The following is a 72089-nucleotide window of genomic DNA, read 5'->3' as shown; positions in this document are numbered from 1 at the left end:
GCTGAGAAAAATGTGTCATAAAGGACCGAATGTTATGAAATGAGCCCAGAACGGTAATAGACCATTGGAAATGTAAGAACATAGAGACATAGAAAATAGGTGCAGGAGTAGGCCATTCGGCCCTTCGAGCCTGCACCGCCATTCAATATGATAATTGCTGATCATCCAGCTCAGTAGCCTGTACCTGCCTTCTCTCCATACCCCCTGATCCCTTTAGCAAAAAGGGCCACATCTAACTCCCTCTTAAATATAACCAATGAACTGGCCTCAACTACCTTCTGTGGCAGAGAATTCCACAGACTCACCACTGTCTGTGCGAAGAAATGTTTTCTCATCTCGGTCCTAAAAGACTTCCCCCTTATCCTTAAGCTGTGACCCCTGGTTCTGGACTTCCCCAACATCGGGAACAATCTTCCCGCATCTAGCCTCTCCAACCCCTTAAGAATTTTATATGTTTCTATAAGATCCCCCTTCAGTCTTCTAAATTCCAGCGAGTACAAGCCCAGTCTATCCAGTCTTTATCCAATGTTCTTGCATTACACATTGACTCGTGAGCTCAGGATTTCCCAAAGGGCCTTCACCAGTGGTTGTGCCAGGATCCTGGGAAACTTCCTTCTGTCATGTAGGACAGAGGAGGGCTAGAACGTTGTGGACGCTGGACTAAGGGCCGGTGAGAAGAACCGAGAGGTCTTACTGTCAAGGCCGGCTGTGGAAGGTGCTCCCGGGGAACGAGGGCTGAAGATGACTGTGCAAGGAGAGGGACGACGGTTCACCCGGACGACTGGAATGGAGGAGGTGACGGTTGCAACAGGCCTTTGCGGTCAGCTGCAGCTGGGGGGCTGTAAAATGGCACCAAAATGGCGCCTCGTGCATCTTGATTCGGTGGGCAGTTGTGTACATTCTGTACTGCCCGGGGGATTGTGCTCATGTACGAGGATAATCTTTGTTTGCTAAAAAAGGTATTTCACTGTACCTGCTACAAGTGGCAATAAAGAAACCATTGACCATTTGTTCAAATATCTCATCTAGAAGCATCACCTGTGATAGAGGCACACTCCTGCGATGCTGGACTGAAGGAATGAGTGACATTTCGGGTCCAGAGCCTTCTTCAGTTCCTTCATAACCCATTCCTTCTCTCCAGAGATGCTGCCTGTCCTGCTGAGTTACTCCAGCATTTTGCGTCTATCTTCGGTTTAAACCAGCACCTGCAGTTCCTTCCTACACTAGTGTAACTGAGACACGTTGGCCAGTGTGGGCGTTTGTCCGAAGGGGCCTGTTTACATGCTGTAGCACTGCATGACTCTTATAATCACCATTCCCATCAACTTGTTAAAATGCTTACCAAGCAACATGAATAATGGAATAAATATTCCAAACATTTTCTTTCATTTTCAACTATTCCTTTTCTCACAATGATATTGTGCACCTCACAATGAAGTGTGCATCACCTCTGTGCCCTTTGTAGTGGATGCTTTCAGTAAAACAAGTGAGGTGTGGATGTATACCGTGTGTTCAGGATGAAAGATTGGATAGAGCTGTATCATGTGATAACCATCTTGCAGAGCATCAGAAGGTTAATTGGAACCATTCGATCTGCTGTCCTGTTGAACAGCAATTTGTACATTTGTCACTTTTTTTTCTCTCTTGGTCGTTCTTTTCCTGAGGAGCCAAGTCTAGCTTGGATACGTTACACAGGTGATGAATATCACACTGCCGTAGGGTAGCGTGGTGCATTTTACATAGGCTATTTAACCTTTGGGCAGATACACAACAATATATACTTATTTATCTTTCTCTAGTCACTATGAGGTTAGTGGCATTGAGTTACATAGAAACATAAAAAATAGATGCAGGAGTAGGCCATTCGGCCCTTCAAGCCCAGCACAGCCAATCAATATGATCATGGCTGATCATCCAAAATCAGTTCCTGCTTTTTCCCCATATCCCTTGATTCCGTTAGCCCTAAGAAATAACTCTAACTCTCTCTTGAAAACCTCCAGTGAATTGGCCTCCACTGCCTTCTGCGGCAGCGAATTCCACACATTCACAACTCTCTGGGTGAAAATGTTTTTCTTCATCTCAGTCCTAAACGGCCTATCCCTTACTCTTAAACTGTGACCCCTGGTTCTGCACTCCCCCGATATCGGGAGTTAGAAACATAGAAACATAGGAAATAGGTGCAGGAGTAGGCCATTCGGCCCTTCGAGCCTGCACCGCCATTCAATATGATCATGGCTGATCATCCAGCTGAACATCCAGCTCAGTAACCTGTACCTGCCTTCTCTCCATACCCCCTGATCCCTTTAGCCACAAGGGCCACAGCTAACTCCCTCTTAAATATAGCCAATGAACTGGCCTCAACTACCTTCTGTGGCAGAGAATTCCACAGACTCACCACTCTCTGTGTGAAGAAATGGTTCTGGACTTCCCCAACATCGGGAACAATCTTCCCGCATCTAGCCTCTCCAACCCCTTAAGAATTTTATATGTTTCAATAAGATCCCCCCTCAGTCTTCTAAATTCCAGCGAGTATAAGCCTAGTCTATCCAGTCTTTCTTCATATGAAAGTCCTGCCATCCCAGGGATCAATCTGGTGAACCTTCTCTGTACTCCCTCTAAGGCAAGATCCTGATCCTGATCAAGATTTATTTCTTACCATGGCCTGCCATAGTTAAAACACTGTGTCTCCTATAGGCACAAAATACTGGAGTAACTCAGGTGTCCCCTATAGATATGAAAATTGATATTTTGGTTTGTTTTATTTAATAGGCAGACTTTTGTTTTCCGAAGAGCCGAAGTGCCTTTTTCCACGTTGTGTCACTCAATGACTCTGTGAATGTGGAGGGAAGGAATTCTAAACATTATGGCGTCTCCAGGGTCGCACGATGGCGCAGCGGTAGAGTTGCTGCCTTACAGCGAATGCAGCGCCGGAGACTCAGGTTCGATCCTGACTACGGGCGCCGTCTGTACGGAGTTTGTACGTTCTCCCCGTGACCTGCGTGGGTTTTCTCCGAGATCTTCGGTTTCCTCCCACACTCCAAAGACGTACAGGTATGTTGTAGGTTAATTGGTTGGGCAAATGTAAAAATTGTCCCTAGTGTGTGTAGGATAGTGTTAGTGTGCGGGGATCGCTGGGTGGCACGGACCTGGACATCGAAAATAGGTGCAGGAGGAGGCCATTCGGCCCTACGAGCCAGAACCACCATTCACTGTGATCATGGCTGATCATCCACAATCAGTACCCTGTTCCTGTTTCTCCCCATATCCCTTGATTCCATTAGCTCTAAGAGCTGTATCTAACTTGAATACATCCAGTGTATTGGCCTCCACTGCCTTGTGTGGCAGAGAACTCCACAGATTCACAACTCCCTGGGTGAAATCCGGTGGGGAAACCCTTCAAACATGGGAAAGGACATCACCTCAAGGGGATACATGAGTGGCAAGGGTGTTTTGTTTAAAGATAGGTGCAAATCCTACTGAGTATGAATTACACATGAATGCACAGAATTAAGAATGTCTGAAGAGTTTTTGCACAATTTTTGTTTTGTATATATCTTTTATTCTGAATAAAGTTTATTTTTGGAAACAAAAAGCAGAGTACCATTTTTACACTAATCCAGCCATTTTACCACACGCTGCGGAAACTCCAGCAGAATGTCCACTACTATTTCTTAGGACAATAAATACAGGCTTGCTAACTTGTCACAAATAAAGACAACTCATTCATCCCTTTGATTACTTATTTAAGCAAATCGCCTCTACTCAATGTTATTCGTATTCAAAAACGAACTAATTGATAATTATTTATTTACATCGCATATTGTGAGCTGAACTAATATGTTTTTAAATAGGTCTGAAGAAGGGTCTCGACCTGAAATGCCACCCATTCCTTCTCTCCAGAGATGCTGCCTGTCCTACTGAGTTTTTTTTGTATTTTGCCTGCAACATTTTGTGCCTATTTTTAAATAGATCCATTTTCATCATTAGTGTGATTTTTACTTTTTTTTGCGGTTAATCTTGAGACATAAGATTAGAATTTCTGTAGGATCAATGATAAAGGGCTATTCATTGCCAAATGCCACTTTCATTTCACTGCACATCGTGTATGTGTATGTGACAAATAAACTTGACTTGACTTGAAACGGGTTGGTACTATTGTTGCACAGTGTTACAGTGAAGAACAATCACATTTTACCGTATGATAACATGTGCTTCAGCAGCATCAGGCTTTTATCTTACGGGAACATATAAAAGCCATTCAGAACTCAGCCATTTACCCACTAACTTGTTCCACTGTCCAGTAACACATTGACTGATCCAGTTTTGTCGTTTTCTTCCATGCCACGACTTCTATCCTGTTCAAATATCTGTCAGGTTTTGCCTTGCATGTAATCAATATCTCCACCTCGACAACTTCCTTGGGGAGAAAATTCCAAGGAATCATGATCCTCTGAGAAAATGACTCCACCTAAAATGAATGACCTCTTATTCCGAAACTTTATCTCCTGGTTCTAGATGGCCTAACTACTGATATCAGCATCTAACGTGTCACTTCCTCTCTGCATCTTATTGCAATGATTGCAATGGGAATTGCAAGAATGATCCCAGGAATGAGTGGGTTAACCTATGATGAGCGTTTGCCAGCACTGGGCCTGTACTCGCTGGAGTTTAGAAGAATGAGGGGGGACCTCATTGAAACGTACAGAATAGTGAGAGGCTTGGATAGAGTGGATGTGGAGAGGATGTTTCCACTAGTTGGAGAGTCTAGGGCTAGAGGTCATAGCCTCAGAATTAAAGGACGTTCTTTTAGGAAGTAGATGAGGAGAAATTTATTTAGTCAGAGGGTGGTGAATCTGTGGAATTCTTTGCCACAGAAGGCTGTGGAGGCCAAGTCAGTGGATATTTTTAAGGCAGAAACAGATAGATTCATGCTTAGTGTGGGTGTCCGAGGTTATGGGGAGAAGGCAGGAGAATGTGGTTAGGAGGGAGAGATAGATCAGCCATGATTGAATGGTGTAGTAGACGTGATGGGCCGAATGGCCTAATTCTGCTCCGATTCCTTACGACCTTATGATAACACCTCTCCATCCTTCCGTGACATTGTTCAATCTTCTTTCATTTGTTAACCCCTCTTCCCAGGAACCAACCTAGTGAATCTTCCGAGCACTGCCTCCAATGCAAGTCTATATTTGAAGAAGTGGATTAAAACTGGATGTGGTACTGCAGGGTTCCCCAGTGCACCGAAACGTTGCTTCAAAACCTCCGCACTTTCATATTCCCTACTCCAATCACTAAAGGCATTTAGCCATCCTAATATCCTCTATTCGTGTGCCAACTTTTAGGTTTCATATATTGAGATCCACAAACCATTTTACACCACAACATTTTGTAGTCTCGCTCTATGTAAATAATAATTTGAACATAAAACACTACAGCAAGGAATAGGCCCTTGGACCCACAATGTCTGTGTATTTAATGCCAAGTTAAAGATATCTCATCTTTCGCTTGGGCAGCTTACAGCCCAGTAGTATGACTATTGATTTTGCTAATTTCAGGTAGCATCGGCATTCCCTCTCTCTCTATCCCTCCACCACCCTAGTCGCACTAGCTGCTGCCTGTCCCGCTGAGTTACTCCAGCATTTAGTGTCTATTAAAGATATCTCCTCTGTCTGTATGTAATCCATATTCCTGCATCTATATACTAAAACTCTCGTTTGTTTGTTTGTTTGTTCCGGAACTACAGCCAAAATGGTACACGATAGCGCGACAATTTTAGGCCCACCTTACTCACCGTCGTCCCTTCGGTGCTAATCGAAGAAGTTTCATTGAAATTGGCGTTATATTCGGCCCTTCGAGCCAGCACCGCCATTCAATATGATCATGGCTGATCATTCTCAATCAGTACCCTGTTCCTGCCTTCTCCCCATACCCCCTGACTACGCTATCCTTAAGAGCTCTATCTAGCTCTCTCTTGAATACATTCAGAGAATTGGCCTCCACTGAGGCAGAGAATTCCACAGATTCACAACTCTCTGACTGAAAAAGGTTTTTCCTCATCTCAGTTCTAAGTGGCCTACCCCTTATTCTTAAACTGTGGCCCCTTGTTCTGGTCCCCCAACATTGGGAACATGTTTCCTGCCTCTAACGTGTCCAACCCTTTAATAATCTTATACGTTTCGATAAGATCTCCTCTCATCCTTCTAAATTCCAGTGTAAACAAGCCTAGTCGCTCCAGTCTTTCAACATATGATAGTCCCGCCATTCCAGGAATTAACCTAGTGAACCTACGCTGCACGCCCTCAATAGCAAGAATATCCTTCCTCAAATTTGGAGACCAAAACTGCACACAGTACTCCAGGTGCGGTCTCACTAGGGCCCTGTACAACTGCAGAAGGACCTCCTTGCTCCTATACTCAACTCCTCTTGTTATGAAGGCCAACATTCCAATGGCTTTCTTCACTGCCTGCTGTACCTGCATGCTTCCTTTCAGTGACTGATGCACTAGGACACCCAGATCTCGTTGTACGTCCCCTGTTACTACATACTTTAAAATAAATGTTGTTGTTGTTGGGTGTGTTCAGAGTTTGTACAGTAGGTAATTAAGTTTAGACGGTCAACCTATCTGTAGTGAATAGAATGAAGCATCTGGAGCTGTGTGTAATGTAGGACTGATTTAATGGCCCTGTTTTTTGGAAGCCGCATTCAAAGCTAGGTTTTTAGCCCGAAGTCATCTTGTTTCTAAGCCATGCTTTGCTGCTTTGACGCATTGAGATTAATATAATCAATGAATGAGTACGTGGCTTGAAATGGTGAGACCTACAGAGCGGAGAAGCAAGAATATAAGAAAATAACTGCAGATGCTGGTACAAATCATAAGAAAATAACTGCAGATGCTGGTACAAATCGAAGGTATTTATTCACAAAATGCTGGAGTAACTCAGCAGGTCAGGCAGCTTCTCGGGAGAGAAGGAATGGGTGACGTTTCGGGTCGTGACCCTTCACCAGACTGATGTCAGGGGGACGGGACAAAGGAAGCAGACTGATGTCAGCACAAACCATAAGAAAATCTGAAGAAGGGTCTCGACCCGAAACGTCACCCATTCCTTCTCTCCTGAGATGCTGCCTGACCTGCTGAGTTACTCCAGCATTTTGTGAATAAATACCTTCAGAGAAGCAAGAATGATCAGGCTGAGGGATCTATTGCTGGGAAGGGGGCATGCTGCAGTGGTTTGGTGACCGAGGGAGGATTTTGGACCTGCGTCGACCAGGTGCATGTACGGGGCCTAACCTGTGATTCTCTGCCAAGAACTTAATTCTATTAATAAAGAAATCAAAGTACATTTGACAGCCTAATTGCCACACTGCAAGGGATGGTGTACGGATCATCTTACACTTTCCAGAGCTCACTGAGAAATCAGCACCAGGCACAAACATGCAGCAACACTGGTATTCGGAAGAGTGCGTGCAGCATTAAAACCATTTTCAAAGGAGGTGGGTGGGTGTGGTAGCCTGCACACACACACACTTTACAATAACAGACTTGCAAACAACTCTGTGTGTTGTACACCTCCTGAGGTGAGCCTACTTGGAGGGGCAAGGGAGAGGGTGGCACAATCTCAAACAACCGGAGTTCAAATTGACTTCAGGCACAGAAGGTGAGAGAGGGAAAGGTGCTTTTTTTTAACCTGCCATTCCTCATTCAATCATTTCTTTCTGGTCTGAAGGGAAGGGTTTTATTCCACCGACATTACTGGATCGAGACCAATGGACAAAATTCTACCACAGACGGTCTCAATTGGTTATCAGCAGCACCTAACCTTGTATAAAATCAGAGATTTTGCATCAGTTAATCTGATTTTCAGCACTTTTATCCCCAACAATTTAAACTTGGAATTTGGAGAGTAATATTCTGGTGGGTTCAGTAGTGCAACAATTTTGAGGTGTCAATAGTCGCTGGTAAATTAATAAGAAAGGTCACCAGAAAGGTCAGCCAAACAACTACCCGATATTGGACCTAACCCAAACTTAGATATAGGCAGCAAGCTCCAAAAAAAGCTGCTGAAAAGCCTGAAATATTTTTGTTATAATTACATTTCCACTGAAGATTTACTCACTTTATTTCAATTCTTCACCCTGTTTTATTGTTTTCAATCGTTTTATTTTAACGTCTATTATTGTATTTGAAAAGGTTACAGTGTGGTCACGATCCATCTGACAAACTTAGTGACTTTCAACATTGTATACAATTAAATCAAGTTGATTGTGAATCTCGGAAGTAGTGGGGAAAAGATCGTAATTAATGATATACTTCAGCGGAAAATAGTTTCATTGACTGTTTTTAACCAATTCACACTGAGATGTCAGGGTCCTTTTGCAGAGTAAGCACAGGGCTAGCACATCACACGCGGAAATGAATTTAAGAAAGCTTCATTGGAGTTACCTGTAAAACACAATAGAAGACGGACACAAAATGCTGGAGTAACTAAGCGGGACAGGCAGCATCTCTGGAGAGAAGTAATGAGTAACATTTCGGATCGAGACCTTCCTAAACACAATAGTAGCATGATATATGGTATTATATGCCATTCTTTATTGCAAATGGTCCATTGTAGTTGCTTCGTGAGAATGACAAGACTATGCAAATATGTATATTTTTAAAGTAAAGATTCTTTACTATGGTTATCAAGGTTAAAGATGTTTTAGCACAATAGTATAGATCCGTGTTGAGACCACACACGGAGTATTCGATATAACTTTGGTGTCTTAAGCTACAAAAGGATATACTTGAAGCCGAACAAAGATTCACCAGACTATTTTGTATGGAACGAGCTGCCAGAGGAGTTAGGCAGGCACTATAACAACATTTAATAGACATTTGGATAGGAAAGGTTTAGAAATGGGCCAAATGCAGGCAGATTAGACTAGCATAGATGGGGCATGTTGGTCGCCATGGGACACTTGGGCCGAATGTGTTGTTTCTGTGCTATAAGACACTATGACTCTATGACTCTATCCAGAGTTTAGAGGAATGTGAGGTGACTCATTGGAACAAACAAAATTATTTGAAGGGCCTGGCAACAAAAGTCGCTGGTGGATGTTTACGTTAATGGAGGAATCTAGCACCACTTGTCAATCTCAGAATATGAGTTACGACATTAAGGAAATAAATGAGGAGGAGTTTATTCACTCAGATAGAGGTGTGAAACTTTGGAAATCCCTATGCTGGAGGCTCAATCACAATAGAGATTCATAGTAGATAGGCACAAAATGCTGGAGTAACTCAGCGGGACAGGCAGCGTCCCTGGACAGAAGGAATAGGTGATGTTTCGGGTCGAGAGCATTCTTCAGAAGGAAGGGTCTGAAGAAGGGTCTCGACTCGAAACGTCACCCATTCCTTCTCTCCAGAGGTGCTGCCTGTCCCGTTGAGTTACTCCAGCATTTGGTGTCTATCTTCAGTGAAAACCAGCACCTACAGTTCGTTCCTATACACCAGAGATTCATAGATTTTTGGATATTAGAGAATATCGTTGGGTCCAAATCTCTCCTGCAGGCCTCTTCTGGGGCAACTTTCCCCCAACTGATGATCCTGTGGGCCTGGCAACCCACTCCAACTGACGAAGCCCGTTGCCGGGCGGGGAGTATCTCCCGGGGCCGTGGGCGAGCGAGGGGGGGCAGGGAAAGGGAGAGGGTGCCACTCACCTCGGCCCCGTGCCACCAGCCCTGCAGCCAGAGTGAGCCGTGGACCCAAAGCCTCTCCTGCATTGGTCTAGCACCCTCCCCTCCCTCACTCCCCCCCACTCACCCACTCACCCACTCCACCCCCCTCCACCCCCCTCACTCACTCACCCACTCCAACCCCCCTCATCCCCCCTCCTCCCCTCCCCCCCACCCACTCACCCACTCCAGCCCACCCTCAACCCCCCTTAAAACTCCCCCAAACCTTTCCTGCATTGGTCTAGCACCCTCCCCTCCCCTACTCCCCCTCCCCTCTGCCCCCCCCACTCCCCCTCCCCCCACACCCACTCCCCCCTCCCCCCACACACTCCCCCCACCCCCTCCCTCTCCCCCTCCCCCTCACTCCCTCCCTCCCCCAACCCCATCCCCTCCCCCACACCCACTCCCCCTCCCCCACACCCTCCTCCACCCCCTCCCCCTCACTTCCTCCCCCACCCCCTCACTGCCCCCCACCCCATCCCCTCCCCCTCACCACCACTCCCCTTTTCCCCCCACACCCCCCTCCCCCTCCCACCCAACCCCTCCCACCCCCCCCTCCCCACCACACCCCCCCACTCCCGCCTCCCTCCCCCACCCCCACCTCCCTCCCCCACCAACTGCCACCCCCACTCCCCCCTTCCTCCATCCCCACTCCCCCTACCCCCTCTCCCCCCCACTCCTCCCATCCCACCCTTCCCCTCCTCCCCCCCACCCCCACTCCCCCCTCCCCCTCCCCCACAACCCCTACTCCCCCCCACCCCCACTCCCCCCCACTTCCCCCTCCCCCCTCTCCACCCCCACCCCCTCCAGCTTCACTGAAAATAATGAATATTACACAAATTATTCATAAATAACACAAACATTCTGCAAAATTGTGAAATGACAAAGGCTGCAAAAACAAAAGACAATTAGAAACGCAAGTCCATGGTAAAGCGAGAGGTGGGATATAGTGTTCCTTGTTGCGGTAGGATTAAGGTTGTACAGGTTTGTTTAAGAACCTAACGGTTGTTGGAAAGTATCTATTCCTGAACCTGGTGGTGTGAGACTTGAGGAGTCTGGACTTCCTGCCTGAGGTGTCGCAACGAGAAGGTCTGGATGGTAGGGTACCTTCATGATAGATGCTGCCCTTCTAAAGCACCACCTCATGCTGATGCCTTTTAGTTTTTGAGATACAGTGCGGAAACAGGCCCTTCGGCCCACCGAGTCCGCACCGCCCAGCGATCCCCCCGCATTAACACTATCTTACCCACACTAGGGACAATTTACATACACCAAGCCAATTAGCCTACAAACCTGCACGTCATTGGAGTGTGGGAGGAAACTGAAAACCCACGCAGGTCACAGGGAGAACGTACAAACTCCATACAGACAGCCCCCGTAGTCGGGATCGAACCAGGGTCTCCAGCGCTGCAAACGTTGTAAAGCGGCAACTCTACCGCTGCGCCACCATCTTGCTTTCATTTTTTTTTAAATCAAAAAATGTATTCAATTATTTAAAAACAATATTTACAATGCAATAAAACAAAACATAACCCACCACCAGAATACAATACAAACAAATATACCAAATGAAACTATTATACAATTATATTACAATCCCCATCCAGGATACATCCAATCCCCCGCGGTGCCCAGCGGTCCCGGAAATCCCCCAGGGTGCCCGTGGACAGCGCGTAGTCCCTCTCCAACACCACCCTGGCATGGACGTAACCCCGGAAAAGGGGCAGGCAGCTGGCTCGGGCAGAGCCCTCTTCCGCCTGGCGCGGTGAGTCGCGGATGGCCAGCTTGGCCTGGCCCAGGAGCAACCCAACCAAGACATCCTCGGCCCTACCCTCTCCCCTACGCACAGGGTGTCCAAAGATGAAGATGGTGGGTGAGAAGTGTGGCCAGAAGGCAAGGAGCAGCCCCTTTAGATATTGGAACAGGGGCTGCAACCTCACACACTCCATGTACACGTGGTACACAGACTCACACACTCCATGTACACGTGGTACGCAGACTCACACACTCCATGTACACGTGGTACACAGACTCACACACTCCATGTACACGTGGTACACAGACTCACACACTCCATGTACACGTGGTACACAGACTCACACATTCCATGTACACGTGGTACATACACTCTTCCAGCCCGCTACAGTGGCAGGCGGCTGGCGAGTCTGTGAACTGCGCGCGGAACAGGTTGCAGGGGACTCCTCGGTGCAGTCCCCTCCACCCCAGGTCCCCGATGGAGAGGGGCAGAATCCCTGCGCCCGTTTTGCTTTCATTGATGGGGAGGGCTATTCCTGTGATGGTCCGTGCTGAGTCCACAACTTTCTGCCACCTCTTACGCACCTGTGCTTTGAAATGACCACACCAGTGTGTTGCAACCAGTCTGGATGCTTCCTACAGTGTAGCTGCTGAGGTTTGTGCCACATTTCCCCATTATATTGAGGAACCTTAAATTAATTAGAATTGTATGAAATCCGATTTGTGAATCTTGAAAATTGCTTTCCTCAGGGCTGAAATTACTGAGAAAATCTGTCTGCAGCCAAAATTATGTGAATTACTGTTCTGGTGCAAGTATTCCTCTGACTTTGGTGACAATATTGAAAGGTGACGCAGTGGTAGAGTTGCTGCCTTACAGCGAATGCAGTGCCAGTGTCCCGGGTTCGTTCCCAACTCCGGGTGCCATCTGTACGGAGTTTGTACGTTCTCCCCGTGACCGTCTGGGTTTTCTCCAAGATCTTCGGTTTCCTCCCACACTCCAAATACATACAGGTTTTTGGGTTAATTGGCTTAGTATAAATATAAAATTGTCCCTAGTGTGTGTAGGATAGTGTTAGTGTGCGGGGATCGCTGGTCGGTGCGGACTCGGTGGGCCTGTTTCCACGCTGTATCTCTGAACTAAACAAACTAAACGAAGTTCAAAGCTAATTCCTGTGCTATACACTTACATTTGCATTGGTGCCTGCTAACACAGCTTCAAATCAATTAAAGTAATATTATAGATACAACAATCATATTGGTTTTCAATAAATGAAAGCAGAGTTGTCCAGTATGGCATACGGACTTATCTATTGTTAATCTATTAGAAGGATGAGAGGGGGTCTTATCGAAACGTATAAGATTATTAAGGGGTTGGACACGTTAGAGGCAGGAAACATGTTCCCAATGTTGGGGGAGTCCAGAACCAGGGGCCACAGTTTAAGAATAAGGGGTAGGCCATTTAGAACAGAGATGAGGAAAAACTTTTTTAGTCAGAGAGTTGTGAATCTGTGGAATTCTCTGCCTCAGAGGGCAGTGGAGGCCAATTCTCTGAATACATTCAAGAGAGAGAGCTAGATAGAGCTCTTAAGGATAGCGGAGTCAGGGGGTATGGGGAGAAAGCAGGAACGGGGTACTGATTGAGAATGATCAGCCATGATCACATTGAATGGCGGTGCTGGCTCGAAGGGCCGAATGGCCTCCTCCTGCACCTATTGTCTATTGTCTATTGTCTATTTTGATTAATGTTGCTAATTGGCAGGATTTTGACTGGTGACACATTTATTCGGTCAAATGTCTCAATGTGCCTTTCTGTAACAGTCCTAACAAGCTCATAATTTACCAGCAGCTTTACAAGGCCACGCCAGTTGGTGTGTTTATTTAAGGAAGGATATACTTTCATTGGAGGCAGCTCCAAGAACCTCCATGAAATTGCTTGCCAGAACAAAAGAATGGCATGATGAAGAAAGGTTATGCAGGTTATGCTGAGAATCAATGAAACGTAAAAGGATGTGAGGCCATCTTGTTGAAGCACAGGAGATATTGTAAGAAGATAACTGCAGATGCTGGTACAAATCGAAGATTTTTATTCACAAAATACTGGAGTAACTCATCATTTATTCACAAAATGCTGGAGTAACTCAGCAGGTCAGGCAGCATCTCGGGAGAGAAGGAATGGATGACGTTTCGGGTCAAGACCCTTCTTCAGACTGATGTAACTCAGCAGGTCAGGCAACAAACATCTCAGGAGAGAAGGAATGGGCGATGTTTCGGGTCGAGACCCTTCTTCAGATTGAAGAAGGGTCTCGACCCAAAACGTCGCCCATTCCTTCTCTCCTGAGATGCTGCCTGACCTGCTGAGTTACTCCAGCATCTTGTGAATAAATACAGGAGATATTGTGAGGTCCTGGCAAATGAGATAATAGGAATCTCACTCCCCTCACATTTACAGTACTTCATCTGCCAAACTGCAGTGCACACATGAAATGAAGCTATATCTCTTTGCAGACTTTGCATACTCACCTCCGACCTATTCCAGCAATGGCCCCTGTGGTGCTCCATTAATTCCAGCTCGCCAACTCATCTGTTAGTCCTGGCACTCTGCTTACTGTTAGTTAGTCAAACGACTTTGCCCACACATGTTGTTCCTTTAACAGCAGTGGGCTTTTGACTGTGCCTTCTGCCTTAATAATCTACTGACATCAAGTCTGCAGGGAAGCAGGCCAGTGTAGATTTAGCTTTTAGATTTAGAGATACAGCATGGAAACAGGCCCTTCGGCCCACCGAGTCCGCACCGCCCAGCGATCCCCGCACATTAACACTATCCTACACACACTAGGGACAATTTTTACATTTATCCAGTCAATTAACCTACATACCTGTACGTCTTTGGAGTGTGGGAGGAAACCGAAGATCTCGGAGAAAACCCACGCAGGTCACGGGGAGAACGTACAAACTCCGTACAGACGGCGCCCGTAGTCGGGATCGAATCTGAGTCTCCGGCGCTGCATTCGCTGTAAGGCAGCAACTCTACCGCTGCGCCACCGTGCCCGTTTATGTGCCTGTAGTTACATATGTCCCTTTGCAGAAACCCGATTAATGACCACGTTTGACTTTCTTCTTTAAGGAGCTATGAGCGTTTTTTGTGTATGTTCGATCGAGGTGATTATATACCTTTTTCCCCTCAGGTGATTACCGATTTATAGCAGGCACCTTCAGATTGGAAGATGGACTTGGAAGTTGCCATGGTACACAAGAGAAGAGAAGGTGCTGAAATCAGTCTAATGATGCACAGTCTTCTACCCAGAGAAGGGCAATCAACAAGCAGTGGTCACAGATTTGAGGTGAGAAGGGGAAAGATTCAGTCGGAACCTGAGGGGCAACTGTTTCAGCTGCCTTTGTGATCATGCTATGTTTGAGGTTTTCCTGTGTGCACTCTTTTCCTCCATTGCCCAAATGCTGTGCTGATGTAACGGAGATATTGGTGAACCTCATCACTGGCATCTGCCTACACCAAGAGGTGCCTCCTGAGGTATGGAATGGTGACATTGTCGGCTTTTTCACTTCTTTGGCTTCCCTTGAAAGTAGGTTTTGAAAAGTCAAGTCAAGTTTATTTGTCACATACACATACATGATGTGCAGTGAAATGAAAGTGGCAATGCCTGCGGATTGTGCAAAAAAAAAAGAATTATAGTTACAGCATATAAATTAAAGTTAATACAGAGAAGACAAAATGTAGTCCCTGGAGTTATAAAAGTTAATAGTCCTGATGGCCTGTGGGAAGAAACTCCGTCTCATCCTCTCCGTTTTCACAGCGTGACAGCGGAGGCGTTTGCCTGACCGTAGCAGCTGGAACAGTCCGTTGCTGGGGTGGCAAGGGTCCCTCATAATGTTGCTTGCTCTCGATCTGCACCTCCTGATGTATAGGTCCTGCAGGGGGACGAGTGTAGTTCCCATGGTGCGTTCTGCCGAACGCACTACTCTCTGCAGGGCCATCCTGTCCTGGGCAGAGCTGTTCCCAAACCAGACTGTAATGTTGCCGGACAGCCCCAGAGTAGAAGCAATGAAGGATCCTCAGAGACACTCTGAATTTCCTCAGCTGTCTAAGGTGGTAAAGGCGCTGCTTTGCCTTACCCACCAGTGCGCCAATGTGCGTGCCCTAGTTTTTCTAGTAAAAGATACTGAAGAATTCAACTATTCTAGTGCAGTGTGATCTGGAATCCTTGTCTGGTTTCTCAAAGGAGGAGTATTTGTTAACCAGGATTTAAGACAGTTGAAGAACTGAAAGATCGACACAAAATGCTGGAGTAACTCAGCGGGACAGGCGGCATCTCTGGAGAAAAGGAATGGGTGACGTTTCGGGTCGAGACCCTTCTTCAGACTGAGAGTCAGGGGAGAGGAAGTCTAAAGATAGAAACGTTTGTGAAAACGACCGATTAAAGCCGATGACAATAAGGAAATGTAGAACGGTTCATTGTTAGCTGAGGGGAAGATGGCAATGAGGCATACAATCAGTAATATTTAATCAGGATCGTGGAACTGGCCGGGGACCTTGGATGGGGGAGGGATGGAAAGAGAACTGAAAACACCTTTGGTGAAACCGATGGACCATTTCTGCTGCAGGTGTGAATTACAGGAAAGGACACTCGCACCTAATGAATCTATTGTTAATGAATCTATTGTTTAACAGTATGAAAATCACTGAAGGAAATCCCATCCTTTTGGCTGCTTCTTGCTCCATGCCTGTCACATAGAGACATAACAGAGCAATGATGACAGAGTTTAATCAAATTATACTTGCTATCTTCGCCAGAAATCAAAAGAATATCTGCGTAACCAGTATTTAGTTGGAAAATTAAATCCTCGCTAACTGTTTTGCGGAACATACGACGATAGTTGTTTGAAAGAATGTTGCCTTTTTCCAATAACTGATACCTAATACTGAAAATGTATCAGTAAATGCTGGATAATGTTTTCACCCAGAAATATTTACCTCTGTCAATCATTGAATTAACTCTTTTACCTTGTTTTCTTTTACTTTTCAGTACTGTTGTATGCTGATATCCTGATTGAATCAGAGACCAACATGCTGAAACTGTGAGGAAGGCCTAGTTTAAAATGAGGACTTTGAATGAAAAATTGTGACTTCAGAATTGCCACTGGCTGTGTGATGCCAATGTATCTGGGACTGCGAAGACAACCATCGAGTGAAACCTGCATGAATGCCAATGGAAACCTGTGAAACAATCATCTATATACTAAAACTCTCGTTTGTTTGTTTGTCCCAGAACTGCAGCCAAAACGGTACACGATAGCGCGACAATGTTAGGCCCACCATACTTATCGTCGTCCCTTTGGTGCTAATGGAAGAAGTTTCATTGAAATCGGTGTTATATTTTTAAAGTTATTCACATTTTAAAGTTTAAATCTATCTCCTATGGAGGGAGGGGGAGGAGGGAGGGGGGAGGAGGGAGGATAAGGGAGGTTGAGGAGGTTGGAGTGGGGGAGGGAAGGGGGAAGGGAGGGGTGGAGGGGGAGGAGGAGGGGGGTGAGAGATTTAGATTTAGATTTAGGTTTTAGATTTAGAGATACAGCGCGGAAACAGGCCCTTCGGCCCACCGGGTCCGTGCCGCCCAGCGATCCCCACACATTAACACTATCCTATACCCACTAGGGACAATTTTTACATTTGTCCATCCAATTAACCTACATACCTGTACGTCTTTGGAGTGTGGAGGGGAGGGGGAGGGGGGGGGAGAGAGGGGAGGGAGGGAGGGAGGGTGGGAGAAGAGAGTGCTTCACCAATACAGGAGAGGTTTGGGCCCAATGGGTCCACTTGGTCTAGTGCTTAATATCATTAGAATTCAAGCGCAATTTAGTTTTGTTTAGTTCAGTTTATTGTCACGTGTACCGAGGCACTGTGAAAAGCTTTTGTTGCGTGCTAACCAGTCAGTGGAAAGACAATACATTATTACAATCGGACCGTTACAGTGTACAGATACATGATAAGGAAATAACGTTTAGTGCAAGGTAAAGCCAGCAAAGTCCGATCAAGGATAGTCCGAGGGTCACCAATGGTGTAGATAGTAGTTCAGCACTGCTTTCTGGTTGTGGTAGGATGATTCAGTTGCCTGATAATAGCTGGGAAGAAACTGTTTTCCTGAATCTGAAGGTGTGCGTTTTTACACTTCTTTTCCTTTAGGATGAAGCCTCTGGGATATTTGTGCGTTATGAGCAAACATTTTTAAAACCTCGTTAGACACAAAATGCTGTAGTAACTCAGTGGGACAGGCAGTACCTCTGGAGGGAAAGAATGGTTGACGTTTCGGATCGAGACCCTTCTTCAGAATAGTCTGGGGAAAGGGAAATGAGAGATATAGACAATGATGTCGAGAGAAGTAGAACAATGAATGAAACATATGCAAGAAAGTAACGATGATAAAGGAAACAGGCCATTGTTAGTTGTATATTCAGTAACTAGCACCTTCATCATGTTGAGAACTATATTCTGCGCTCTGTATACTCCCCTTTGTTCTATCTGCTGAGATTGAGTTTGATTTGATTGTATTTATGAATATAAGAAAATAACTGCAGATGCTGGTACAAATCGAAGGTATTTATTCACAAAAAGCTGGAGTAACTCAGCAGGTCAGGCAGCATCTCAGGAGAGAAGGAATGGGTGACGTTTCGGGTTGAGACCCTTCCTCAGACTGATGTCAGGGGGGTGGGACAAAGGAAGGATATAGGTGGAGACAGAAAGATAGAGGGAGATCTCGGAAGGGGGAGGGGAAGAGAGGGACAGAGGAACTATATGTTAGCTATATGTTGGGTGAAAATGAGAAGCTGGAACCTCTTCTGTCATTGTCTTGGTATGATCTGTCTGTTTGCTTAGAGTCAAGTTAGCAATCATGGGTTTAATTTACTGTTTGAAATGATCCTCAATCACCAGCTTCGGATACCTTTAATAACATGACTGCATGTGTTGCATATCTACCTAGGTATTCCATCGGCATGCTGCAATTTTGCATTTGTTTCAACTTATTTTTGGTCCTTCTGTGTCTACCAGTGAAAGTTGCTTCAGCTCGATTGCTGTTCGCTCCCCATCAGTCTCCAATGTAAATGTCCCTTCACAATTACCTTCTGTTTCCTGTTATCCAATCTCTTTTGATTTGCTAATCCTGCATTTTCTCATCCCTCCCTAATCTGTGTTTTGTGAAGTACTTAGTTTCATGTCTTTTGAAAGTCCCTCAAATATTTGGTCGTCTTTCTTGTCGATAAACCAGATTACATCCACACCTTGCTCTTCATTAATCTCTGCTGCACGATTTAGAATCGTCCGTCTTTTAATGTTCCCCACTGCAATCTATTTGGCTAAAATGTTCCCTTTCTCTTCAAAATAATGGCTCCGTGCACTTTTCTCATCTCCAGTGACACTTCAGCACTTTGCTTTCCCTTTGGTTCATTCTGAGAGGATTAATGGTGACCATTTTGCTCCAGATTCTCTGTGTTTAGATTTTTAGATTTAGAGAGAGAGAGAGATACAGTGCGGAAACATGCCCTTCGGCCCACCGAGTCCGCGCCGCCCAGCGATCCCCGCACATTAACACTATCCTACACACACTGGGGACAATTTTTACATTTACCCAGTCAATTAGCCTACATACCTGTACGTCTTTGGAGTGTGGGAGGAAACCGAAGATCTCAGAGAAAACCCACGCAGGTCACGGGGAGAACGTACAAACTCCGTACAGATGGTGCCCGTAGTCAGAATCGATCCTGAGTCTCCGGTGCTGCATTCACTGTAAGGCAGCAACTCTACCGCTGCGCCACCGTGCCGCCCAATTACAGCCAAATGGCTGAATTCTGCCCCTTATCACTTACGAACTTATGAATTCTCCCACGCACCTATTTGATGAACTCATTCCTCCTTCCACCACTGCTGATCTCCCACCTGAACGAGGCTCTAGACTGAAATGTCCCGGGTGTAATCTGCTTTGCGATCAGTGAGTTTCTAACTAGCAACTATCATGTCAGGATTATTCACAAAATGCTGGAGTAACTCAGCAGGTCAGGCAGCATCTCAGGAGAGAAGGAATGGGTGACGTTTCGGGTCGAGACCCTTCTTCAGACTGATGTCAGGGGGGCAGGACAAAGGAAGGATATAGGTGGAGACAGGAAGATAGAGGGAGATCTGGGAAGGGGGAGGGGAAGAGAGGGACAGAGGAACTATCTAAAGTTGGAGAAGTCAATGTTCATACCGCTGGGCTGCAAGCTGCCCAAGCGAAATATGAGGTGCTGTTCCTCCAATTTGCGGTGGGACTCACTATGGCACTGGAGGAGGCCCATGACAGAAAGGTCAGACTGGGAGTGGGAGGGGGAGTTGGAGTGCTCAGCCACCGGGAGATCAGGTTGGTTAACGTGGACTGAGCGCAGGTGTTGAGCGAAGCGATCGGCGAGCCTGCGTTTGGTTTCGCCGATGTAGTCATGACAGGATTAATCGGCCATTGTATGGCCAGTAAAATGTTAATTAAGATGTGTTTGATTTTACAAATATTCCTCTTGTGTATAAATTCTTGTCCTCTTGAGGAAGATCTGCAGATGGCAGAAGTAGTGATGGTGAAGCGACTGTAAAACGGACAGGATTTTGTTTGTCAGTGATTCAGTGCCACCAAGCCGCATTGATTCCAGCTGCAATCAAGGGAATTCTTCAGAACTGATGTGAATTCCAGGCATTTACCAGCTGTTGTAAATTATCCTGAGTATTGTGCACCTACTTAGATGAGGTGTAAAGGAGTACATAGTGGCATCCTAATCTGTTGACTGCTAGCAACCTGACCTTAAAAATCTTATATGTAGGAAGGAACTGCAGGTGCTGGTTTACACCGAAGATAGACACAAAAAGCTGGAGTCACTCAGCGGGTCAGGCAGCATATGTAAATATGTAAATATTTCTAAGATATCATAACTAATACTTTTTGAAATCATGCTATTTCCTTGTCTTTACTCTGATTAATCTTTACAATTTTAATTTTTTTTTTCTAAGTTCTCAAGTTTCTCTTAAATTAAATAATGTGCTGTAGAATTATTAGGATCTCCATAATCTTCGATTCACAAAGGCTGTCACACAGTTTCAATCGCCTTTCAAAGGTGAAAGGATGTATGAAATATCTGTAAAATTCCGACAATGGAGACAATGATTAACCCTTGGAATGGGCAGTCATGATGGTGCAGCGGTAGAGTTGCTGCCTTACAGCGAATGCAGAACATGGGTTCGATCCCGACTACGGGTGCTGTCTGTACGGAGTTTGTACGTTCCTCTCCTGCGTGGGTTTTCTCAGAGATCTTCGGTTTCCTCCCACACTCCAAAGACGTACAGGTTTGTAGGTTAATGGACTTGGTAAATGTAAAAATTGTCCCTAGTGGATATAGGATAGTGTTAGTGTGCGGGGATCACTGGTCGGCGCGGACCCGGTGGGCCGAAGGGCCTGTTTCCGGGCTGTATCTGTATCTCTAAACATGACCTTCTGAATTCTATGAAGAAGGGCACGAGATTGTATGAGGCGAAGTGTGTAGTGGGCAGGAAGGGGGTTTGCCAGACAGCGATGGAAATCGTTGTGGAAGGGGTGGAGATGGGGCGGGCGGGCGGCGGGGGTTCTGAACTGATTTTTGCCCATTTGTTTAGAGATACAGCATGGAAACAGGCCCACCAAGTCCGCACCAACCAGTGATCCCCGCATATTAACACTATCCTACACACACGGGGGACAATTTACATTATATAGAAAGCCAATTAACCTACTAACCTGTACGTCTTTGGAGTTGTGCGAGGAAACCGAAGATATTGGAGAAATCCCACGCAGTCACAGGGAGATCGTACAAACTCCGTACAGACAGCACCCGTAGTTGGAGAACAAGTTGGTGAGACAAAGGTTCACCTGCACCTCCTCCAACCTCATCTATTGCATCCGCTGCTCTAGATGTCAACTTATTTACATCGGCGAAACCAAGCGCAGGCTCGGCGATCGTTTCGCTCAACACCTGCGCTCGGTCCGCATTCTCCCGGTGGCCGAGCACTTCAACTCGCCCTCCCATTCCCAGTCTGACCTTTCTGTCATGGGCCTCCTCCAGTGCCATAGTGATGCCCACCGGAAATTGGAGGAACAGCACCTCATATTTCGCCTGGGTAGCTTGCAGCCCAGTGGTATGAACATCGACTTCTCCAACTTTAGATAGTTCCTCTGTCCCGCTCTTCCCCTCCTCCTTCCCAGATCTCCCTCTATCTTCCTGTCTCCACCTATATCCTTCCTTTGTCCCGCCCCCCCGGACATCAGTCTGAAGAAGGGTCTCGACCTGAAACGTCACCCATTCCTTCTCTCCTGAGATGCTGCCTGACCCGCTGAGTTACTCCAGCATTTTGTGAATAAGCACCCGTAGTCAGGATCAAACCCGGATCTCTGGCGCTGAAAGCGCTGTAAGGCAGCAACTCTACCGCTGCGCCACCGTGCCGCCCCAGAAAACCAGAAAATGGGAGGGAAGGTATAGAGGAGAGGAAACGCAAAAGCTTCTTCTGGGCCAAAGTAAATGCACCTCCTCCCTTTATACCATTAGGAACCGTAAGGAGAAATCTAAAGAAAAGGCAATAAAGCCATAAGCCCATAAGCTCCATCCCTCCCCCACCCAAGTCATACCACCTTCAAAGTCGTCTCATTGTCTGTGCTCGTTCTCACTTAGCACACAGCTAACAATGGCCCGTTTCCTTTATCGTCGTTATTTTTTTGCATTTATTTGTTCTATATCTCTTTCTATATCACCGTCGATATCCCTCATTTCCCTTTCCCCTGACTCTCAGTCTGAAGAAGGGTCTCAACCCAAAACATCACATATTCCCTTTCTCCAGAGATGATGTCTGACCCGCTGAGTTACTCCAGCTTTTTGTGTCTATCTTCAAAGCAATTTCAAAGTTGGCTTGTAAACTTCTTTCTAAATGCTTGTTTTCAGATGTAACAGGGCACAATGACAAAGAATGTTGTATCAGCTCTGGTGCATAGGCATTAGAAAGAAACTTATGCACTGATTTTGAATTTACTTTGTTGCCGATGCATTGAGGGGCAAGCACCACTCTTATTTCCAAGGCCAGAGGCTTAAGCACGATATCTGGCTTGGTACTTCAGTGATCTATTGAGATAGAATTACATCGTTAGAAACGCAATCTTTCCAATGAGATGTTATTTCAACAGACTACTCTCTCAGGTGATCATAAAGCTACACACAATGTTTCCTGAAGAAGGAACCCGGCCAATCTTTATCCTTCAACTAGCACTCAAAATACTATTATTCAATAATTGTAAGGACAAAAGAACATTGTAGACCATTTAACTGGGTCATTCCTTCCTTCAGGCTACTTGCAGTATTCAATGTGATTCTGGTCCCAGTTACATTCCCACCGTCCAGGTAGAGCTTGTGTCGGAAGGAACTGCAGGTGCTGGTTTAAACCGAAGATAGACACAAAATGCTGGAGTAACTCAGCGGGTCAGGCAGCATCTCTGGAGGGAAGGAACAGGTGACGTTTCGGGTCGAGACCCTTCTTCTCGATCCGAAACGTCATTTATTCCTTTTCTCCAGAGATGCTGCCTGACCCACTGAGTTACTCCAACGTTTTGTGCCTAGGTAAAGCTTTCTTCTTGGTGCTATTATCAAGCATTCAGTGTAGCAGCCTGAAGTCCCACACCAATTATTTACAACTATCTGATTCTTGAACTGACCCATTCCCACCTCAGTAACGGAACATTTCAGACCACCTATTGTACGACCGTGAATTTATTTTCCTCATTGTATACTTTTGCACTAATGTCTTGATTTTTTTTTGTAATCTTTTTCTTTTCACTTCTATGCAGTATTATTGCATAATGGCATTATCGCATTTTGGCCTTTATAACGAGAGGATTTGAGTATAGGAGTCAAGAGGCCCTTCTGCAGTTGTATAGGGCCCTGGTGAGACCACATCTGGGGTGTTGTGTGCAGTTTTGGTCTCCTAATTTGAGGAAGGACATCCTTGCTATTGAGGCAGTGCAGTGTAGTTTCACGAGGTTATGGCGGGACTGTCATATGAGGAAAGATTGGAAAGACTGGTCTTGTATTCACTGGAGTTTAGAAGGATAGGAGGGGATCTTGTAGAGAAGTATAAAATTATAAAAGGACTGGACAAGATAGGTGCAGGAAAAATGTTCTCAATGTTGGGGGAGTCCAGAACCTGGGGCCACAGTCTGAGAATAAAGGGGAGGCCATTTAAAACTGAGGTGTGAAGAAACTTTTTCAGCCAGAGAGTTGTGAATTTGTGGAATTCTCTGCCACAGAAGGCAGTGGAGGTCAATTCACTGGATGAATTTAAAAGAGAGTTAGATAGAGCTCTAGGGGTTAGTGGAATCAAGTTGTATGGGGAGAAGGCAGGCACAGGTTTCTGATTGTGGATGATCAGCCTTGATTACAATAAATGGCAGTGCTGGCTCGAATGGCCTCCTCCTGCACCTATTTTCTATGTTTCTAATTTATGTACAATTTAAGTTTTTGCATGTTAGAAAAACATGAGTCCACATGGCTGTGAGGCTGCTGCTAGCAATATTTTCATTTGTCTGAAGAAGGGTTCCGACCCAAAACGGCCCACTGAGTTACTCCAGCATTTTGTGTCTATTTTCATTGCACCTCCCTGCACTTGTGCTTGTGACAATCAGCTCAGCAAGATTTGACTGAAATGTTCTTGCCTATTCTCCACAATGGAGCCTCCATATTCTGGGTAGGAGGGTTACATTTCCAGTGTCCCAATATGCTGTGACTTTTATAGAACCTAGAATGCTTTGGAAAATAACAACAAAGTCCACTAACTCTGCAGCCAATTCTTTCTAAATCACAGGATGTAGGCCATTTGGTCCAGGGGATTTATTGGCCTTTCATGCCATTAGTTTGCCTTGTAGTTTTTCTTTAGTGGTAATGATTGCTTTAAGTCACCTTTTTTTGTCCCCTGATTCTCTGCCATTATTGCTTAGATTTGAGAATATGATTTAATCTTCTATGAAGGCAGATACAAATTCTTTGTTTGTTCTTCCATTTCTCTATTTCCCAGTAACAACCCCCAAGTTTCAACCTCCAAGGTACAACTTTATAGTTAGATCAGTTTTCATACATTTGTAGAATTACTTACTGCCTGCTTGCCATTTGTTTTCATGATCAATGTTCTCCGACTTTGTTTGTTCAACCTTCTTTGGTCCCTTGTATTTTCCTCATGTTCTGACTTTGGTTCAGTTTAGTTTAGCTTAGAGATACAGCGCGGAAACAGGCCATTCGGCCCACCGAGTCCGCACCGACCAACGATCCTCACACATTAACACTATTCTACACACACGAGGGACAATTTACATTTTTTTATACCAAGCCAATTAACCTACAAACCTGTACGTCTTTGGAGTGTGGGAGGAAACTGAAGATCTCGGAGAAGGGCGCAGCGGTAGAGTTGCTGCCTTACAGCGAATGCAGCGCCAGAGACTCAGGTTCGATCCTGACTACGGGCGCCATCTGTACGGAGTTTGTACGTTCTCCCCGTGACCTGTGTGGGTTTTCTCCGAGATCTTCGGTTTCCTCCCACACTCCAAAGACGTACAGGTATGTAGGTTAATTGACTGGGTAAATGTAAAAATTGTCCCTAGTGGGTGTAGGATAGTGTTAATGTGCGGGGATCGCTGGGCGGCGCGGACTCAGTGGGCCGAAGAGCCTGTTTCCGCACTGTATCTCTAAATCTAAATCTAAATCTAAAACCCACGCAGGTCACGGGGAGAACGTACAAACTCTGTACAGACAGCACCCGTGGTCGGGATCGAACCCAGGTTGTGAAAATGATTCATGGAGAAACATTGAAAGAAAACTGTGCAGGCGACACTCATTATTTTATTTCCTTTTCCACCTCTTTTGCATCTGTTGTCCGGTTGAAATTTGGCATCCTCTTTCTTTAATAAACCGCCATTGATAGGTGCCTTAGAAATTACATAACATAAATCTGACTTATTTCTGATGCTGTACTCTTTATTTAGCTTTTTGTTTCGCAACATTAAGTGGCACTATTAGAGCTGTGATACAAAATTAATCAAAGATTTTACGTATTGATGTGTACTTCTGAAAGCCAATAAAGGACACACTGTCTCTTTTTAATATATTAATGACTACTCAGTCTGAAGAAGGGTCTCGACCCGAAACGTCGCCCATTCCTTCTCTCCTGAGATGCTGCCTGACCCGCTGAGTTACTCTAGCATTTTGTGAATAAATACCTTCGATTTGTACCAGCATCTGCAGTTATTTTCTTACACTATTTAATTCGGAATTTGCCAAGTGTTTAAAAATTTTGCGTTGAACTTAAAGCAAGGGTATAAACTCCAGTTTATTAGCAGGTCGCTGAAATGTTTTGGTATTTGATTACTTTTCCTCTTCCATATCTTCTTTCCCCTCGGGAAGCGGGGGAATGCACTTCTTCTGTCTGGTTGAGCTCCCAGGAAATGTGCTTGAGTGGGGCAGGAAGGGATCTTCATAAACATGTTTGCCTGGTCACAGTCGGGCACATCCATGGATTTAGAAGGGAACAGGTGTAAACATCAGTGAAAACTGGAGTACACATGTTTAACTTCTAATCAGGAGCCTTTGATTTTTGTCGCAAATAAGCCGACCACTTTATCTAATTTCTGTTTGCAGGTGTAATATATACGCGGCCTTTTAAATAGCTTTTAAAAGATTACAGTAGAACCTAGAGTAGCAAGAAATTCTAGCAGGTGAAATAGGGCACCGTAACAGGTTAAAAGCTGCAACAATTGGAAGTGCTATCCAAAGGGTTAAAAGGTCAGATGTCTTCTCCTTATTGTGGCGTGCCTAAACGGGTGATTAATTACCGTCAGTTATGAGGTGACAAAAGTTGACTTTACTGCAGGAGGCTGGAGCTTTTCCTGAAAACATGTGACTCTCCTTTCTGGTAGTTGTAAGTGAATAGTGCCACTTAATGTGCAGGTAAACAGTGCAGAAGCAGATCCAAGCACTTCAGTGGCAAGCAACAAATCAAGTAACTTTATCACCTGATAAGGTGCGAAAATGAGCCTGACACAGGAAACAGCAACATTAGGTAATTAGATCTACAATTCTTTAACTCTTTAGGTTATAGCTCCTGGGTTTTCTTGGTACTGGCTGTAACTGAGGCTTTGAAGCGCGACCCAAAACAGGTGCCGTTACAGACTCAAACAAATAAAACCCTTCCTCTTTGCAAGGACTATACTGAACTAAAAGTACCACAGGTATTAAAGGTCACAACCCCCATGTATAATATAATATTTTTTCCATTGTGAAACTTTGGAAGAAAATATCCAGGCGAGCACAATTAAAAAAAGTAAATCCGGAGTAAGATGTGTCAGTCATATGCATAACGTAATGAAATGTGTAGGAAGGAACTGCAGATGCTGGTTTAAACCGAAGATAGACTCAAAAAGCTGGAGTAACTCAGCGGGACGGGCAGCATCTCTGGAGAGAAGGAATGGCTGACGTTTTGGGTCGAGAGCCTTCTTCAGACTGTATTGTTTCAGTGATGGAAATGCCTTCCAGCAAAGAGTCAAGACATGTGTATGTGAAAACAATCACTTTGCATTCTCCTCACCCATTCCTTCTCTCCAGAGATGGCTGCCTGTCCCGCTGAGTTACCCCAGCATTTTGGGTCCATCTTCGGCACGAAGCAGCATCTGCAGTTCCTCTCTTCACATTCTGCTGTCAGATCACTACCTGTGGGCCTCAACATCTGATGGAACATAATACCTCAGTTACATTGCAAAGAAAAGTGGCCTGTGCAAAAAAAAAAGCACAACATGCATTGAAGGGATTCACCGACCTCTGCACAAAGCAATTACTGCAAAACTGCAGAGTTTTAGATACAATTACTTCCTATTCACAATTTCACTGCAACCGTGAAGGACCAGGTGCAGGAAGGAACTGCAGATGCTGCTTTAAACCGAAGATAGACACAAAATGCTGGAGTAACTCGGCGGGACAGGCAGCATCTCTGGAGAGAAGGAATGGGTCACTATTCACTGTCAGTAATATAATGATGAACAAAACATACGTGCCATTTTAATGTTTTATGAACCTTGCCCATCTAACCTTACTCTGATTAGACCATTTCGGTCTGAAGTTTCTTTCATTCCAGCTTGATTACGACAGCCAAATTATGAGTGAACTAACTATTGTCTCGTAATTTTAGTTATGGTGGCACGGTGGCGCAGTGGTAGAGTTGCTGCCTTACAGCGAATGCAGCGCCGGAGACAGGTTTGATCCTGACTACGGGTGCTGTCTGTACGGGGTTTGTACGTTCTCCCCGTGACCTGCGTGGGTTTTCTCCGAGATCTTCGGTTTCCTCCCACACTCCAAAGATGTACAGGTTTGTAGGTTAATTGACTGGGTAAATGTAAAAATTGTCCCTAGGGTGTGTAGGATAGTGTTAATGTGCGGGGATCGCTGGGCGGCGCGGACTCGGTGGGCCGAAGGGCCTGTTGCCGCGCTGTATCTCTAAATCTAAATTTCACCACGGCAGGCAGCCATTGATGCTATTTATGGATTGTTTTTGCACAGTACAGACCAAACCTTTCTTATAGGATCCTATTTCTCAGCCATGCCATCCATATTTTTAATGGCCCAGTTGATGTTGTTATGACACAAGGCCACACATGTTATTATAGTCTTTATTTAATTAGACCACGGGTGCCGTCTGTACGGAGTTTGTACGTTCTCCCCATGACCTGCGTGGGTTTTCTCCGAGATCTTCAGTTTCCTCCCACACTCCAAAGACGTGCAGGTTTGGAGGTTAATTGGCTTGGTAAATGTTAAAATTGTCCCTAGTGGGTGTAGGATAATGTTAATGTGTGGGGATCGCTGGGCGGCGCGGATCCGGTGGGCCGAAGGGCCTGTAACTCTAAACTAAACTAAACTAAACTAAACTTAAAAGAGCTGGGGAATATATTAAATTTATAGCTCAAGGCATTACAGCCACACTAATTACTCTCGTTGATGTCAACAAGCTACACAGAAGGATCCAGTGCTATGAGGCTGAGAGAGTGCCTGCTCCCATATCACTGGTAAACGTTGAAGACTGATGTTGGGGGACCATGTACTCTCAATGCAGATGTCTTTCAGAATCAGTTGAGCAGCTTTAAGCCCCGTATCTGAGGAAGGATGTGCTGGCATTGGAGAGGGTTAATATGGGTTAATAGGAGGTTTACGAGAATGATCCCAGGAATGTGCAGGAAGGAACTGCAGGTGCTGGTTTAAACCGAGGATAGACACAAAAAGATGGATTAACTCAGCGGGACAGGCATCATCTCCGGAGAGAAGGAATGGGTGACGTTTCGGGTCGAGGCCCCTCTTCCCAGGAATGATTGGATGAACACATGATGAGCGTTTGAGGGCACTGGGCCCATTACTTGCTGGAGTTTAGAAGGATGAGGGGGGACCTCATTGAAACTTTGTGGAGAGTGAAATTGGATAGAGTGAATGTTGAGAGGATGTTTCCACTTGTGGGAGAGTCTAGGACCAGAGGTCACAGCCTCAGAATAAAAGGATGTCCCTTTAGAAAGGAGATGAGAAGGAATTTTTTTAGTCAGAGGCTGGTGAATCTGTGGAATTCATTGCCACAGACGGCTGTGGAGGCCGTCATTGGATATTTTTCAGATGGCAATTGACAGATGTTTGATTAGTAAGGGTGTAGTTTAGAGATACAGCTTGGCCCACCGGGTCCGCGCCGACCAGTGATCCCCACATATTAACACTCTCCGACACACACCAGGGGCAATTTAAAAAAAAACATTTACCAAGCCAATTAACCTACAAACCTGTACATCTTTGGAGTGTGGGAGGAAACCGAAGGTCTCGGAGAAAACCCACGCAGGTCACGGGGACAACGTACAAGCTCCGTACAGACAGCACCCGTAGTCGGGATGGAACCCGGGTCTCCGGCGCTGCATTCGCTGTAAGGCAGCAACTCTACCGCTGCACCACCTTGCCTGGGGTAATGGGGGGAAGGCAGGAGAATGGGGTTGAGAGGGAGAGATAGATCAGCCGTGATGAATGGCTGAGTGGACTTGATGGGCCGAATGGCCTTATTCTGCACCTAGAACGTGAATGTGGGACGGCCATGGTGGAACAACAGTAGAGTTGCTGCCTTACAGTGCTTGCAGCGCCAGAGACCCGGGTTCGATTCCGACTACGGATACTGTCTTTACGGAGTTTGTGCGTTCTCCCCATGACCTGTGTGCGCTTTCTCCGAGATCTTCGGTTTCCTCCCACACTCCAAAGACGTACAGGTTTGTAGGTTAATTGCCTTGGTATAAATGTAAATTGTTCTTAGTGTGTGCAGGATGGTGTTAGTGTGCGGGGATCGCTGGTCGGTGCGGACTCGGTGGGCCGAAGGGCCTATTTCCGTGCTGCAACTCTAAACTAAACTAAACCTTCCATTAATTGGAAGATTTTCTCTCTGTCTACTCTGTCAAAACTCCTCATGTTTTTAAATTGCTCGACCACCTCTTCTTGCAAGCCTTTTATTCCAGAACAACCCCAGCATTACAACTCCATCCTCATAACTAAGGTCTCCCATTGCTGGAATTAGTTTAACGGACATCTCTTGGAGCTTTCTAAAGCATTCATATTATTTCTCCTAAACCATGGCACCCAAAACTGGACATGGAGCCAATGGTCCTCCCATGTAGAATGCCTGCATTTGTCATGACAGAACTCAGCGTTCCTCCATGGCCATACCCAGGAACGACAGATTTCAGATAGAATAGGATGAGGCTGCAGCGATCACCATATTACAAGTAGAGACATCTGAAGTTAATACAGACCGCAGGGAGTAATTCAATGTGCTCAGTGAAGTGGAAACACAAATTGTTAAACTTGCATGAATAGGTGGAAATAAAAACAAATTTTGGTGAGGTAATTTTTGTCTGTGATGAACAATGCCCAGAACAAAAACAAGTATCATGGTTGCTGATTATAGTGAATTACTTAATTGTACCTGTAACTGTTGCTAAATGATATATAAATCGTAACATTGGCCTTCCTGAGAGAGAAACCATGGAAAACAACTACAATCACTGAGAATAGGTGTTAACACCTTTAGTTTTTAGTTTTTAGTTTTAGATATAGAGATACAGCGTGGAAACAGGCCCTTCGGCCCACCGGGTCCGTGCCGACCAGCGATCCCCACATATTAACACTATCCTACACACGCTGGGGACAATTTTTATATTTGTACCAAGCCAATTAACCTATAAGCCCGTACGTCTTTGGAGTGTGTGAGGAAATCGTAGATTTCGGAGAAAACCCACGCAGGTCACGGGGAGAACGTACAAACTCCGCACAGACAGTGCCCGTACTATACTCCCTATGTATGGGGGTATGGAGAGAGGGCAGGAACAGGGTACTGATTGTGGATGACCAGCCATGATCACATTGTGGCACGGTGGCGCAGCAGTAGAGTTGCTGCCTTACAGCGAATGCAGCGCTCCTGACTACGGGCGCCGTCTGTACGGAGTTTGTACGTTCTCCCCGTGACCTGCGTGGGTTTTCTCCGAGATCTTCGGTTTCTTCCCACACTCCAAAGACGTACAGGTATGTAGGTTAATTGGCTGGGCAAATGTAAAATAAAATCGTCCCTAGTGGGTGTAGGATAGTGTTAATGTGCGGGGATTGCTGGGCGGCGCGGACCCGGTGGGCCGAAGGGCCTGTTTCTGCGCTGTATCGCTAAATCTAAATCTAAATCTAAAACCCACATGAAACCAACCATTCACTCTCTGTCGCATGGATGCTGTCTGGCCAGCTGAATATTTCCAGTATATTTTGCTGTGATTTCATGCCTTGCTCACGTTTCTCCAACTTTAAGGCCAGTCTCCTTTGTTCCACTTGCCGTGTATCTGAAGTGACCCAAGACATCTGGTGCTCACCTTGAAACTTGCTCTAAAATTTGTTCACACCTCAGTTCTGAGTTTATGAGCTACATTCCCCAGGGTTAGGAGTTCACGATCTACAATTATCCCTATATTCCCATTCTACCACCATAATGTGCAACACTGCCCCAGCCTATGAAAGCGAGCACACCAACATCTGATGGAACATAATGCCTTCATTACCACTCGAGTTGCAGTTCCAGGAAGAAATGACTTGGACCCCAAGATCCCTCTCTACATCAATGTTGTTCAGGATCATGCTATGAATTGTATCCAGGGTCAGATTGCCCGGTGCGGGGGAGCTGAAATACCCCCTCCCCCCCCCCCCCCCGATGCAGGAGCTTGATGAGGAAGGCCTGCCACCGGCTACGGGAGCCAAGATCATCCCGTCAACGGAAGGTTAGAGGCCCCCGACCGCTGGAGGACAAAAAATGGGCGGCACGGTGGCGCAGCGGTAGAGTTGCTGCCTTACAGCGAATGCAGCGCCGGAGACTCAGGTTCGATCCTGACTACAGGCGCCGTCTGTACGGAGTTTGTACGTTCTCCCCGTGACCTGCGTGGGTTTTCTCCGAGATCTTCAGTTTCCTCCCACACTCCAAAGACGTACAGGTATGTAATTGACTGGGTAAATGTAAAAATTGTCCCTTGTGTGTGTAGGATAGTGTTAATGTGCGGGGATCGCTGGGCGGCGCGGACTTGGTGGGCCGTAGGGCCTGTTTCCGCGCTGTATCTCTAAATCTAAAAAATCTAAGGGAGGGATTGAAATTTTTTTGGCCTTCCATGTGGAGGAGTCACTGTGGTGGATGTTCATGTTAAAATGTATTTTGTGTGTTCTGTTGCTTTTTATTGTTATGACTGTATGGCAAATGAAATTCCTCGTATGTTCATATCATATCATATCATATATATACAGCCAGAAACAGGCCTTTTCGGCCCTCCAAGTCCGTGCCGCCCAGCGATCCCCGCACATTAACACTATCCTACACCCACTAGGGACAATTTTTACATTTACCCAGCCAATTAACCTACATACCTATACGTCTTTGGAGTGTGGGAGGAAACCGAAGATCTCGGAGAAAACCCACGCAGGTCACGGGGAGAACGTACAAACTCCTTACAGTGCAGCACCCGTAGTCAGGATCGAACCTGAGTCTCCGGCGCTGCATTCGCTGTAAAGCAGCAACTCTACCGCTGCGCTACCGTGCCGCCATGTTGCAAAACATACTTGGCTAATAAAGTATGGTTGTGATTATGATGATTATGATGATTATGGTTATATCTTCCCTTACATTTGACTCCCCAAAGTGCATCATCTCACATGTGATCGGATTAAACTTCACCTGCCATTTCTCCATCCAATTCTGTGGCTGAATTATACCCCTCTATATACTTTGACAGCCTTCCTCACAGTCGATGACCCCAGAAATCTTGTTGTCATCTGCAAACTTACTAACTAATCCATCTGCATTTCCTTCCTGGTCATTTGTATATATCGCAAACAGCATCATAGATCCATGTAGAACTCCACCGGTCACATCTCCAGCTTGAAATATTGTCCTGCCACCACAACCCACCACAAAGCCTGTTGTGAATGCATATGACCAAGTCACTGTTAATCCCCTGCATCTTAATCCTCGGGGTCAGCCTACAATGGGGGACTTTATCAAATGGGACATTAGATAATTAAAAAATTGCAGGTAAAAATATCCTGTTTTTTTTTTAGTTTGGTAAAATGGAACAATTTTATTAAAGTGCTGAAAATGGATTTAGCGCTTGTCCACAACATAAATAGTTAGACTTTAAAATAAGAACAATGACTAAAAAAGGTTAGGAAAAAAACCCTGCAGATGCTGGTTTAAATTGAAGGTAGACACAAAATGCTGGAGTAACTCAGCGGGTCAGACAGCATCTCTGGAGAGAAGGAATGGGTGACGTTTCAGGTCAAGACCCTCTTCCGACTAAAAAAGGTTACATATAATCACAGATAATTTCTCTCCTGCACCTGCTCTGCTCATAAAATCATAAGTGATAGGAGCAGAATTAGGCCATTTGGCCCATCAGGTCTACTCTGACATTCAATCGTGGCTGATCTATCTCTCCCTCCTAACCCCATTCTCCTGCCTTCTCCCCATAACCTCTGACATTTCCAAGAATCATGACTCCTTGGATGTACCCACAACATGCATTCATGTCCACATGTGGTAACCCTTTACCCCTTCTATGTCAAGTATCCATCTATCTTTGCCTTAAAAATCATCAATGAATCTGCTTCCCCCTCTTAATAAGAAGGAATTTCCAAGTAGCCAATACTATGAGAGACAGAATGCCATCTCCACTCTGTCTCAAAAGGAGCAATACTTTATTTTAAACGATTACACTTATATCTAGATTCTCCCAGAATAGGAAATAAATTTGCCACATGCTCACGGGACCCCTTCAGGACCTTCATAAGTGATGGGAGTAGAAGTAGGCCATTTGGCCCATCAAGTCTTACTCCGCCATTCAATCATGGCTGATCTATCTCTCCCTCTCAACCCCATTCTCTTATGTTCTTATCATGTCTCCTCCCACTCTGGAGATGCAGCCAAGCCTGTCTGACCCTTCTCCAGAAGACACCACACTACTTCCACACATTGGTCCAGTGACATTTTCCTGCGTTGCTTCCAATAATGAACACCTGTAATGCCGAGGCCAATGCCATGGACCGTGCTTCAGATGAGGCCCCACCATTATCCTAAATAATGGAAGCATGCATTTCCCACTCTTGTATTTGATTCCCCTCCAATAAACGTAACCTCTCGTTATGCCTAATTACCTGTTTTTCCTGCACATTAGCCATTTATTTCTGATTTGCTGCAACACCAGAACTTAACTTTTAGATTATACGTTATAATTGTTTACAATAATGTGCACTGATCCATACTTATTTTTACCCATGTTTTTAGGCTGGACATAGCCAATTGAGATTGGGAGGACATGCGGGCAATTTTATGTTGCTAAATTGGGTGCATCTTCCAGGTGATATCTTGGTGGGAAGTCAGGTCTCACCAAACTTTGTGATGAGTTTTTAGTTTAGTTTAGTTTAGTTTAGAGATACAGCGCGGAAAGCGACCCTTCGGCCCACCGGGTCCGTGCCGACCAGCGATCCCTGCACATTGACACTCTCCTGCACCCACTAGAGACAATTTTTACATTTACCAAGCCAATTTATCTACATACCTGCACGTCTTTGGAGTGTGGGAGAAAACCGAAGATCGCGGAGAAAACTCACGCAGGTCACGGGGAGAACGTACAAACTCCGCACAGACTCCGTACCGTAGTCGGGATAGAACCCGGGCTTCCGGTGCTGCATTCGCTGTAAGGCAGCAACGCTACCGCTGCGCCACCTCTTTAAAGTTTGTTGTTGTTGTGACTTCTGACTGTGGCTTATTCTGCACAGTGACTCAGAAGCCACTTATAGGCCAAGGTGCTGGACTGTGCTGGCCGACAACAGTTATGTCTGTCTGAAAGCGAGATGTTTGACTCTCTGGCAATTCCAGCTGTGTTGCTTCGATGTGTAGGAAGGAACTGCAGGTGCTGGTTTACACCGAAATATAGACACAAAATGCTGGAGTCACTCAGCGGGACAGGCAGCATCTCTGGTGAGAAGGAATGGGTGATGTTTCGGGTCGAGACCCTTCTTCAGATGCTTTGATGTCATCTCTACAGGACTGAGTTTCCTTTATATAAATTATTTCCAAATTCAAGTACATCATCAAAGCTAGTCTGAGCATTGTGTAATGTTTCATTCTGCCTCAGTGTCAGGATTAATGGATATGAGAGACACAAGACGAACAGGTGCTGGAATCTTGAGTAAAACACATTATCATGGAGTAATTTAGTGGGTCAGGCAGCATCCGTGGAGGGAATGCATAGGCAATGTTTTGGATCGGGACCCTTCTTCAGATTTGACAGTCTCTGGCTGAAGCAGTATAACATTTTATACAGAAGATAGACCCAAAATGCCTGAGACAGAGATTTCCCATTGAAATGCCTTTCAACGGGCCAGGCAGCATCTCTGGATACAAGGAACGACAGGTGACGTTGCAGGTCGGGACCCTTCTTCAGACTGAGAGCCAGGGGAGAGGGAGACACAGAGATAAGGAAGGGTAAGGTGTGAAAACGAGGCATCAAAGGGTGTCAAAGGGCGCTGAGGGCGTGCAGCGTAGGTTTACTAGGTTAATTCCCGGAATGGCGGGACTATCATATGTTGAAAGACTGGAGTGACTAGGCTTGTATACACTGGAATTTAGAAGGATGAGTGGAGATCTTATCGAAACGTATAAGATTATTAAGGGGTTGGACACGTTAGAGGCAGGAAATATGTTCCCAATGTTGGGGGAGTCCAGAACAAGGGGCCACAGTTTAAGAATAAGGGGTAGGCCATTTAGAACTGAGATGAGGAAAAACTTTTTCAGTCAGAGAGTTGTGAATCTGTGGAATTCTCTGCCTCAGAAGGCAGTGGAGGCCAATTCTCTGAATGCATTCAAGAGAGAGAGCTAGATAGAGCTCTTAAGGATAGCGGAGTCAGGGGGTATGGGGAGAAGGCAGGAACGGGGTACTGATTGAGAATGATCAGCCATGATCACATTGAATGGCGGTGCTGGCTCGAAGGGCCGAATGGCCTCCTCCTGCACCTATTGTCTATTGTATATTGTCTATTGTCTATCAGAAATCATGGAGAATGTATCAATTCCAATTCTAGAAGAATTGTTCGTTCTAGAAGAAGGTGACAATGAAGCATACAGAGATAACATTGACGTTTTATGCATTTCTCAGGTAGGCTTCGATGATGCACTTATATTTGGAAGGACTTGTGTAAATGAGACACAGCAGTTTAGAATCATTGAGTGCACTTGCAAAGGAATCGGCCAGGACTCCAGGAAAAAGTCAATGCCTCATAAACACATTTTGCTGTGGTTACTGTCAAAGCTTTGAACTTCTTCTTGAGGGTCTGGCTGTTTCAAATAAACAATGGCCATGACACTCATGTTAATATAATCAATTCAAAGCTTTTTTTTGGTCAGTTGATTAACAACACTCAAGGAAACAGCGAAAGATAATGCAACAACATTCACCAAGACTTCATGCTGTCCTTTGTTATTTTAAATTGTACTTGGGGATTGGAGAATGTAAAGGTTGAGAGAGCTTTAGGACCTGAATCAGTCTGCATGAGAATAGGCGGCCAGGCAAAGTGTGCCATTCTGAAAGGAGATCTTTAGTGGAGGTGACTGGAGCATTGAGAAAAGTAGTTGTTCATGCACAGTGAGTGACTCTGAATGCAAGGCAGGAGATCAAGTAGAAGACTTAAGGCTGAAGTGTTTAGTTTAGATTTAGAGATGCAGCGTGGAAACAGGCCCTTCGGCCCACCGAGTCCGCACCGACCAGCGATCCCCGCGCACTATCCTACACACACTAGGGACAATTTACATTTACACCAAGTCACATAACCTACAGACCTATACGTCTTTGGAGTGTGGGAGGAAATCGAAAATCGAAAATTCTTAAGGGGTTGGACAGGCTAGATGCAGGAAGATTGTTCCCGATGTTGGGGAAGTCCAGAACAAGGGGTCACAGTTTAAGGATATGGGGGAATTCTTTTAGGACCGAGATGAGAAAGTTTTTTTTCACACAGAGAGTGGTGAATCTGTGGAATTCTCTGCCACAGAAGATAGTTGAGGCCAGTTCATTGGCTATATTTAAGAGGGAGTTAGATGTGGCCCTTGTGGCTAAAGGGATCAGGGGGTATGGAGAGAAGGTAGGTACGGGATACTAAGTTGGATGATCAGCCATGATCATATTGAATGGTGGTGCAGGCTCGAAGGGCCGAATGGCCTACTCCTGCACCAATTTTCTATGTTTCTATGTTTCTATCTCGGAGAAAACCCACGCAGGTCACGGGGAGAACGTACAAACTCCGTACAGGCAGCACCCGTAGTCAAGATCTAACCCGGGTCTCTGGCGCTGTGAGGCAGCAGGTCTACCGCTGCGCCACCGTGCCGTGCTGTTGAAGACAGAAAGCTGATAAAAGATGGCTGCTCTGGAGCTGTGGGTCAAATGAAATCTGCTGCCTCTGTGCCATGCCTCACACAGTCGACGGTGAGGTATCGTAGAGGTAACGGACCTCAGATTTATTTGTTCATGCTATGAAAGTACAATGGCAGGATTGCCGTGTATTTGGCTTCAGGTTGTCAAACAATTATCAAGGTTAAGGCATTATCTACAATAAAGAGATCTTTCAATACATGTAAAATCAGATCAGGAATTAATTTCTTAATTATATATTTTTAACCTTCCAAGCAGATTTACTTTTTGGTCAGTTATAAATTCTCATTTCGTTCTTTGAAGTGAAAATTGCTACATTGCCAAATGGTTTATAGTTCATAGCTGGAGAATTATTTAAGGTTTAGTTCAAATTAGCTTCTGGTTAGAAGTGAACAACATCAAATAAATGAACATTTTGTAGTTTAATTGAAGCTGGAACGAATGTTCGTCATTGCACAGCATTAAGACACCATTCTAGGATTGCCAGTGAAGGTCAAACCATGCAATCGGGCAACGCAATGGGCTAAACTGCTTTCGAATTTCATGCAAGACAATTAACTCAAGTCTGTTCTGAATATATTGTTTTTTAAATATGTTTGATGTTTGTGTTGCAAAAATAAATCAAGTTACCTCTAGCCAAGGTGACAAACATCAAGCATTGAGCAGCACGGTGATTTTTTTTTTAGATTTAGAGATACAGCACAGAAACAGGCCCTTCGGCCCACCAGGTCCGCGCCGCCCAGTGATCCCCGCACACTAACACTATCCTACACACACTAGGGAGAATTTTTTTTACATTTGCCCAGCCAATTAACCTACAAACCTGTACGTCTTTGGAGTGTGGGAGGAAACCGAAGATCTCGGAGAAAACCCACGCAGGTCACGGGGAGAACGTACAAACTCCGTACAGACAGCACCCGTGGTCAGGATCGAACCTGAGTCTCCGGCGCTGCATTCGCTGTAAGGTAGCAACTCTACCGCTGTGCCACCGTGCCGCCGGAAGATGGAAGAGTTGCTGCCTTACAACGCTGGGTTCGATCCTGACTATGGGCACTGTCTGTATGGAGTTTGTACGTTCTCCCCGTGACCGTGTGGGCATTCTCTAAGATCTGCGGTTTCCTCGCACACTCCATTGATATGCAGGTTTGCAGGTTAATTGGCTTGGAAGAAATGTAAATTGTCCCTAGAGTGCAGGATAGTGCTAATGTGTGAGGATTATTGGTCGGTGCGGACTCGGTGGGCCGAAGGGCCTGTTTCCGCGCTGTATCTCTAAATCTAAAAAAAAATCTAAATCATTCAATTCAGTCGAGATCAAATATAACAACAATAACTTGAGAAGTCTGTCAAGCTTTGAATTGCAAAGTATAGTTCGCTAAAAAAAACCTGGACCGTAGAATGTACTTTCAATACCGAACAACTCTGAGAATAGAGCATTAACAGATGGTGGAATGGAATGGAATGACATTCAGTGAAAATCAAAATTCCTTCATAGCGAAATAGCTTTTAGTGAGACCAGTATTTAACTTGCCCAAGAGCCAGACTGTTGGTGTACAGGCATACAAAATCTGTGAACCTCCAACGTCTCATCTGAGCGGAAACAGAGAGAATCAATAAATTGTCAGGACCATGGAGTTGGTAATCATTTATTGCGGAGGTGAAAGGATTGGCTAACTGATATAAAAACAGCAAGTCGGGAAAGAGTGTAGGAAAGAACTGCAGAAGATGCTGGTTTAAAATCGAAGGTAGACACAAACTCCAAAGACGTACAGGTATGCAGGTTAATTGACTTGGTAAATGTAAAAATTGTCCCTAGTGGGTGTAGGATAGTGTTAATGTGCAGGGATCGCTGGGCGGCGCGGACTCGGTGGGCCGAAGGGCCTGTTTCCGTGCTGTATCTCTAAATCTAAATCTAAAAAAAAACTGCTGGAGTAACTCAGTGGCACAGGCAGCATCTCTGGAGAGTAGGAATGGGTGACGTTTCGGGTCGAGATGGAAAGAGTGTTCATTTTCATGTTGGTAACCTGTTCTGAAACCGCAACTGCTTACAACCGCAACAGCAGGCAGTGACGAAAGCCAATGGAATGTTGGCCTTCATAACAAGAGGAGTTGAGTATAGGAGCAAAGAGGTCCTTCTGCAGTTGTACAGTGCCCTAGTGAGACCGCACCTGGAGTACCGTGTGCAGTTTTGGTCTCCAACTTTGAGGAAGGATATTCTTGCTATTGAGGGTGTGCAGGGTAGGTTTACTAGGTTAATTCCCGGAATGGCGGGACTATCATATGTTGAAAAACTGGAGCGACTAGGCTTGTGTACACTGGAATTTAGAAGGATGAGAGGAGATCTTATCGAAACGTATAAGATTATTAAGGGGTTGGACACGTTAGAGGCAGGAAACATGTTCCCAATGTTGGGGGAGTCCAGAACAAGGGGCCACAGTTTAAGAATAAGAGGTAGGCCATTTAGAACTGAGATGAGGAAACACTTTTTCAGTCAGAGAGTTGTGAATCTGTGGAATTCTCTGCCTCAGAAGGCATTGGAGGCCAATTCTCTGAATGCTTTCAAGAGAGAGCTAGATAGAGCTCTTAAGGATAGCGGAGTCAGGGGGTATGGGGAGAAGGCAGGAACGGGGTACTGATTGAGAATGATCAGCCATGATCACATTGAATGGCGGTGCTGGCTCGAAGGGCCGAATGGCCTCCTCCTGCACCTATTGTCTATTGTCTATTGTCTATAATATATGTCGATGACCAGGATGAAGGAAGTAGCTAACGTATGATAACTAAATGTGCGGTGACTATTTGGGTCGCCGAGATAGGTGAAGCTCAACAAGAAACCAAACTGTTTAGAGAGATCAGTAAATGGGTCAAATGATGGCAGGGTGAAGAACATCAGATTGAACACTTCTGTTCGGTTTCTATCCAGTCCGGACTGACCCTGTATTGGGCAATGGCTCAATCCCCTTCTAACGAGTGAAAGGTTTTCTGTAATCATGAGCACTTACCTTCGGAAACTTTACATTTTTCAGCCTCGTGTGCATCAGTCTGAAGAAGGGTCTTGACCCGAAACATCACCCATTCCTTCTCTCCTGAGATGCTGAGTTATTCCAGCATCTTGTGTCTACAGTGTAAACCAGCATCTGCAGTTCCTTCCCACACATAAGCAATTTTTGCGCAGCTATCATTTTTGTGTATTAAATTATCAAGAATTTCAGACATTTAAGATGTGATCCTGACTTCATTTCCCCATAGCCCTTCTCCCACTGAGGCTGGAGAGGTCATGTCTTTTTTTCTGGAGCGTACGAGACTAAAGGATGACGTTACCAAGGTATATAAATCACGAGGAGCATAGATTAGGTGAATAGCCGCAGTCTTTTCCACAGAGAAGGCAATTGATATTTTTAGAGACACAGCATGAGAACAGGCCCTTCAGTCCAAGGTCCGCAGAGACCAACGATCACCCATACACTACCTCTGTGTTATGCCACTTTCTCATCCACTCCCTGCACACTAGGGACAATTTGCAGAAGGCAATTAGCCTACAAACTCACATGTCTTTAGGATGTAGGTGGAAACTGGAGCGCCCGGAGAAAGCCTGTGCGGTCACAGGGAGAATTTGCAAACTCCGTACAGACAGCACCTGAGGTCAGGATTCAACCCGGGTCTCTGGGAAGGCACCAACTCTACTGCTGTGCCATTGTGCTGCCAATTAGAGGGGAAGTGAGGGACAGCTTTTTCGTACAGAGCATGGTGGGTTCATGGAACAAGCTGTAGAGGTGGACACAATTACAACACTGAACAGACACTTCGACACGGTCATAGACAGGAAAGGTTTGGAGGGAACTGGATCAGACACTGGCAAGTGGGACTAGCTTGGTTAGGCAACCTAGTTGTCGTGGACGAGTTGGGGTGAAAGGCATGTTTCCCTGGCTTATAACTCGAAATAAATTCACACAAGAGGATAAGATTGTTTTAATATCATAGAGTCATAGATTGATACAGTGTGGAAACAGGCCCTTCGGCCCAACTCGCCCACACCGGCCAACAATGTCCCAGCTACACCAGTCCCACTTGCCTGCACTTGGTCCATATCCCTCCAAACCTGTCCTATCCATGTACCTGTCCAACTGTTTCTTAAACGATGGGATAGTCCCAGCCTCAACTACCTCCTCTGGCAGCTTGTTCCATACACCCACCACCCTCTGTGCGAAAAAATTAACCCTTGGATTCCTATTCAATCTTTTCCCCTTTCACATTGAACCTATGTCCTCTGGTCCTCGATTCCCCTACTCTGGGTAAAAGATTCGGTGCATCTACCCGATCTATTCCTCTCACGATTTTGTACACCTCTATAAGATCTCCCCTCATCCTCCTACGCTCCATGGAATAGAGACCCAGCCTACTTAATCTCTCCCTATAGCTCACACCCTCTAGTCCTGGCAACATCCTCATAAATCTTTTCTGAACCATTTCAAGCTTTGGTGCCCAGAACTGAACACAGTATTCTAAATATCATCATCTAAATTGTTCAAAGCCTGCATTTTCCACATTTGTTTCCTTAGTTTCAATACCACAGTAAATGTTGGGCCTTGAGTATTTCATTATCTACCTTCATACTGAAACGTCCATTCTGCGGACATGGTTTTAACTATACATTTGTTCTGCACTTTGTTTATCTCACCCAACCTCTGTGAATTTTTCTCTTTCTCTTTCTTGAAGATATTTACTGCCCTTATATGTCATTTGACGCTATTTCAGCGGTGTCAATTCACCATCTGGCCTCTTGCACAAATAGCCGTTATTATCTGTGAGCTTTGATGCGGTGGATTGACCATCTATTTAGGTATTTATTCACAAAATGCTGGAGTAACTCAGCAGGTCAGGCAGCATCTCAGGAGAGAAGGAATGGGTGACGTTTCGGGTCGAGACCCTTCTTCAGACTGATGTCCGGGGGGCGGGACAAAGGAAGGATATAGGCGGAGACAGGAAGATAGAGGGAGATCTGGGAAGGGGAGGGGAAGAGAGGGACCGAGGAACTATCTAAAGTTGGTTCATACCGCTGGGCTGCAAGATGCCCAGGCGAAATATGAGGTGCTGTTCCTCCAATTTCCGGTGGGCCTCACTATGGCACTGGAGGAGGCCCATGACAGAAAGGTCAGACTGGGAATGGGAGGGGGAGTTGAAGTGCTCGGCCACCGGGGAGATCTATTTAGGTAGGTTTGGGAGCGATATCCTGGCCAAAATCACTACTTCCCGTTTGTTGAAGGAGTGGCCCCTGCACCTCAAGAGAAATTCAGGAAACAGGAGGCCCCAGATGTGCAGCTGTTCGAGCGCTGCCTCACATTGTGTTCAATCCTGACTGCGAGTGCGATCTGTTTGGAATTTGCCCCTTCTCTCTGTGACCATGTGGGTTTCCTCTGGGTGCTCCGGTTTCCTCCTACATCACAAAGACTTGTGGGTTTGCAAGTTAATTGGTCTCTGCACCATTGCTTCCAGTGTGCAGGGAGTGGATGAGAAAGTGGGATAGCATGCACCAGTGTGAAAGTGTAATAAATGGTCACCATGGATTTGGTGGGCCAAAGGGCCTGATTTCATACCGCATTTCTAAACTAATCTAAGACCCCATCCTAGATTGGGTTTTTACTATTTTGGATTCCGTTGCATTCATAAACTTCAGATGATTACCACAGTTTTTCTTTTTTGAATAACAGAAGGTGGTAATGATTTCCAAACTAAGGGCAAGTCTTGTTTTTTAATTTATTCATTCCCCTGAGTGGTGTTGCACCATTGTCCTACATGCCAATTAAACTGCTTCAGATTAACATAGATCTCACTTTCTTCTCTCTTGTCCCGGGAACTGTTTATAACATCACCAACGTCTCCAAGTATTGAACTTAAAAGACAAACTTGTCCACTCTCCAGTGATGTTCCCTAATGAACTATCCTAATTCATCTACTGTGTGGGAAGGAACTGCAGACGCTGGTTTAAACCAAAGGTAGACACAGAAAGCTGGAGTAACTCAACGGGTCAGACAGCATCTCTGGAGAAACGGAATAGGTGATGTTTGGGGTCGAGACCCTTCTTCAGACTGAAGGAACAGGTGACGTTTCTCGTCGAGACCCTACTTCAGTCTGAAGAAGGGTCTCGACCCCAAACATCACCTATTCCTTTTCTCCAGAGATGCTGTCTGACCCGCTGAGATACTCCAGCTTTCTGTGTCTATCTCCTAATTAATCTACTGTTTCCTAACTGAGATTCCAAGCTGTCTCCAAGCAGGGTTTGATAGGAGTGTAGCAGAAGCAAGACTGACCAATATTTCTGAGATTTAACCAAAGCTTGCCCACCTTGTAGAGTTTTAACTGTTTTTTGTACTAATGCAGTTTTACTTTGAAATCTGGGAAACTTTTGTTTCGTCTCGTTTGCACAGCTAAATCCAACTTCTTCTAATCTAGTTAAGTGCCTATAAATAAATATCATTATTTGATTAGCCTTCTAGTAACACCCACACATTGGGTAGATATATCCAATAAATGGTTAATAATCACTTAAAATTACTTTCTTTTTGCGATTGGACCAAGGCTTCATATTTATTTTACTAATATTAGTTAACTTTCATCAATCTACAGAAGAATCCATCTGCTGTTCCTTATCATATTCATATCATTTGTCAAGTTTTTTTGACTGTTAATCTTTTCTATTTAGGCCACCTGTCCAAATATGTTAGTATTGATAAGGGTGATATTCCAAAGATCAATAGTCAATAGTCAATAGTCGTTTATTTGTTACATACACATAAATGTGTAGTAAAATGAAACATTACCCGCAGTTGAACAATAAGACCAATAAGATTAATCAATAAAAATGCAATAACACATACAATCACAACTAACACCAAACAAAAAGAAACATCCATCACAGTGAGTCTCCTCCAGTCCCTCCTCACTGTGATGGAAGGCCAGAATGTCTTTTTCTATTCCCTGCCGTCTTGTCCCGCGGTCAGGCTGTTGGAGTTGCCACGTCGGGGCGGTCGGGGCTCCCGATATTGAAGCCCCCGCTGGGCGGTGAAAAAAAAATCCCGCGAGGTGTGGACAGTAGCACAGTGGTGCAGCGGTAGAGTTGCTGCCTTACAGCGCTTGCAGTGCCAGAGACCTGGGTTCAATCCTGACTACGGGTGCTGTCTGTACAGAGTTTGTATGTTCTCCCTGTGATCTGTGTGGGTTTTCTCCGAGATCTTTGGTAGAAATGTAAATCGTCTCTAGTGTGTGTAAGGTAGTGTCAATGTGTGGGGATCGCTGGTTGGTGCAGACTCGGTGGGCCGAAGGGCCTGTTCCCATGGTGCCAAACCAAACCAAACCAAACCAAACCAAACCGAACCAAACCAAACCAAACTAAACTAAACTAGAGCAAACCAGACCAGACCAGACCAGACCAGACCAGACCAAACCAAACCAAACCAAACCAAACCAAACCAAACCGAATCTAACCAAACTAAACCAAACTAAACTAAACTAAACTAAACTAAACTAAACTAAACTAAACTAAACTAAGGTGTTTATTCACAAAATGCTGGAGTAACTCAGCAGGTCAGGCAGCATCTCGGGAGAGAAGGAATGGGCGACGTTTCGGGTCGAGACCCTTCTTCAGACTGATCTCAGGGGGGCGGGACAAAGGAAGGATATAGGTGGAGACAGGAAGATAGAGGGAGATCTGGGAAGGGGGAGGGGAAGGGAGGGACAGAGGAACTATCTAAAGTTGGAGAAGTCGATGTTCATACCACTGGGCTGCAAACTGCCCAGGCGAAATATGAGGTGCTGTTCCTCCAATTTCCGGTGGGCCTCACTATGGCACTGGAGGAGGACCATGACAGAAAGGTCAGACTGGGAATGGGAGGGGGAGTTGAAGTGCTCGGCCTCCGGGAGATCAGTTTGGTGAATGCGGACCGAGCGCAGGTGTTCAGCAAAGCGATCGCCGAGCCTGCGCTTGGTTTCGCCGTTGTAAATAAGTTGACATCTAGAGCAGCGGATGCAATAGATGAGGTTGGAGGAGGTGCAGGTGAACCTTTGTCTCACCTGGAAAGACTGTTTGGGTCCTTTACTAAACTAAACTAAACTAAACTAAACTAAACTAAACTAAACTAAACTAAACTAAACTAAACTAAACTAAACTAAACTAAACTAAACTAAACTAAACCAAACTAAACTAAACTAAACTAAACTAGACCAGACCAGACCAGACCAAACCAAACCAAACCAGACCAAACTAAACCAAACCAAACCAAACCAAACCAAACCTTTCCAAACCAAACCAAACCAAACCAAACCAAACCAAACCAAACCAAACCAAACCAAACTAAACGAAACGAAGGGCCTGTTTCCACATGTTTTTTTGTATCTGTATCTGTATGGATAGAAATTGCTCTGTTGGTGAAGATGGTGGCCGTTCATTTCTTTCTCTTGTGTCGTAGAGCAAGTGCAGACTAACAACTGACCCACAGTAAAAATCAAGATCTCCTTCACTCTCAGCTTCCTCATCCCAGGATCAGTCCTGTTCATTTCTTTACCACCATATCATTGATACCTGGACCTCAGGATTATATTCTCAACTACCAGGAATTCAGCTCATGTGCCACATATCACAAACATAAGGTAATTGTATCGGGGAGATTGTTTATGCTCTCTATAACCGTACTCCATTTTCTTCATTACATAGGAGCAAACTGAGGAGTGGCTGCCAACTATGCACATTCATAAAAGTCAAGAGAGACAAGAGTCAAGTGTGTTCAATATGTCACATGTACCAACAGCGAAACAATGAAATCCTTTGTTGCTGCAGCCTAACAGGGCCGCAAATGCAAGAAAACACAGAGATTACACCTTCTTCGGAAACATCGCAAAATTCCCACGCTTACCTGACCGTCAAACTGTCGCCTCCAATCTACCTGTCAAATGTCCTGACGGTAAATAAATTGGTTAAACAAAACTATCTTCTGGTATCTTCAAATGCCTTTTCTTAATTTAATATTACGTGCCTCTAAATGCATCTGCGACAACTTAGCAAACCTGGGGACAGCGTGCGACAGACAGCGCCCGCAATAAGCAACGATACCTGGCCACAAGCCAGCTGTCCCCGAGAAATGTCTATCTGGAAGTTTTTTCCGCGACGCGCCGAGATCCGCTACGATTCATTGAAGACTCCTCACGATCATGCCCGCGACACCCCGGCGATCGCTCGGCGACAGCCTCGTCGCCGGCAGTCGCCTTAAAATCTCCTAAGTGGGACAGGCCCTTTAATGTTAAAACCCTGACCTCTATTTATCATTGATCAGTCTTATAATAATGTGTAGGAAGGAACTGCAGATGCTGGTTTAAACCAAAGATAGACACAAAAAGCTGGAGTAACTCAGCGGGTCAGACAGCATCTCTGGCGAATAGGAATAGGAGATGTTAATGGTCTCGACCCGAAACATCACCTATTCCTTCTCTCCGGAGATGTTGTCTGACCCACTGAGTTACTCCAGCTTTTTGTGTTTATCATAATCTATATTGATGGAAGTTAATTTTGTCCTGCACACCTATACAGTGCCACAGCATAATCCATATTTTTAGTTTTAATATCCACATTATTTGTATACTCTTTAAAATATACTGATGCTGTGTTGACAATTGCCGATGTATAATTATCATGCATAAAGCCACTCTCACTGTAGCACTTTGAAAAAAAAACTAAAATTCAGTCATTCACAGCAGCTCACATGACACACTTGAGCTGCGCATCTAGAATTCACCAGTGGGTCTTTTCATATTTGATTACTTTACTGAGTCATAACGCAAGTAAACGATGCAGCTGCACGATACAAAGGGCTGGGGCTTCTGAGTCACTAATGATTGATCATAAAGTTTCCATAGATCTCTTACCCAGGTAATTGATGTCGTACTGAATCACAGCTCTTCATTCAAGTATGAGCACCTTTTGTTTCTCATTTGCTTTGTTAATTTAACTGCAGATGCAGGAATGGCTTTAACTTACAGCTCAGGAGGGTGCAAGGAGGATGATATGAAGCATTTCGAGAAACCAGAAGCCCAACCCTCAGTCTGAAGAAGGGTCTCGACCCGAAACATCACCCATTCCTTCTATCTAGAGATGCTGCCTGACCTGCTGTTACTCGAGAAATGATTGTGTTCCAGAGAGCTTTTACATCTGGACACATTTTATAGAATATTTTAGAAAATAAACTGTTGTACATTTTCGCTTGTTAATTCAGTAATTTGCTCTACTCCAGGGCAGCACCATTCTGTGTATATATTTCATTACTAAATGTCCTTAGCTGTTTGGACATAAACTCTTTAGCTGAAGGTATTTATTCACAAAATGCTGGAGTAACTCAGCAGGTCAGGCAGCATCTCAGGAGAGAAGGAATGGGCGACGTTTTGGGTCGAGACCCTTCTTCAGACTGATGAACTCAGAGACTTCAGACTCTTTAGCTGAGGACATTCAGTAATAAAATATATAATTCCCTTCACAGTTCCTTTCACAGTCTTCTCACCATCGCTAGCTCTTTCTACAACATCCTTTGACCACACTTTGTGATGAAGGGTGAAGAGACTCTTCAGACTGATGGGTCTCGACCCGAAACGTCACCCATTCCTTCTCTCCCGAGATGCTGCCTGACCCGCTGAGTTACTCCAGCATTTTGTGTCTACCTTCGATTTAAACCAGCCATCTGCTGGTTTTTCCTACATACTTAAAACATTTAAGTCTTTGTCTAGATGTTTTAAAAAATGTATAGGAAGGAACTGCAGATGCTGGTTTACACCAAAGATAGACACAAAATGCTGGAGTAACTCAGCATCTCTGGAAAGAAGGAATGGGTGACGTTTCACAAGTTCACAAGTTGTAGGAGTAGAATTAGGCCATTCGGCCCATCGAGTCCTTACCGCCATTCAATCATGGCTGATCTCTGCCTCCTAATCCCATTTTCCTGCCTTCTCCCTATAACCCTTGACATCCATTAATCAAGAATTTCTCTAACTCTGCCTTAAAAATATCCACTAACTTGGCCTCCACAGCCCTCTGTGGCAATGTTCCACAGATTAACTACCCTCTGACTAAAGAAGCTCCTCCTCACCTCCTTTCTAAAAGAGCACCCTTTAATTCTGAGGCTATGACTGCTAGTCCTGGACTCTCCCACCAGTGGAAACATCCTCTCCACATCCACTCCATCTATGCCTTCGTTATTCTGTAAGTTTCAATGAGGTCCCTTCATGAGGTTTCGGGTCGAGACCCTTCTTCAGACTGAGAGTCAGGAGAGAGGGAGTTTAGAGATATGGAAGGGTAAGGTGTGAAAACGACAGTCAAAGCAGACGATGGTAAGGGAATGTAGAATGGTTCTTTGTTAGCTGATGGGAAGGTGACAAGGAAGCACAAAAAATGTAACCTCATTGCAAGTGCCTCAAGGCTTTCTGACTCAAATCTCTTGCTGTTGTTCTGAGCTGTCCTTAAAAGTAACTCAAGGCGAAACCACATGAATCCGAAAGGTTCAGATTTAATCCTTGATTGGCTCTGTTAGTTCATATTGGTCAGGTTTACAAGTAAATTAATTTGAAGTCAGAAATCCTAAATTTGAGAGATTGAACATCAGACATGACTTCTTAATCCAGAAGAATTGTGTGTATATCTGTGTGGTGAGTACTATTTTAGTGGTCATAAAGTCATAGAGCCATGCAGCACAGATAAAGGCCCTTCGGCCCAACTAGTCAATGCCAGCCCAAGATGCTGGTTCCATTTCCCAGCGTTTGACCCATATCTCTCTGAATATTTTTCTCGGGTCGTCTGGGATGTCACCTGCCGTGAATGATGATGCATTTCTGTCACCCAGGGCTCCCACAGTTACTTCTCTATCTCTCCACAGTGTTCTTTGATGTGCCTGATAGTTCATTGTGAAATGGCTTCAAGGGTGTTGGTTGAACCTGGCCAATGTTTGAGAAATAATACCGTGGAAGAGGTGATATGTTTTTTTCCATGTTTATTATTAAATACTACTTCTTGTTAAGTCAAATGGTCTATCTGTACGGAGATATTCACAACGTGTATTGCTTTCAGATAACATGGTTTGTATTTAAAATCGTTCAATCCTTTGAGTTGAAAATATAATGCAAAATAGATTCATTTCCGAAAAAGGGGATTTCAGAATCACCCCGGGCTTTTCTATATTATCTGAAATTTCTCACGAGAATGGTGTGGGAGGCACCTCCATCACAAGGACTGTAACAATTACAGAAAGTGTCTCACCACCATTATTGAGAACAATTAGGGATAAACATTAAATATTGGTATTTCCAGTCATCATCTGATCTAGAGCGAATGTAACAACATTCTTCCATTTTATATTGGAAGAAAAAATAGCCATTTATCAGCCAGATTTCCAAATATTACTGTGACCAGGTGATCTAAGGTACCTAGGGAAATGCTTGAAAAGTTACCCTTAAATAGTGAGCTATCTACAATACAATACAATACAATACAATACAATATATCTTTATTGTCATTGTACCCAGGGGTACAACGAGATTGGGAATGCGCCTCCCATACGATGCAATAATTTAAGAAATTTAGACAACAGCAACCCAACGAAACAATTGTAACAGTTTTACCTGCATAGAAGAAAAAACATATATTTCCGGACTGTGAGAGGAAATCAGGTTTTTGCCTTTCTAAAGTAACTTTGGAAACGTTTAAAAGGTAACATTTTTTCAACAACGGAGCATTTTCTATAAATTACCATTCAAGACAATGTTTGACAACTTGGGAGTGTCTTTGTTGATATTTGCCTTTAAAGGATCAGAGAGTCATTATCTTTGCACACTATCTGACTGTGTAATAGAGAAGGAAGTTTCTTCCTTTAATGGTTTGAATTGTCTTCAGATAAAAGTTCCCAGAAGAAGGTCAACAGTGTTGAGTAATAGGCTATTAAACAGCAAATGATAAAGGTAGATTTGCTTTAAATTCAAATAGCTTGTGATCAGATAACAGGCAATTCATTATTGACCACAATATGCAAATGTCATTATTCATTTGTTGAAGTCCCACCACTTTCCAAGTCAAGTAGGGTTTACCGTTGTATGCAAACGCATGGTGAGGTACAGGTACAATGAGAATCTTTATTCAGCAACATCACAGGCACAAGACTCGGACACACAAAAACAGAAATGATACATAAACTAAACAAAGCAGCAAAAAGAAAGGAACAGTGTTAAAAACAAGAAATTAATGCAAAGACACAATTAGAAAGAAGTCGAAGGTAGTGCAAGAGATGGTCTGTAGGTTTCCAAGGCTGAGGTTAGATTAGGGTTTAGTTCAGTTTAGTTTAGAGATATAGCGCAGAAACAGGCCCCTCGGCCCACCGGGTCCGCGCAGACCAGCGATCCCCGCACATTAACACTATCCTACACCTACTAGGGACAATTTTTACATGTATCAAGCCAATTTACCTACAAAACTTGTACGTCTTTGGAGTGTGGGAGGAAACCGAAGATCTCGGAGAAAAACCACGCAGGTCACGGGGAGAACGTACAAACTCCGTACAGGCAGCACCCGTAGTTGGGATGGAACCCGGGGGTCTGGCACTGCATTCGCTGTGAGGCAGCAACTCTACCGCTGCACCACCGTGACCAGCCGGTTGTTCAGGTTGGTTCAAGAACCTAACAGTTGTATGAAAGTAATTGTTCCTGAAGCAGGTGTTGTGGGACTTCAGGCTCCCATACATCCTGCCCGCCGGTAGCTGTGAGAAGAGGGTGAGAATCCTAAATATTCCAGACAACTTTAGAGTGCTTCATATTCACAATGTCACCTAATGCTTGTGTGGCGTCTGTGGCAGACTAGAAAATGGGCCAAGTGGGTTTCTAGTAGGAAAATTGTCAACACCATCAGTCCAGGTAGGTTACATCAGCCACGCCAGTCAGCTGTACTTTGAAGACATATGTGTTAAGAAAAAACTCAGCTCCGTGGGCTGGTTAAGGAACAATATCCTTTAAATAGAAGATAGACACAAAAAGCTGGAGGAACTCAGCATCTCTGGAGAGAAGGAATGCATGACGTTTCGGGTCGAGACCCTTCGTCAGACGTTAAATGTTCTTTAAATCCTGTCAGTGCTGACTGCAAAATAGACAGCTGCTCTTTCAGGATTTTACATCTTTCATTCAAACAATCAAACATTTTTGTTTTTACACATATTACAATCAAGTGTTCATTCTACCGGTTCAGCTAAAATAACACAGTGGCACGGTGGCGCAGCGGCAGAGTTGCTGCCTTACAGCGCTTGCAGCACCGGAGACCCGGGTTCGATCCCGAATACGGGTGCTGTCTGTACGGAGTTTGTACGCTCTCCCCGTGACCTGCGTGGGTTTTCTCTGAGATCATCAGTCTCATCCCACACTCCAAAGACGTACAGGTTTGTAGGTTAATTGGCTTGGTATAAATGTAAATTGGAAACATGGAAAATAGGTGCAGAAGTAGGCCAATCGGCCCTTCGAGCCATTCAATATAATCATGGCTGATCATCCAAAGTCAATACCCTGTTCCTGCTTTCTCCCCATATCCCTGGATTCCATTAGTCCCAAGAGCGATATCTAACTCTCTCTTGAATACATTATCCTTAGTGTGTGTAGGATTATGTTGGTGTGCAGGGATCGCTGGTCGGTGGGCTTGGGGAGCCTAAAGGCCCTGTCCCAGTTAGGCGTTTTTTAAGGCGACTGCCGGCGACTGTCATTGTCGTAGCAGGTCGCCGAAAAATCGGCGACTGTACCCCCCTAAGACAATGTCTACGACAAGCTACAACAACCTACCACCTAGTCAACGTCAAGCTACGGCAAGCTACCGACAACCGGCGACCCAATCGTCACGAGTAGGACGTCCACCTACGACCGCACCTACGACAACCTACGACCACACAGGCGGTAACCTACGACAACCGAAGTCAACCTACGTCCACCCGCGACAAGCTACGACAAGCTACGACCTTGAAGACTGAAGACATCTGAAGACAATTCACGTTTCACCCACTTTCCCGATAAAATGGGGTGTACGGCAGGGTTTCCAATCATTCTGCATCATGACTATTTGAAAGTGATGCCATGAGAAACTACTCTGAAATACAATAACAATAATACAATAATACATCAATTTTCCGTCAAAATGTCAAGAATTTCCTTTATTGATATTCAAACAAAATATTTTAAAAAGGTTGATAAGAACATACAACAGTGCATACAAAAATATTGTAATAAACTTCAATAAATATTAATAAACTTCAAACTTTAAAATTCGAACTTTAAACAGAACACAAGTGCAAAAACATACAAAACCTAACATCATTTACGGACACATTACACTGATGGGTGATCAGATCAAGTCCATACTTGGAATTCACCAAAGTCAGTACCGGTGACAACCTACATCACCTGGCGACAACCTGGCGACAACCCGGTGACAACCTACGACAGCGCCCACGTCAGGAGATGTCAAGCTACGCTCATTGGCGTCAAACCAACAGTCGCCCAAAGTTTTCAAGCCTTCACAAAATCCAGCGGCAACCAAAAAACGCTACGACTCTTTGGAGACGACTCACGACCATGCCCACGACCGTGTGGCGACAGCCTAGTCACCTGTAGTCGCCTAAACAATCGCCAAACTGGGACAGGGGCTTAAGGGCCTGTTTCCACGCTGTATCTCTAAAAAAGTAATAAAAGCTAAAAACAGTTAGCAAGTTCACAAACAACTAGAGTCATCGAATGATACAGTGTGGAAGCAGGCCCTTTGGCCCAACTCGCCCACACCGGCCAACATGTCCCAGCTACACTAGTCCCACCTGTCTGTGCTTGGACCATATCCCTGCAAACCTGTCCTATCCATGTACCTGTCCCGCTGTTTCTTAAAAGTTGGGATAGTCCCAGCCTCAACTACCTCCTCTGGCAGCTTGTTCCATACACCCACCACCCTCTGAGTGAAAATGTTACCCCTCGGATTCCTATTAAATCTTTTCCCCTTCACCTTGAACCTATGTTCTCTGGTCCTCGATTCCCCTAGTCTGGGCAAAAACTCTGTGCATCTACCCGATCTATTCATAGAAACATAGAAACATAGAAACATAGAAAATAGGTGCAGGAGTAGGCCATTCGGCCCTTCGAGCCTGCACCGCCATTCAATATGATCATGGCTGATCATCCAGCTCAGTAAACTGTACCTGCCTTCTCTCCATACCCCCTGATCCCTTTAGCAAAAAGGGCCACATCTAACTCCCTCTTAAATATAGCCAATGAACTGGCCTCAACTACCTTCTGTGGCAGAGAATTCCACAGACTCACCACTCTCTGTGTGAAGAAATGTTTTCTCATCTCGGTCCTAAAAGACTTCCCCCTTATCCTTAAGCTGTGACCCCTGGTTCTGGACTCCCCCAACATAGGGAACAATCTTCCCGCATCTAGCTTCTCCAACCCCTTAAGAATTTTATATGTTTCTATAAGATCCCCCCTCAGTCTTCTAAATTCCAGTGAGTACAAGCCCAGTCTATCTAGTCTTTCCTCATATGTAAGTCCCGCCATCCCAGGGATCAATCTGGTGAACCTTCTCTGTACTCCCTCTAAGGCAAGAACGTCTTTCCTCAGGTTAGGAGACCAAAACTGCACACAATACTCCAGGTGCGGTCTCACCAAGGCCCTGTACAACTGCAGCAGAACCTCCCTGCTCCTAAACTCAAATCCTCTTGCTATGAATGCCAACATACCATTCGCTTTCTTCACTGCCTGCTGCACCTGCATGCTTGCTTTCAATGACTGGTGCACCATGACACCCAGGTCACGTTGCATCTCCCCTTCTCCCAATCGGTCACCATTCAGGTAATACTCTGCTTTCCTGTTCTTGCCGCCAAAGTGGATAACCTCACATTTATCCACATTATATTGCATCTGCCATGCATTTGCCCACTCGCCTAATCTATCCAAGTCACTCTGCAGCCTCCTAGCATCCTCCTCGCAGCTAACACTGCCACCCAGCTTCGTGTCATCCGCAAACTTAGAGATGTTGCATTCAATTCCCTTGTCCAAATCATTAATATACACTGTAAATAACTGGGGTCCCAGCACTGAGCCTTGCGGTACCCCACTAGTCACTGTCTGCCATTCCGAAAAGGACCCGTTTATTCCTACTCTTTGCTTCCTGTCCGCCAACCAATTTTCTATCCACCTCAACACTGAACCCTCAATACCGTGTGCTTTAAGTTTGTACACCAATCTCCTATGTGGGACCTTGTCGAAGGCCTTCTGAAAGTCCAGATATAACACATCGACTGGTTCTCCCTTATCCACTCTACTAGTTACATCCTCGAAAAATTCTATAAGATTCGTCAGACATGATTTGCCTTTGGTAAATCCATGCTGACTTTGTCCGATGATTTCACCACTTTCCAAATGTAATGCTATCACTTCTTTAATAACTGACTCTAGCATTTTCCCCACTACCGATGTTAGGCTAACTGGTCTATAATTCCCCGTTTTCTCTCTCCCTCCCTTTTTAAAAAGTGGGGTTACATTAGCTACCCTCCAGTCCTCAGGAACTACTCCAGAATCTAAAGAGTTTTGAAAAATTATCAATAATGCATTCACTATTTCTGAGGCTACTTCCTTAAGCACTCTGGGATGCAGCCTATCTGGCCCTGGGGATTTATCTGCCTTTAATCCATTTAATTTACCTAACAGCACTTCCCGACTAACCTGGATTTCCCTCAGCTCCTCCATCTCTTTATTCCTCTCATGATTTTGTATACCTCTATAAGATCACCCCCTCATCCTCCTGTGCTCCATGGAGACCCAGCCTACTCAACCTCTCCCTGTAGCTCACACCCTCTAGTCCTGGCAACATCCTCGTAAATCTTTTCTGAACCCTTTCAAGCTTTACAATATCTTTCCTATAACATGGTGCCCAGAACTGAACACAATATTCTAAATGTGGTCTCACCAACGTCTTATACAATTGCAACGTGACCTCACAACTTCAATACTCAATACTCTGACTGATGAAGGCCAAAGTGCCAAAAGCCTTTATGACCACCTTATCCACCTGCGGCTCGACCTTCAAGGAAACAAACACCTGTACTCCTAGATCCCTCTGCTCTACAACACTACCCAGAGGCCTACATTTACTGTGTAGGTCCTGCCCTTGTTCGACGTCCCAAAATGCAACACCTCACACTTCTCTCTATTAAATTCCATCAACCATTCCTCCGCCCACCTGGCCAATCGATCCAGATCCTGCTGCAATCATTCACAACCATCTTCACTATCTGCAAAACCACTCACTTTAGTATCATCAGCAAACTTGCTAATCTTGCTCTGTATGTTCTCATCCAAATCATTGATGTAGATGACAAACAGTAACGGGCCCAGCACTGAACCCTGAGGCACACCACTAGTCACAGGCCTCCAATCCAAGAAGCAACCTTCCACCATCACCCTCTGTTTCCTTCCATGGAGCCAATTTGCTATCCATTCAGCTATCTCTCCTTGGGTCCCATGCGATCTAACCTTCCAGAGCAGCCTACCATGTGGAACCTTGTCGATCGCCTTACTGAAGTCCATGTACACAACATCTACAGCTCTGCCCTCATCAACACTTTTGGTCACGTCTTCAAAAAAATCAGTCAGATTTGTGAGACACGACCTCCCACTTAAAAAACCATGCTGACTATCCCTAATCAGCCCTTGCCCATCCAAATGCCTGTATATCCTATCCCTCAGAATACTCCCCAGTAACTTACCAACCACAGATGTTAAGCTCACCAGCCTATAGTTCCCAGCATTTTCCCTGCAGCCCTTCTTGAAAAGAGGCACAACATTTGCCACCCTCCAGTCTTCCGGCACCTCTCCTGTATCCAAAATCCAAAATCCAAAATAGCTTTATTTGTCATTCGTTCCGAACGAGATTACTTAGCCAGCAGTACAAAAAACACAAGACACAACCCCAACACAAACATCCATCACAGTGACTTCAAACACCCCCTCACTGTGATGGAGGCCATAAACTTCCCCTCTCTCTTCCCCCATGCCCCTCCCACGTACAGACAACTCGACCCCTACCGAGGCGACCGACCCGCACAGCCCCCGCAAGGAGATGGAAAGTCCACGCGGCCGAGCCGCACCGGGCGATGGAAAGTCCCGCGGCTGTGCCGCGCTGGAAAGTCCCGCGGTCGAGCCGCGCCGGGCACTGTTCAGTCCCGTGGCCGCGCCGCACCGGGCGATGGAAGGCCCCGCGGCCGAGCCGCACCGGGCACTGTTCAGTCCCATGGCCGAGCCGTACCGGGCGATGGAAGGCCCCGCGGCCAAGCCTCGCCCCGAGGAAGAGACCTAAAAAAAGAAAGATTTCCCCCACCCCCCCCCCCACATACACCCCCCTCCCCCCACACATACACAACCAAAAACAAAACACCCCAACACCAACACACAAACAAAAAAAGGACAAAGGACAAACAGACTGCCAGCGAGCCGCAGCCGTTAGGCGCCGCCACACTATTTAAGGTTGACTTGTAAATTTCAACCAGGGTTCCCACAATTACCTCTCTTGTTTCCCACAATGTCCTCGGATATATCTGATCAGGCCCTGGAGATTTGTCTACCTTCATACACGACAGAACCTTCAGTACTTCTTCGACAGTAACCCTGACTACTCTCAAGACATTTCCAGTGACTGCTCCAATCTCCTCCGTCCAACTGTCTTTCTCCTCGGCAAATACAGAGGAGAAATACACATTTAGGCCCTTGCCCATCTCCTGTGGCTCCACACAGACTTCCTGAGAGGTCCCACTCTCTCTCTAGTTACCCTTTTCCCCCTTTTGTATTTATAAAATCTTTTGGGATTGTCCTTAATGCTATCCACAGAGCTATCTCCTAGCCCCTTTTTGCCCTTCTGATCTCCTTTTTCAGTTTTCTCCTTAGTTCCCGAAACTCCTCCAGGGATGCACTTGATCCCAACTGCCTGTACCTGTCCCATGCATCCTGCTTGTTTTTGACCAAAACACTGCAATTCCCCTCGTCAGCCAAGCTTCCTTACATTTGCCTGCTTTGCCCTTCACTCTAACGGGGACGTACACATCCTGAGCTTTTGTCAGCACGATTGTTTGCATAGTTTGGAATTGGTGGAGTTGGCAGGAGTCTCAGGCATCAGGTGTTGAGTTCTGCTATCATTACACTGGCATATTCTAGGTTTTGGGCTGTATATTCTGCAGAAATGTCACTGCGTTCAACAATATGATGCAAGGTTGCTTCCAGGCTGATGAGAGTGAAACAATGGGTTTGGGCAAGGAATAACCAGAATGTGTGCTAACTAACTTCTATCGTTGGCTTTTATTTATTTGAACAGTGCTGGAGTGCAGAACAAAATGGAGTAGCAGCAGCTGGTTAATGAGTGTCAGAGGGAGTTCTGATTGCTGCAAATGTACACACATCTAATGATCAAAAGGCTAGATCAAAAAGCAACAATCTTCATTTCCAAAACCCCTCTAACACACTGCCCGTGATTATAACGTGCATCAAAGTTCTATATCTTCTCTTGTTTAGCTTTTGGCAAATATTTTTGTTTCAGGATTAGTAGAAATTGTTTCCCTGATGCGCAGAATATTAAAAATAACAAGTCTATGCAAATAGCTAAATGCCTACAAATAATTACTACTTTTTTTTACTGTGACATTAAACACCATTTGAGATCTTATTATAATCTAGTACAACATAATATCTCGTATTCTCAGTCTGAAGAAGGGTGTCGAACCGAAACGTCACCCATTCCTTCTCTCCTGAGATGCTGCCTGACCTGCTGAGTTACTCCAGAATTTTGTGAATAAATACCTTCGATTTGTACCAGCATCTGCAGCTATTTTCTTACAATATAATATCTCGGAATGTCTAGGGACGAACTGCAGATGCTGGTTTAAACCGTAGGCAGATACAAAAAGCTGGAGTAACTCAGCGGGTCAGGCAGCATCTCTGGCGAAAAGGAATAGGTGACTTGGTGATGTTTCGGGTCGAGACCCTTCTTCACACTGAGAGTCAGGGGAAAGGGGAATGAGAGGTATAGACGGCACTTAGGAGAAAGAATGGAAGACATGCAAAATGGCGTGATAGTGTCGGTATCGAAGGCGGCACGGTGGCGCAGCGGTAGAGTTGCTGCCTCACAGCGAATGCAGCGCCGGAGTCTCAGGTTCGATCCCGACTACGGGCGCCGTCTGTACGTGGTTTGTACGTTCTCCCCGTGACCAGCGTGGGTTTTCTCCGAGATCTTCGGTTTCCTCCCACACTCCAAAGACGTACAGGTATGTGGGTTAATTGGCTGGGCAAATGTAAAAATTGTCCCTAGTGGGTGTAGGATAGTGTTAATGTGCGGGGATCGCTGGGCGGCGCGGACCCGGTGGGCCAAAGGGCCTGTTTTTGCGCTGTACCGCTAAAAAAAAAGTCAAGTAAATGTGGGGCACACAATAGGCCATTGTTGACTGTGGGATAGATAACAACGAGTATACAGACAGAAGAACTCAACAGGATGATAGGGAAGCTAGTATGGTGACTAGGGTGGGGATGGGATGGAGAGAGAAGGGATGCAAGGGTCACTTGAAGTTAGTGAAATCAATATTCATACCGCTGGGCAGCTTACAACCTCAGTCAGAAGAAGGGTCTCGACCTGAAATGTCACCCGTTCCTTCTCTCCAGAGATGCTGCCTGTCCTGCTGAGTTACTCCAGCACTTTGTGTCCATCTACAGCTGAGCCATTACTTTGTTTGCTGTCCATCTGCCAGTTTTGGTTCCAATTTGCCACTCCCCAGTTAAGAACTTTTCGCCCTCACTGCCCCCCCCCATCGCCCGCCCACTCTTCCCGATCCCTCGGGGAATTTAAGCAGGAGGACTGTCAAACTAGTTCGGAGAACTAGGATGGGGGAGGATTGGAGAGCGAGGGAAAGCAAGGGTTAAGGGCCTGTCACACTTAGGCGATTTTTTAGCCGACTGCCGGCGACTATCAAAGTCGTAGCAAATCGCCAAAATTTTCTTTTGCCCGACGACAATGACCACGACAATGACCACGACAATGACCACGACAATGACCACGACAATGACCACGACAATGACCACGACAATGCCGAGTCAGGTCGAGATTACACCGTCTTCTGAAACATCACGAAATTCCCACGCTGCCAATGCTTCTCCGGCGTCCTAATCTTCACTGAAATCACTGACAAGTCGGTAAGTACTTGAGAGTTTTGAAATATAACATCTTGTATGGGTTACTTAAAAACCAAGCTTCACTGTAACAAGGCATAAACTGGATTTACTTCCAGTTTACTAATAGCAGTATTAATCTTTTTTTTTTTTTAAGTGATTAAGTGGATTTTTGTGAAAAGTGTGTGGGCATTTTTTGAAAATATACGGGAGATGCATATCTGGTTTCTGGGTTGCATATCTGGGTTGGGAGCCCACTTTAAATGTAATGGCTGATGGCCATAAACATCGCGAAAATTCCCACGCTTACCTGACCGTCAAACTGTCGCCTCCAATCTACCTGTCAAATGTCCTGACGGTAAATAAATTGGTTAAACACAAGCATTTTATGGTATGTTGAAATGACTTTACTTATTTTAATATTATGTGCTTCTAAATGCATCTAAGAGAACCTATCAAACCTGGGGACAGCGTGCGACAGCGCCCGCAATAAGCAACGATACCTGGCGACAAGCCAGCTGTCGCCAAGAAATTTCACTCCGGATGATTTCTCAGCGACGTGCCGAGATCCACTACGATTCTTGGAAGACTCCTCACGATCATGCCCACGACACCCGGCGAACTGTCAGCGATAGCCTAGTCACCGGCAGTCACCTTAAAATCGCCTAAGTCGGACAGGCCCTTTACTTGAAGTTAGAGAGTTCATACCGCTGGGGTCTACGCTGCCCAAGCAAAGTATGAGGGGCTGTTCCTGCAATTTGCATTGGGCAAAGGATGCATGTTCAGTGCTAGAACTCATCAATTCAAACTTCAGATTTCAACTTGGCAAGAATGCAAAAAGGGAATGGTGGCATCTGAACTTAAGCTGCTCCAAACCTTGATGATAATATCATTGTAAGTGTCTCCCCTGTTGCTTGTAGAGAAGGTGGAGAGGAGAGCAGAGGAATTGTTAAGAAAATGACTGGAGTAATATATTTGCATTTCAAGCTGCAGTGTTGGTATATGAAGATAAGGGGCCTGATCACACTTGAAATGATCTGTTCAGGATGGGTGGCTGAACTGATGTGTGCCAAATGCATCCACTTGGATGTTTGAGTGAGAGTTATCTGTAGATCAATTCAGTTTAGTTTATTGTCATGTGTACCGAGATACAGTGAAGGGCTTTTGTTGCGTACTATGCAGTCCGCAGAAAGACAATACATGATTACAATCGAGCCATTTACAGTGTATAGACACATGATAAGGGAATAATTCAGTGCAAGGTAAAGCCAGCAAGGATAGTCAAGGATAGTCCGAGGGTCACCAAAGAGGTAGATGGTAAATTCAGAGCCCCTCTCTGGTTGTGGTAGGATGATTCAATTGCACGATAACAGTTGGGAAGAAACTGTCCCTGAATCTGGAGGATTGCGTTTTCACACTTCAGTAGATCAGTAGTTGCCTGATGTTATAAAGTTTTAACATTGGATATAACTGTACAAATTTGCACAAACAAGAAAGGCTCAACCTTAAACCATTGTGACATCCCGTTCATTTCAGAATGCCTTCCCCTTTAATAGCACTTCATGCTGCCACAGGACCTTTCCCATTCCCATGCCCTGCGTAATGCCCTCTGTGAATTTATGTTCAATTCTTTTTTTGTTCGTATTAGTCACATTGACATAGCTCTCATGAGTGTGTGACTCTCTGTACAATATTGTAACTGTTTTTGGCCTGTGGGCATGATAATTAGATTTATTGTTTGGAGGTGGAATATTTTGTCAAGGCAGAGTTACAAGACAGCATGTGGTATGACAGTCAGAAGTTGTGCCCTCCAGTCAAGTATGACATTGCAGCGTGTGAGTTCTGTCAGAGGTTCCAACAGAGGTCAAACAGCATCCCACAAATGATTGAAAAAGGATAATTTTCAACTAGTTATGGTCAGCTTGCCCGCGGGATGGAGAGCATTCAGTCATGTGTCATCTTTCTATCATCAGCTTCTGTGAGGAGCCTTTCATAGCCATGGTAGAGGTGTATCTGTGCACTTGTGTACCACACATCGCTGTCAGCAAGGGCAATTCTGCAGACAAGATCACAACTTGACTCACTAAGCCTCAGTTTTTAAATCTCATTTGCAAATCAATGTTCTCGGCACCTCAGTGTCCTCCGATTTGCGCTGGGCCTCACTCTGACAGTGGAGGAGTCCCAGGACAGAAAGGTCACGGGAGGGGGAGTCACAGTGTTTAGCACCAGGGAGATCATCACACACACCATTACAGATCTCATCACTTCCGGCCGTCTGCCCTCCACAGCCTCCAACCTTATCGTTCCCCAGCCCCGCACGGTCCGGTTTTACCTTCTCCCCAAAATCCACAAACAGAGCTGCCCTGGCAGACCCATTGTTTCTGTCTCCTGTGATGGAGATGGGGAAATCAAGAAATGGCAGGGAGTTGTCGGAAGTGCATTTGAGTGCAGGAAGGAAATTAGTAGTAATGAAGTCAGTGAGTTCTGCCACTGAATTAATTTCCACATACCTCGACTCCATCCTATCCCCCCTGGTCCAATCCTTCCCTACCTATGTCCAAGACACCTCTTGTCTCTTCAATGTTGTCCGGTTTCCAGGCCCCCACTCCCTCATCTTTACCATGGATGTTCAGTCACTCTACACCTCCATCCCCCACCAGGAAGGTCTTAAAGCCCTCTCTTCCTCGACCACAGAACCAGCCAATTTCTGTCTAGTAACACTCTCCTCCGCCGCCCCTTACCCTAAACAACTTCTCCTTCGACTCCTCCCACTTCCTCCAAATCCAAGGCGTAGCTATGGGCACTCGCATGGGCCCTAGCTATGCCTGCCTCTTTGTAGGGTACGTTGAACAATCACTGTTCCAGGCATACACTGGCCCCATCCCCGAACTCTACCTCCGCTACATTGACGACTGCATTGGTGCTACCTCCTGCACCCATGCAGAACTCACTGACTTCATTAACTTTACTACTAATTTCCATCCTGCACTCAAATTCACTTGGACCGACAACTCCCTATCGTTTCTTGATCTCACCGTCTTCATCACAGGAGACAGACTATCGACTGACATCTATTACAAACCCACTGACTCCCATAGCCATCGAGACCACACTTCTTCCCACCCTGCTTCCTGCAAAGACTCTATCCCCTACTCCCAATTCCTCCGTCTACGCCGCATCTGCACCCAGGATGAGGTGTTCCATACCAGGTCATCGGAGATGTCCTCATTCTTTAGGGAACGGGGGTTCCCCTCTTCCATTATAGATGAGGCCCCTCCCCCCATTTATAACAAGGACAGAGTCCCCCTTGTCCTCACCTTCCACCCCATCAGCTGTCGCATACAGCACATAATCCTCCAACATTTCCGCCACCTCCAATGGGATCCCACTACTGGCCACATCTTCCCATCCCCACCCCTTTCCACTTTCCGCAGAGACCGTTCCCTCCGCAACTCACTGGTCAACTCATCCCTTTCCCACCTAGACCACCCCCTCCCCAGGTACTTTCCCCTGCAACCGTAGGAGTTGCATCACCTGTCCCTACACCTGCCCGCTCAGCTCCGTCAAAGGACCCTGACAGTCTTTTCAGGTGAGGCAGAGGTTCACTTGCACCTCCTCCAACCTCATCTACTGTATCCACTGTTCCAGGTGTGGACTCCTGTATATCGACGAGACCAAGCGCAGGCTGTGTGATCGTTTCGCTGACCACCTTCGCTCAGTCCGCCTAAACCTACCTGATCTCCTGGTTGCTAGATACATTAACTCCCCCTCCCATCCCCACCCTGACCTTTCTGTCCTGGGCCTCCTCCATTGTCAGAGTGAGGCCCAGTGCAAATTGGAGGAACAACAATTGGGCAGCTTACACCCCAGCGGTATGAACATTGATTTAAGGTCATGTCATAAGGTCATAAGGAATAGGAGTAGAATTAGGCCATTCGGCCCATCAAGTCTACTCCACCATTCAATCATGGCTGATCTATCTTTCCCTCCTAACCCCATTTCCTGCCTTTTCCCCACTGTCCAATCCTTCTGCAAGGAAATTGAGCTTCTAGTTTGTGTTTTTGTGATACTTAAGAATCCTAATATTTGTGAAAAATATTGGAGTTACTCTGATTATGGGTTTTTGGTCCATCCATTAATTATTTTTGAATTTTTAAGTAAAGTAATGCATTTTTTATATTAAAATATTACTCCTTGCATGGAAGGTATATTTGACCAGATTCATAGAAGCATAGGAAATAGGTGTAGGCCATTCGGCCCTTTGAGCCAGCACTGTCATTCAATATGATCATGGCTGATCATCCAAAATCAGTACCGCGTCCATGCTTTCTCCCCGTACCCCTTGATTCCTTTAGCCCTTAGAGCTAAATCTAACTCTCTCTTGAATGCATCGTTTGTCCTCGGTAGGTGGAGAACGTTGGATTCTGAGTGCCCCAGGCGTTCCCAATCCCTGGGATGATCAGTCACTGAAAGTAAGCATGCAGGTACAGCAGTCAATGAAGAAGGCTAAGGGCATGTTGGCCTTCATAGCGAGAGGATTTGAGTTTGGGAGCAAGGAGGTCCTACTGCAGTTGTACAGGGCCCTGGTGAGACCGCACCTGGAGTATTGTGTGCAGTTTTGGTCTCCTAATTTGGGGAAGGGCATTCTTGCTACTGAGGGAGTGCAACGTAGGTTCACCAGGTTAATTCCTGGGATGGTGGGACCGACATATGATGAAAGAATGGATCAATTGGGCTGGATCAAATTCACTGGAATTTTGAAGGATGAGAGGGAGCTGATAGTTTTTAGTTTCAGTTTTACAGATACTGCGCGGACTGGTGTTCGTGCCGGATCTGTGCAGACCACTATTCTTGGTTCTTGTGTCCTCCAAAATATTCTAAATGGAATTTAAACTGGAGGTGGCGGAGTATGGACTTAAGCAAGAAGGGCTTCTTGGAGAAGAGCTGCCTTAAATGTAGTTGCGTCTGGTTGAGTAACTATAGTAGGGTGAAGACTATTCCATGCTTTAATTGTGCGAGGGAAGAATGAATTGCTGCTTATCAGCTGGTATCTTCAATTCAATCGCCTGTTCCTGATAGGTTTGGGTTTGGTGTAGATGTGGTCATCTATGTCGAGCTGACCATTTAACATTTTGTAAAAACAGGTCAAACGGTGGGCTTCCCCGCACATTAACACTATCCTACACCCACCAGGGACAATTTTTACATTTACCAAGCCAATTAACCTACAAACCTGCACGTCTTTGGAGTGCGGGAGGAAACCGAAGATCTCGGAGAAAACCCACGCAGGTCACGGGCAGATCAACGGGGACAGTGTGGAGAGAGTGTCCAGCTTCAAGTTTCTGGGCACTCACATTTCGGAGGACCTAACATGGTCCAATAACACCGCTGCGCTGGTCAAGAAGGCACAGCAACGACTGTTCTACCTAAGAACACTGAAAAAGTCTGGTCTGCCCCAACAGCTGCTGACGACCTTCTACCGCTGCACCATAGAGAGCATCCTAACGCATGGCATCCCTGTGTGGTATCTCAGCTGCACGGAGGCAGAGAGGAAAGCTCTTCAGCGGGTAGTCCATAGAGCTCAGAGGACCATCGGAACACAGCTACCAGACTTGGAGGGCATCTACAACACACGATGCCTCAGAAAAGCCACCAGCATCCACAAAGACTCTTCACACCCCTGCAACAGTCTGGTCGAATGTCTACCATCGGGCAGACGATACAAGGCCTTCTACGCCCGCACCTCCAGACTCAGGAACAGCTTCATCCCCAGGGCCATAGCTGCTATGAACCGGTCCTGCTGAGCCGGATGGTCACATCGCACAGTGAACCGGCACAGATCTATTTGCACTTTATTCTGTTTTAAAACTGTTACAATTTGTTTCATTGGGTTGTTTAAATTAATATTGACTAGCTAATTAAATTATTGCATCGTGTGGGAGGTGCATTCCCAATCTCGTTGTACCCCTGTACAATGACAATAAAGATATATTGTATTGTATTGTATTGTATTGTACAAACTCTGTACAGACGGCACCCGTAATTGTATTGTACAAAGTGTGAGGTTATCCACTTTGGTGGTAAGAATAGGAAGGCAGAGTATTATCTGAATGGTGTCAAGTTAGGAACAGGGGACGTACAACGAGATCTGGGTGTCCTAGTGCATCAGTCATTGAAAGGAAGCATGCAGGTACAGCAGGCAATGAAGAAAGCCAATGGAATGTTGGCCTTCATAACAAGAGGAGTTGAGTATAGGAGCAAGAGGTCCTTCTGCAGTTGTACAGGGCCCTGGTGTGACCGCACCTGGAGTACTGTGTGCAGTTTTGGTCTCCAAATTTGAGGAAGGATGTTCTTGCTATTGAGGGCGTGCAGCATAGGTTTACTAGGTTAATTCCCGGAATGGTGGGACTGTCATATGTTGAACGACTGGAGCGACTAGGCTTGTATACACTGGAATTCAGAAGGATGAGAGGAGATCTTATCGAAACGTATAAGATTATTAAGGGGTTGGACACGTTAGAGGCAGGAAACATGTTCCCAATGTTGGAGGAGTCCAGAACAAGGGGCCACAGTTTAAGAATAAGGGGTAGGCCATTTAGAACTGAGATGAGGAAAAACTTTTTCAGTCAGAGAGTTGTGAATCTGTGGAATTCTCTGCCTCAGAAGGCAGTGGAGACCAATTCTCTGAATGCATTCAAGAGAGAGCTAGTAAGGATAAGGATAAGGATAAGGATAAGCTAGCTCTTAAGGATAGCGGAGTCAGGGGGTATGGGGAGAAGGCAGGAACGGGGTACTGATTGAGAATGATCAGCCATGATCACATTGAATGGCGGTGCTGGCTCGAAGGGCCGAATGGCCTCCTCCTGCCATGTCTATTGTCTATTGTAATTGAACCCGGGTCTCCGGCGCTGCATTTGCTGTAAGGCAGCAACTCTACCGCTGCGCCACCGTGCCGCCCCGCTGTTGACTCCAGTCAAATAAGTCACATTGCCCTTAGCAGTTTAAGGCTGGAACGACTGACAACATAAAGATTGCCATCCTCAGCGTTAGGGCATGCTGTGAATAGCATCTTTACATTTCCCTCAGGTTAAACAATTTCTGTAACGTGCCATTCTGCGGAGGTGATAAAAAATGAATTGACAAATTGACCCAAATGACTGCTTACTCATTTCTGGCTGACTCACAGTACATGGTAAAGCTGATGAGTGCCATCAATTGATGACTCAATCAGTTGTATTTCTTGGCAGCAAGGACCATTTAATAGGATCTTCATCCATGCATACACACGAAGCACATTGCGCAGTTGGCAGACCTAATTGCCCTGTCCAGGCCATTCTATTATGTGCCCTTTTTGTAAGCCCCACTATAGGATGCTTGGCATCCAGCAGTTTGTACGATCTGGTTAAATTCTATTTGTCATGGTGAAGCGTATAGACTGGAAAAGCAGAGCTGAGTTTAAGAATGGAACCAACACATCCCTGATAGACACAAAAAGCTGGAGTAACTCAGCGGGCCAGACAGCATCTCTGGAGAAAAGGAATAGGTGACGTTTCAGGTCAGGACCCTTCTTCAGAATCCCTGACCAGTTTCTGATTTCTTCATTATTATTGTTGTTGTTGTCATTTGTATTAAATTGGTACTTTCTAGCCATGCTTACAAGCATTCTTCTTTAGTGTATTGTCATCTAGTTTAGTTTTTAGTTTAGTTTAGTTTAGTTTAGAGATACAGTGCAGAAACAGGCCTTTCGGCCCACCGGGTCCGCGCCGACCAGCGATCCCCGCACACTAACACTATCCTATACCCACTAGGGACAATTTGTACATTTACCAAGCCAATTAACCTACAAACCTGTAGGTCTTTGGAGTGTGGGAGGAAACTGAAGATCTCGGAGAAAACCCACGCAGGTCACGGGGAGAACGTACAAACTCCGTACAGACGGCGCCCGTAGTCGGGATCGAACGCGGGTCTCCGGCGCTGCATTCTCTGTAAGGCAGCAACTCTACCACTGTGCCAACGTGCCTTCTGGTTTCTTAATTATTGTTGTTGCCACTTGTATTAAATTGGTACTTTCTAGCCATGCTTACGAGCATTCTTCTTTAGTGCAATGTCATTTAAATGGCATGAATCACACAACCAGTTTGTTACAATATATGGGGCTGTGAAGATCTCTTTGTGGTAAGTCTTCAATTGTGTGATACACCTTGTCAGTGTACCATATATGAAATACAATGGGGATTCATAAGGTCATGTGAGAGTTTACAAGGGAAGTGTGAAACAGATTGACAAACAACACCTTGTGGCCAGAAAACATGGATCATCCATTGGAAGCATCGCTTTTTGGCCAATCTTGCATTGTCACATTCATAAGCTCATAAGGTCATAAGTGACAGGAGAAGAATTAGGCCATTCAGCCCATCAAGTCTACTCCGCAATTCAATCATGGCTGATCTATCTCTCCCTCCAAACCTCATTCTCCTACCTTCTCCCCATAACCTCTGACACCCGTACTTATCAAGAATCTATTTCTGCCTTAAAAATATCCACTGACTTGGCCTCCACAGCCTTCAGTGGCAAAGAATTCCACTGATTCACCACCCTCTGACTAAATATATTTCTCCTCATCTCCTTCCTAACAGAACATCCTTTAATTCTGTGGCTATGTATTTCGTCCTGGACCCTCCCACTGGTGGTAACATCCTCTCCACATCCACTATCCAAGCCTTTTACTATTCTGTATGTTTCAATGAGGTCCCCCATAATTCTTCTAAACTCCAGCGAGTACAGGCCCAGTGCTGACAAACGCTCATCATATGTTAACCCACTCATTCCTGGGATCATTCTTGTAAACCTCCTCTGGACCCTCTCCAGATCCAGCACATCCTTCCTCAGATAGGATGCCTAAAATTGTTCACAATACTCCAAGTGTGGCCTTACCAACACTTATAGAGCCTCAGCATTACATCCCTGTTTTTGTATACAAGCCCTCTTGAAATAAATGCTAGCATTAAGTTTGTTTTCTTTACTACTGATTTACTACTGATTCGACCTGCAGATTAACCTTTTGGGAATCCCGCACCAGCATTCCCTAGTCCCTTTGCACCTCCGATTTCTCGATTCTCTCCCCATTTAGAAAATAGTCTACGCCTTTATTCCTACTACCAAAATGCATGACTCCACACTTTGCTACATTGTATTCCATCTGCCACTTCTCTGCCCACTCTCCCAACCTGTCGAAAGTCCTTCTGCAGAGTCCCTGCTTTCTCTACACTACCTGCCCCATCACCTATTTCTTTATCATCCACAAACTTTGCCACAAAGTCTTCAATCCCCTCGTCCAAATCATTGATATACAACATGAAGAGCAGCGGCCCCAGCACCGACCCCTGCGAAACTCCGCTAGTCACTGGCAGCCACCCAGAAACAGCCCCCTTTATTGCCACTCTGTCTTCTGCCATCCAGCCAACCTGCTATCATGCTGGTATCTGCCCTCTGATACCGTGGGCTCTCATCTTCCTAAGCAGCCTCACGTGTGGCACCTTATCAAATGCTTTCTGAAAATCTAAGTAAACAACATCTACTAACTCTCCTTTGTCTGTCCTGCTTTTTACTTCTTCAAAGAATTCCAGCAAATTTATCAGGCACGACCTCCCCTTCACAAAGCCAAGCTGACCGGCCTAATTTATCGTGAACTTCTAAGTACTCTGAAATCTCATCCTTTATAATGGACTCTAAAATCTTACCAACCACCGAAGTCAGACTAACCGGCCTATAGTTCCCAATATAGATCAACAAAGCTGGAGTAACTCAGCAGGACAGGCAGCATCTCTGGAGAGAACGAATGGGTGACGTTTTGGGTCATGTACTTAGTTCCCACTATTCTGCTTTGCTCCCTTTATGTGGAGCGGGGTAATATTTGCAATTTTCCAATCATCTGGGACCACTCCTGACTCGAGTGATTCCTGAAATATCACTGTCAAGGCCTCCACAATCTCCAAAGCCACCTCTTTCAGAACCCTAGTGTGCGATCCAACCGGCCCAGGTGACGCATCCACCTTCAGCCCTTTAAGTTTCCCAAGCACCTTCTCCCCGGTAATAGTCACTCCACCAACCTCCAGCCCCTGACTCCCTTGAATTTCAGGCACGTTGCTGGTGTCTTCCCCTATGAAGACTGATGCAAAAACGGTATTCAACTCCTCTGCCATTCCTTCTTCAATCCCCATTATCACTTCTCCTGCATCATTCTCCAGCGACCCAACTTCCACTCTCACTCTCTTTCTTACTCTTTATATAATTGAAGAAACTCTTGCTATCCTCTTTTATATCATGGGCTAGTTTACCTTCGTATTTCATCTTTTCTCCCCGTCTTTTTAGTTACCTCCTACTGTTCTTTAAAAGCTTCCCAATCCTTTGGCTTCCCACCAATCTTTACTATGTTATATGCCTTTTAGTTTCATACATTCCTTTGAAGTGGGCTGTCTGTTCTTAATAATGTTTCTCACATCCCCTGAAAAGTGCGGAGAACTTGGACACTACCTCTTGCTTGGCATGGTGCCTAGCTATCTCAAGAATGCTAATCCTTCGACACTTCTCCGTGGATTGTCACCTTGTCGTGGTGGAGAAGCTCGTGTGGTCCTGAGATCCTGAGAGCGATGCCGTCTGGAACTACGCTCCTGGTAGGGTCACCCATGGCGGTAAGGTCGAGGGGGAGGTCCCTGACAAAGAGCAATCCAACCAAGACTTCAATGGTGGAACAGGCGGAGGGAGGATGATGGCTGACTTTAGTGGAGCGTCACAACGGCTGAGAGGGCGGATGAAGGCTGCAGCAGAAAAGGGTCCCCGGTCGTCTTGGACTCCATGTCACTGGATCCTGACCCAGACCTGTCAAGGACCGTGTGGTGGCTGTCTGTGCACCAGTCTCCCCACGTTAAACAAAGTCACGCACAGGCGTCCGACCCTATGGAGAGGACAGTCACACTCGCTTCCAGTGACAGCCGATGATGATGATGATAATGATAATCCTTTGACAGCCCTCGCATTCCTCTGCTTGGCCACATGCTCCACTTTGATCGTTCACATCTGATTCTCTTCTTCCTATGCAAATGTTTACCTGCATTCATGCAACCTTCATAAGAGGTCCACCATGCAAGTACAGGAGAAAATGGGAGCAAAGCTCTAGACTACCTGGTCCTGAAACCTACCTGTCCGTTCAATGTGATCTTGGCTGACCCACCCCATCCACTCCTCTGTGCTAGATCCTCGTTGCTCTCAATTCCCTGATCTTTCAAGATCTCCCCTTCTCATTCAAACTTCCAGTTATCTAGTCTCCACATCCCTGCACACGACATTTCCAGAGCACCACTTTTTTCCCAATGCGATTCAGTTATATTCATTGAAAGAATCCATATAATAAATCTTTGTAGGTTGGAAGAGTAATGGTATGATGAGTAATCCAGGCATGTAAAGGGTAATGTTTCATTGGTCGTGGTTTTAATGATGTTTATGAAGGAACTGCAGATGCTGGTTTAAAGCGAAGATGGACACAAAATGCTGGAGTAACTCAGCGGGACGGGCAGCATCTCTGGAGAGAAGGAATGGGCGATGTTTCAGCTCAAGACCCTTCTTCAGACTGAGAGCCAGGGGAAAGGGAAACTGGAGATATAGATGGTCATGTAGAGATAGAGAGAAATGAATGAAAGATACGCAAAAAAGTAACGATGATAAAGGAAACAGGCCATTGTTAGCTGTGGGCTAGGTGAAAACGAGTTACAGACAATGAGACTCAACAAGACGACTTTCAAGCTGGTACGACTTGGGTGGGGGAAGGATGGAGAGAGAGGGAATAATTTTTGATGACATTATTAACAGTAATGTAAGTTGAGAATTTTAAAACCAGCAGGGTAGGTAGTATTTCAAACCAAGCCTTTTTGAATAGCCACTCTGTTTCTAGCTAAGTTGTTTCAAACAATTTACACTCCTGCAGGTGCATGCCAAGCTGTTACTCTTAGCCATGGATGTAGAGAACAGTTCTGTCTTCCTGAAATGCCGTACGATGCTTGCTGTGAAGATTGAGAGTATTCCCTGGCTCGGTTATAGCTGGCCGTTTGCCTGGATCATGTTGTTCCGGCCTGCAGTCAGAGCTGGGCCACACGGACAGGTCCCAGCCTGTCAGCATGGGCCTCTCCAGACGTAATGTCCAGCTCCATTCCCAGAGAACCAGAGAAGCCCTGATCCCATGCTAATCACTGCCTTTCAGGCACTATTAAATTAACAAAATATGTAGAAAAATTATTT

The sequence above is a fragment of the Rhinoraja longicauda genome, chromosome 13 (assembly GCF_053455715.1).
Source record: "Rhinoraja longicauda isolate Sanriku21f chromosome 13, sRhiLon1.1, whole genome shotgun sequence".
NCBI lineage: Eukaryota > Metazoa > Chordata > Chondrichthyes > Rajiformes > Arhynchobatidae > Rhinoraja > Rhinoraja longicauda.
Note: the sequence above shows the minus strand (reverse complement) of the source record.